The sequence below is a fragment of the Lycium barbarum genome, chromosome 3 (assembly GCF_019175385.1).
Source record: "Lycium barbarum isolate Lr01 chromosome 3, ASM1917538v2, whole genome shotgun sequence".
NCBI lineage: Eukaryota > Viridiplantae > Streptophyta > Magnoliopsida > Solanales > Solanaceae > Lycium > Lycium barbarum.
The window spans coordinates 63,755,131-63,827,219 of record NC_083339.1 but is presented as its reverse complement, the minus strand read 5'-3'; the positions used below and the strand labels follow the sequence as shown (position 1 = coordinate 63,827,219).

The window sequence follows — 72,089 nt, the reverse complement described above, 5'->3', positions numbered from 1 at the left end:
TAGATCTTCTCATTCAGGGCCGAGCCCGAGTTATTCAGGGCCTCAGTATAGAGATGATTCAGGCCAGTCTAGACCACCCGTGCCACGATGTTCCCAGTGTGGGAAGTTGCATTGGGGTCAGTGCCGATCAGGTTCAGATGCTTGCTATTCTTGTGGTCGACCAGGCCACATTATGCGTGATTGCCCCTCAGTACAGGGTAGAGGTAGGGCCCAGCCATCAGGGTCGATAGCCGGGTCTTCAGCATCTGCACGCCCTATGGGGCCAGGTTCACATGCGCCGGTTGGCCATGGTAGAGGTAGAGGCAGAGCTCCCAGTTCCAGCGGTCCTCAGCACCGTATTTATGCTTTGGCTGGACGCCAAGATCTTGATTCTTCTCCTGATGTGGTCACAGGTATATTATCGGTATTCTCTCATGATGTATATGCTTTGATTGATCCGGGCTCCACATTGTCTTATGTTACTCCATATATTGCGGGTCGATCTATAATTGAGTCGGAGTCTATTAAGCCTTTTGAGGTGTCTACGCCCGTTGGCGAATCGGTGATAGCTAGCCGAGTGTATAGAGATTGCGTAGTGGTGATATGTGACCGCCGTACAGTAGCTGATTTGCACGAACTAAAAATGGTAGATTTTGATGTTATTATGGGCATGGATTGGTTGGCTTCTTGCTACGCCAATGTTGATTGTAGAACGAAGATGGTTCGTTTCCAGTTCCCGGGCGAACCAGTCTTAGAGTGGAAAGGGAATACGGCGTCACCAAAGGGTAGGTTTATTTCCTATCTAAAAGCGAGGAAGATGATCACTAAAGGGTGTATTTATCACCTAGTGCGAGTTCGAGATGTAGAAGTTGAGTCGCCGACTCTTCAATCAGTTCCGGTAGTGAACGAATTTCCGGATGTGTTCCCGGAAGAGCTTCCAGGCCTTCCTCCCGAGCGAGAGATAGATTTTGCGATTGATGTGTTGCCAGACACTAATCCCATATCTATTCCTCCCTATAGGATGGCACCCGCAGAGTTGAAAGAGTTGAAGGAGAAATTGAAAGACTTGCTTGAAAAAGGCTTCATTCGGCCTAGTTCATCCCCGTGGGGAGCACCCGTATTGTTCGTCCGGAAGAAGGATGGCTCCTTGAGAATGTGCATTGATTATCGGCAATTGAATAAAGTGACAATTAAGAACAAGTATCCCCTCCCGAGGATTGATGATTTATTTGATCAATTGCATGGTGCCAAATGGTTTTCAAAGATTGATTTGAGGTCCGGGTATCACCAAGTAAGAGTTAGGGAGAAAGATGTCCCTAAGACAGCTTTCAGAACAAGATATGGCCATTTCGAGTTCCGAGTAATGTCGTTTGGGCTAACTAATGCACCGGCAGTGTTTATGGACTTAATGAACAATGTATTCAGGCCTTTTCTGGACCTATTCGTGATTGTATTCATCGACGATATCCTAGTGTACTCTAGATCCGAGGCTGAGCATGCGGAGCATTTGCGAACCGTCCTTGGAGTTCTTCGAGCTCGAGAGTTGTTTGCAAAATTCTCCAAATGTGAGTTTTGGTTGAACTCGGTATCATTCCTGGGCCATATTTTTGCAGCTGATGGTATTCGAGTGGATAGTCAAAAGATCGAGGCAGTGACAACTTGGCCAAGGCCCACAACCCCTACAGAGGTTCGTAGCTTTTTGGGCTTAGCCGGGTATTACAGAAGATTTGTTGAGGGTTTCTCTTCTATTTCTGCACCGCTCACAAAGTTGACTCAGAAGTCAGCTAAGTTTCAATGGACAGATGCTTGTGAACGTAGTTTTCAAAAGTTGAAAGACAGATTGACTTCTGCCCCAGTCTTGACACTTCCAGAGGGAGTGGAAGGATATGTCGTTTATTGTGATGCTTCAGGCGTCGGGCTAGGCTGTGTATTGATGCAAAATGGTAAGGTGATCGCGTATGCTTCTAGACAATTACGGAAACATGAACAGAATTATCCTACCCATGACTTAGAATTGGCTGCGGTGGTCCATGCTTTAAAGATATGGAGACATTACTTATATGGTGTCCACGTGGATATTTATACAGATCATAAGAGTCTCCAGTACATCTTCAAGCAGAAAGAGTTAAATTTGCGGCAACGACGATGGCTAGAGTTGCTAAAAGACTATGACGTCGAAATCCTGTACCACCCCGGAAAGGCAAATGTTGTGGCCGATGCTCTTAGCCGCAGGTCTATGGGAAGCTTATGCGATGTGCGACAAGAAAAGAGAGAAATGACCCGTGAGCTTCAGCAGCTAGCCAGCCTAGGGGTCCGAGTAGTGGACTCAGGTAGCAGCAGAGCTACCATTCAGAATTCGGCAGTTCCGTCGCTAGTAGCGGAAGTAAAAGAGCGGCAAGGTGAGGATTCCAGGCTAATGCAGTACAGAGATACGCTCGCTCAGAAAGAGGGGTCACCATTTGATATTTTGGGAGACGGAGCCCTCCGATGCCGAGGCAAGCTATGTGTCCCCGATGTGGCAGACTTACGCCACCAGATTTTGAGAGAGGCTCATTGTTCCCGTTACTCCGTTCACCCTGGAACGACGAAGATGTATCATGATCTTAAGTCTATATATTGGTGGAATGGGATGAAGAAAGATGTAGCGGAGTTTGTAGCCCAATGTTCCAATTGCCAACAAGTAAAAATAGAACACCAAAAGCCGGGTGGCTTATTGCAAGCTATAGAAATCCCAACTTGGAAGTGGGAAGTGATTAATATGGATTTCATTACAGGGCTACCTCGTTCTCGACGCAAGTATGATTCCATATGGGTGATTGTGGATAGACTCACTAAATCAGCTCATTTTTTACCGGTCAGGACGACCTATGTGGCAGAAGATTATACAAGGCTTTATGTTAAAGAAATAGTGAGACTCCATGGTGTCCCAGTGTCTATTATCTCCGATAGAGGAACTCAGTTTACGGCCAAATTTTGGGAGTCCTTTCAAGAGGTTCTAGGGACCCAAGTGCGCCTTAGCACGGCATTTCACCCACAGACCAATGGGCAAGCTGAACGCACCATCCAGACTCTTGAAGATATGTTACGGGCATGCATGATAGATTTTGGGGGAAATTGGGATGACCATTTGCCACTCATTGAGTTTGCTTACAATAATAGTTATCACTCCAGCATCCTAATGGCACCATATGAAGCTTTATATGGGCGAAAGTGTAGATCCCCGATTGGGTGGTTTGAAACGGGAGAGGCCAAGTTAATGGGGCCCGATTTGGTCCAACAAGCCATAGAGAAAGTCAAGCTCATACAAGATCGGTTGTTGGCGGCTCAAAGTCGCCAAAAGTCTTATGCGGATAATCGTCGAAGGGACTTAGAGTTTCAAGTTAAGGATTGGGTGTTTTTGAAAGTGTCGCCGATGAAGGGCGTTATGAGATTTGGCAAAAAGGGGAAGCTTAGTCCCTGGTATATAGGGCCTTATGAAATTGTGCGAAAGATAGGCAAAGTGGCCTATGAATTAGACTTACCTCCAGACATGGAGTCAGTTCACCCGGTTTTCCATGTCTCGATGCTTCGGAAGTGTGTTGGAGATCCTACGAGGGTCGTCCCAGTGAATGATATTCAAGTGACAGAAAAGTTAACTTATGATGAAATACCCATTGCCATATTAGATAGGCAAGTACGGAGGCTTAGAAACAAAGAAGTGGCCTCAGTTAAAGTTTTGTGGAAAAATAATAATCGAGAGGAAATGACATGGGAAGCGGAAGAAAATATGCAATCCAAGTACCCGCATTTATTTCAGCCCTTGGGAGAAGTCCAAGATGAGACGTCAAAAAATCATAAGGTATGGATGTTTTCCTTTTATGCTTCTGGGTCGTGTGTGGCCAAAATTTTCATGTTGTTACGATGTGGCCCTGTGTGGCATCGATATTATGGGTTGTTGTGACAGGTTGTTAGTGCCATGTTATAGGGGAAACTCTGGCGAAATTTTTATAAAATCCCGGGTGTTCTCGACATTCGAGGACGAATGTTCTTAAGGGGGGGAGAATGTTACACCTCGGAAAAATCTTCCGTTGGTACGCAAGTGAATGAACTAGCGAAATACGAGTATCGGGTTAATGATGACTTAAGGGCATTTTGGGAAAGAGTTATAACGTCCCTTAGATTAGTATTGAAGTGTTAAACAAGTGTTAAGAAGGTTCCATGAGGATCGGAGATCAAACGAAGTGGCGAAACTAAGTTCAGTGACTGATGAGTTCTACGGCTCATTATACGGACCGTATAATGTTATACGGACCATATAGTGGACCGTAAAACCATCACAGTGAAGGTTGGTTGCTGGTGGAATTTTACGGTCAGTTATACGGACCGTATAAAATTTATACGGATCGTATAACGAACCGTCGAATGGTCACAGTGAAAGGTTGCTCACTGGTAACGTTTTACGGTCAGTTATACGGACCGTAAAACTGTTTTACGGACCGTATAACGGACCGTCAAGTAGTCACAGTGAAGGGGTGCTGGGCAGACCCATTTCACGGTCTATTATACGGACCGTATAACCATTATACGGACCGTATAATGGAACCTGACAGTTCGGTGATGATTTAATAAATAAAGACCAAGTTCATGAAAATCATTTCCACATTTCCTCTCTCTCTCTAAAACATCTCTCTACAACTTTTGTACAAGTTTTCAAGGGTATTAATCCATCAACCACATTAAACAAATAAATCCAAGGTAGAAACCCATCAAGGATCATCTAAAGTCAAGAAACCCAAATGGAGAAAAACTAGGGTTTTACTCAAAGTGGAGTATTATCAACAAAAGCTTGTCCCTACAACTTCTAAGGTAAGATTCATGATTTTTATATGATGTTTACGGTATTGGAGAATTAAAATGCATGGATTGTAGAAAACATGGTCCACTAGGACATGAATGATGAATAGTGACGTTTTTGAGACATAGTTTGAATTGAATCATGATTGTTGTTGTATTGTGATATGAGTGTGTTATAAATGACGTTAAGATCATGAAATAAACATTGTATATGGATGAACGAAGTTGGGTGTTGTGACCCTAAATAGGGACAAATGGAAGTGAATTGAGAATGTGGATAATGTAGATGATTAATGGCCATGGAAATGATATTATAAATGTGTTGTTGACGTTTGGGGTTGAATTATGATATGGACAAATGTTGTATAGATAAAGGAGATGCTGTCCAATTTTCTCTAGTTCTAGCCATGTGCACTAGTTATCGATACTAATGATAGTATGGCCTTAATGAAGGTAGAAACGTGAGCATCGAAGGAGTACGTGCAAGTGTAGAATAATTCGACAAAGAGGTATGTAAGGCTAACCCTTCTTTCATAAGGCATGGTTCTTTGGCCAAACTCCTAATCCCTCTATATGAGTATGTTGACTACAAATGTTTCACATTCCGAGCTCATAAGGTCACTATCCTTGATTGGTACTACGAATGCGCTACGCACCTCAGGTGACGAGTAAGACTACGATATAGAAGTAACAATAACGATAATGATAGTAATGATGATGGTGATAATAATGATGCTAAAGGTGCCTACGGGCTGTTATACTCATACGTGCCTATGAAGGGCTATCATGAAACCCCGAGTTTATAACGCCGGGTAGAATATATGTGTATGAATATGTATAGAATATGTATACGATTACGAAACGCGCGCACACATCTGCAGATGGTACGGATAACCCTGAAGCCTTGGTAGGGCCAGGTATGAGTAACATTGAGCCTTGGTTGGCCAAGTATGTATATGAAATATTGATCCAATAAGGTCGGGTACGCTATGTAAATGCCATGTATACGAAATGACTATGTATGTATATATTATGTAAAAGAATGTGATGAGACTATGTATAAGAATACGAATAAGGACATGTATACTAATACGAGCACAAGTATGGTACGAGTTTTATTATGGGCACGAATGACGATGTGAGTAAGTAAGCGACATGATGATGATGATATTATTGTCTCCCCTCCTATGCTATTCCATATATTGTTCATTATGTTGTATATCAATGTTAATCATGATTTACATACTCAGTACATTCTTCGTACTGACGTCCTTTTGTTTGTGGACGCTGCGTCATGCCCGCAGGTGCACAGGGAGACAGGCTTGACCCATAGCTGCCTATTTGAAGATTTCATAGAGAGCTCCATTTCCTTCGGAGCCATATCTTTTGGGTACTCATTCTTTTGTGTATATAATTATGGGCATAGCGGGGTCCTGTCCCGCTCATGATATGTCATACTCTTAGAGGCTCGTAGTCATGTGTATGTGGGTAGAGATGTTTGGCCATGTCGGCCTATGTTTTGTATATCTTTTGTTGGCCTCGTCGGCCTTGTATATTTGACATGGCATAGATGCCCATGATATGTTAATTGATGATGGTCGTCCTATGGGACTAGCTTGATTAATGATTTAAAATGCATGAAATGAATTATGGTTCACCTAGATGTTATGATATGCATGATAAGGGGGTGCCCGGGTGGGGTAGCACCGGGTGCTCGTCGTGGCCCCCTAGTCGGGTCGTGACATATGCACACTTTGTAACCACCATCCAGCAGAAGGATATGCTGCCCTCTTTCTCTGAAGTGTGCTCCAGACTCAAGCTCGAAGACGCCGCAGCCAAGGAACGTGCCCGCGATTCTAGTCCCGCGGCTCTACTTGTTGACAATGATACTCCCTCCCCGCCACCTGGCGGCACCAATAATTCAACTAACCGTCGTGATAATAATCATGGCAGGAATTCCAACAGGAACAAGGGAAAGGGGAACAACAACAACAACAACAACCGCGGGAAATCCGACTGCGGCGACGGCGGACAGACCAGCCTCGGCCAGTGGCCGACGGGACAGCCACCGGCAGGGGGCTACTACTGGCCTGCCTGGCCGCCACAGCAGTGGCCACTTCCCCCCTTCCCTTATCCAACAAGGCTGTGGCAGCAGCGTCCCACGACGCCACGGTCCGGCAGCGACATTCTAGGTACGGGTCCACGACCTCAGCAGGCCTATTCTATGCATGGTCCATCCTATTCTGGGTACACTCCAACAGACGTGGAGGCAGCCATGCACACTCTGTCCATGCAACAACCGAATGATAATTGGTACATGGACACCGGAGCGACTTCCCACATGACTGCCAACTCAGGTACTCTCACGTCTTATTTTAATTTGAGCAATAATTCTGGAATCATTGTTGGTAATGGTAGCACTATTCCAATTCGAGGCTATGGTCATACATCCCTACCCCCACCTAATCCCCAATTACGTCTCCAAAATGTCTTGCATGCTCCAAAACTCATCAAAAACCTTATTTCCGTACGTAAATTCACTAAGGACAATAATGTTTCTGTTGAGTTTGATCCTCTTGGGTTTTCTGTGAAGGATTTACCGACGGGGAACCGCCTAATGAGATATGAGACCACCGGGGAATTGTATCCTATCACTGCTACAAAACAGACCACTCCACCATCAGCCTTCATTGCCGCATCACCTAGCTTGTGGCATTCCCGACTTGGCCATCCGGGAAATGCTATCCTTAGTTCTCTTCGTAGTAATGCCTTAATTGAATGTAATAGGGCCCGAACTTCTTTTTGTACCTCTTTTCCTTTGGGGAAACACGTTAAATTGCCATTTTATGATTCATTGTCATTTACTACTATGCCATTTGATATCATTCATAGTGATTTATGGACATCTCCTGTTTTGAGTTCTAATGGGCACCGCTATTATGTTTTCTTTCTTGATGATTATAATAATTTTCTTTGGACTTTTCCAATCTCTAACAAGTCCCAAGTTTATTCTACTTTTCTATCTTTTAAGGCATTAATACGGACTTAATTCGAAAGAGACATCAAAAACATTCAATGTGATAATGGGCGGGAGTTCGTCAATGGGAATTTTCAATCTTTTTGCGCCTCCAATGGTTTAAATTTTAGATTTTCTTGCCCCCATACCTCTCCTCAAAATGGCAAAGCGGAAAGAAAAATTAAATCCATTAACAACATAGTGCGCACACTTCTTGTCCACTTCTCCATGCCCCCTCATTTTGGCATCATGCTCTCCAAATGGTCATATACTTCCTTAATGTACTTCCCACCAAGTTCCTTGGGTATAAATCACCTACGCAAGTTCTCTACTAATGAACCCCCTCCTATTCTCATCTCTGGGTTTTTGGGTGTCTATGCTATCCACTTTTCCCATCTACAACTATTCATAAGTTGCAAGCAAGATCTACCCCGTGTGTATTTTTGGGCTATCCGTTGAATCATAGAGGCTATAAATGTTATGATTTATCCAGCAACAAAATCATCATATCAAGGCATGTCATCTTTGAGGAAACTCAATTTCCCTTCTCAAAGTTGCACTCACTAACCCGAACTTCTTATGATTTCTTGGATCATGGGATTTCTCCATACACCCTGCATTTTATGTCGCAGCCTACTCCACCCGTCGTTCCCTCGGTCCAGCCCGACCACCCCCCCCCCCCCCCACTACTCCACCGTGACTGCCCAGCAGCCCCTCCCCCCACTGCTCCACCCACGACTGCCCAGCAACCCGTCCCCCCCCCCCCCCCCCCCCCCCACTGCCCAGTAGTCCAACCGCACGGCCACTGCCCAGCAGCCCCTCCCCCCCACTGCCCCACCCGTGCCTGCCCAGCAACCCACCCGCATGGTCACTAGAAGCCAACATGGGATTTTCAAGCCCAAACAACCGTTTAACTTAAACACTTCCACCATCTCGCCTATCCCGCAAAATCCTATAAGTGCTTTAAATGACCACAATTGGAAAGCTGCCATGGTTGGTGACTATAATGCTCTAATTAAAAATAAGACGTGGGAGTTGGTTCCACGTCCCATTGATGTGAATCTTATTCGTTCTATGTGGATGTTTCGTCATAAAAAGAAATCTGATGGTTCTTTTGAGAGGCACAAAGCCCGTCTTGTCTGTGATGGCAGGTCTCAACAGGTTGGAGTTGACTGTGATGAGACTTTCAGTCCGGTTGTCAAATCGGCTACTATTCGCGCTGTCTTGAGCATTGCACTTGCACACTCTTGGCCCATTCATCAGTTCGATGTCAAGAAAGCTTTCTTACACGGTAATCTTAATGAGATTGTTTATATGCATCATCCTATTGGGTTTAAGAATCCAAAGTATCCCCATTATGTCTGTCTCTTGAAGAAATCGCTATACGGACTTAAGCAAGCTCCCTATAGGAAATCAATCTGTAATCTGTATTGATGTATGAAAGTCATTATATACAAAGTAGGTATCTGACTATCAGCATAATACTAGGATAAATTATAGGACCTAATTACTATACATAAGGAAGAGATCATGCCTAATATACAGTTGCTAATTATGAAAAGATTATCCTAATATTTACAATATTTACGTAGACTATTACATAGTCTATCACACCCCCGCAGTCGAAGCGGGAGGTTGTCGTACGCTTAGACTGTCCCTAAAATCATCAAAGAGCACGCGCGGAAGACTTTTAGTAAAGATGTTTGCGATCTGGTAACGGGACGGGACGTGAAGAACACGGACTTCTCCACGGGCAACTTTCTCAAGTACGAAATGTATATCCATCTCAATATGTTTAGTGCGTTGGTGCTGAACTTGGTTACCTGATAGGTATATGGCACTAACATTATCACAATAAACCAATGTAGTTGTCCGGATGGGACAACGGAGCTCCAACATAAGGTTGCGAAGCCAACACGACTCAGAGACGACATTAGCGACGCCACGGTATTCGGCCTCGGCACTCGACTTAGACAGAGTAGGTTGTCGTTTGGATGACCATGAGAGGAGATTATCGCCAAGGAAAACACAATAACTGAATGTGGATCGGCGAGTGTCCAGACAACCACCCCAATATGCATCTGTATAAGAAACAAGAGAGGCAATGGAGGATTTGTACAGATGGAGACCAAACTCAATAGTACCTTGAATGTATCGGATTATGCGTTTAAGAGCATGCATATGTGCAACCTTTGGATCATGCATGTGAAGGCATACTTGTTGAACCGCATAGGATATGTCTGGTCTTGTGAATGTAAGGTACTGCAACGCGCCGGCCAACTTACGATATTGTGTGGGATCATCGCAAGAAGGCTCGGCCGTGGCACCAAGTTTGGCTTTGGTGTCGACCGGTGTCTGACTCGGCTTACAGGCAGTCATGCCCGCACGCTCTATAATATCTGCTGCATAATTTTTCTAAGAAAGAAACATGCCGTGTGAAGTCCGGTTAACAGCAATACCCAGAAAATAGCTTAAAGGGCCCAGATCCTTCATAGCAAATTCGGCACTAAGCAGAGACATAATGGATTTTCTGAGGGAATCTGAGGAAGCTGTGATAAAAATATCATCAACATATAGCAGAATGTAAGCAATGTCAGAACCTCGACAATAAATAAAGAGAGAGTGATCAGATCGGCTATGTGAAAAACCAATAGTAGAGGCATAGTCTGCAAAGTACTATCAGCATAATACTAGGCTAAATTATAGGACCTAATTACTATACATAAGGAAGAGATCATGCCTAATATACATTTGCTAATTATGAAAAGATTATCCTAATATTTACAATATTTACGTAGACTATTACATAGTCTATCAATATGCTTAGTTTTTTTTTTTTTTTTAGATTTATTAGTTGCTTAAGTAATTTATGATGTTAGTCATATGTCAATCTAGGATTGTAGTAGTTCAATTATGTTCCATTTTAGTCTGATCATGTTGGTTTGTGAATTTATTTGAGTTTTATGACCTGATATCTTGATATTGTTTAGTTTTGGCATGTTTAAAGCTAGCATGACTTACTTAATTCCTGAAACTAGCTAATATGTATTTGGTATGGTTCAAATTAGTGTTTCTTAGTAGTTAATGTGATTTAGCTAGGTAACTATGGTATCCTGTTAAGCACATACACTTTTTAGAATTTGAGATCTGTGAATTGAGAAGTAAGTATAAAAGGTTTGGTTTGTTGTTTTGGTTCATGTGAAGTTGATTAGCTACATTGGCTCACCTATTTGTTGCATAATAGTTTATCACTCATAATACACAATGAATAAGCATGTTTAATGCCCTTGAAACTGCGTACACTCATATCTAGGCTATAAAAAATGAGACTTAAGTAAGTCTAGGCCTAGTGGGGTATCTTCCCCTTTCAGTTTGGATAAGCAATGTTTAAAAAGTGTATGTGCTAGTTTAAATTTTGAAAGTATTGCATAAGGAACTAAGCCAATGTGTTAAACTGTGCAAAATATGACAAGCCTAGTATGTTAAAAGTGATACAGATCCTTAAGTTTGATAAATGTTTTTTTTGTTGGTTTAAAAGGAACTTTATATGCAGTGTCACTGTTTTGTTGAGTTTGGAAATGTTCTTGTTACCTTTCTCAACCCCCTGTTTAAATTTATTGTTGCTTGAGTACCCTGCATCTTGTATACTGCTTCTCTTTGTTTTGGACTTCAAATGAGCATCTAATCCCTATTGTTCATCAGTTAGCATCTTATGTGTAACAAGCTTAAAATGTGGTATGCTTGGTTCAATATGTGATCTCCAAAGCTTAGTGTTGTTTGTCTGAGGCTCAGTACTTGATAGCTTTGTGTTTTGTTTGCATACTTGAGCATGCTCTTCATCTTCTAACTCCTATGAATAGTATGTAACCTGTCCTGATCACATCATGAACCTACTATGCTTTTTTTGTGAAGTTTGGTCTGAGTCCAAAAAAAAAAAAATAATAATAATAATAATAATAATGCCCTGTATGACTGCTACAGTTTGTGTATAAACCCATGTTTGTTGTTTCTCTATGGTCATGACACACTGTGAACAAAGGAAAGCTATTCTTAATGCATGTACCATGTCAAAGTAAACCATGCAAATCTGATTTCTTGCCTCTTGGGTTGTTTGCATTCAGTTTGGCTGTGTCAAAACTCATGATATGTCTATGTAGTCCTATCTGTCTAAGCATATGGTACGTTACCATGTTAAATACGGATCCTTTGTGTACATTTGATTGATATTATTGTTGTGTATTGTGCCCTTTGTTTTGTGAAATACTATTTTAGCCTCATAAAATATGTCAAATAAACTGAAATATCATGCGGCTTATGTCAAGATAAGAGTCTACACCCAAATATGTGAGGGATATACTCAGGTATATTTAAAATATACAGTACCTTGTATGCCTTTGGTATATAAGGATCTGTACATTAAGGTATACATAAGGTATATCACTGGTGTTATGTCTTGAAATAGCTTTTGTGTCCCTTTAAATGGTAACAATATGCTAATTAGAGTAGGACTTGCCTCTGAACCGAAAACATATTGATTTCTTGCTTACGAAAAGGTTGAATATACAGAAGTTATAACCAGATATACTAGGTATATACAGTTCCTGTGTATATTTGGTATATGCAAACCTGTATATTTAGTATAAAGGTAGTATATCATCCAAGTGGGCCCACAGTCACTAATCCCTGCATTTTTAGATGTTTTGGTTTGGGCTTGCCTCTCTCTATACGTTTTTTTATTGGGCTTTGCTTTTATTTTGTTTAACTCTGTTTGGCCTGCAGTTCTTGGTCATTATTACTTTAATTTGGGCCCCCAAGTTTGAACGTTCTTTTGTATATGTGATTTTGGGTTGGATTTTTTTGCATTATGCATGCTAACTGCCTGAACATATATTATGATGAAAAGTGTGTTTGTAATTTCAATCTAGTTTATATTAAGTGAATGATTAAAGTCCAAAACACTTATCTAATCCTACCACCTCCTTTGTTTGTTGCATGTGATACCCCTACGGGCCATTTGGGCGACCTCTTCTACATTTGAAAACTTGTTGACCCTAAGGCCCAACTACTCCTGTTCATTGATCAAGTCTGTGGGAAAATGGAAGTTAATATATGTTGAAGGCCCAGCCATGGGTGAAAATGGTCACTGGTGGGCTTGGGTAGGCCCACCAGTCCGATGCATCACTTATCTTATTTCATTTTCACACGCACACACACACACATATATATATATATATATATATATATATATATATATTGTGTATATGTATTGGTATGTAAACAGCTATGTGAAATATTGGAACCCTATGGGAATTAAAACTTAGAAAAAACACTTAGTATTATTAGGATGTTGCTTAAAATATTTTCAAACTCATTTAATCTTTAACACAAGCATGAAACCGGTAGACATGAATTTATTACAAAACGGTCTAGGCACAAATTGTTTGCATAAGTTAAACAGTCTTTAAGTGGGATTTTCTATAAAAATATAGAAATAAATCTTTTGGGCCTTCCGCCCCTATGGCAAAAAACTAGAAATAGAAGGGACAAAAAGAAATATAAATTTAGTTTTCTGGCCTGAGCCCATGTAAAACCCTTTTTTTAAAATTAAAAAAAATTAAAAACCAAACGGACTGTTTTCCTTCAAATTTGGACAAAATCCTGGGCTTGAATAACATGGATATATCTTGTAACTTAGACTATCTTGTACAAACTTAGAGAAAGATCATATTTGCCTTCAACTTAGATGGACCCTTTCTTTATATAAAACTGAAATTGGATTACATTTTGTTTAAAAGAACTTGGAAAATTTTTGGGCCTAAAGCCCAAAACTTGAGGGAGGGGGGGGGGGGGGGGGGGGGGATAAGAGGAATTATACTTGGACCATTTTGAGATAAGATCACTTTGGTAGGAATACAGGTTGACCTTTTTGAGCTTCAAATTGATTAAAATGGACTTAATAAAAACCTTCAAATTCCTATATATATATAATAAAACCTATAAGTACTAAACTCATCTTGTTAGGACCAAATAGTAATGACTCTACTTGGGAGAAATCCTAAGTGTGTCTTGGTCCCGCAATAAAGTGGGTTGAACACTTATACGGATTTTTGGAACCAAAACCCCTCTTTTAGGGGGGACTTTTTTTTGCAATTTTGAATTTATGACTAGCATGACAGTTTAACAATGAAATAATATTTTAGCAAATAATCAAGATAAATCACACATTGAAGCTCGTAGGTCAACCGTATTCCACGGATCCTTAATACTAGGGTGCTTAAAACCTTTCCTATGGGATCACCAAAACCCTTACCTCGAACTCTGGTACAAAAATGATTTTTTCTCTTGTTGAATAAACCATTTTACCCGGTTTTCCCAATTTCCCTTAATAAATTAGGCGGCGACTCTAAAAACACTAAAATCCAATTAGAGCACCAACAACCTCGTAGTATCTTTTATGCACCCGCGTAAAAGTGAACCGTAACAATAGGTATGAGGAAATGTACCGACCTAACTTTTGATTGCTTTCTTGTTTTTGCCCTTGTGAACCCGCCCCTTTGCTTATTTTGGAAATTTGCTAAACTAAGTAACCTTTAAATGTTAGGTTGACCTCAGGCAACTACGTGGGTAATTACATCTTTTTGGATTTTCGTTGGCTCAATTAGCTTCGGGACGTCAAGTATAGGCTGTTTGAGTGTTCGGTTCAGTTCCCGAGGGTCTTGGGGGCATTTTGGTCCTTTGGTTGGAAAGTTGGTTTTTGCCCGTTCAAGGTTGACTTGGTCAACAATACCTCTATTAGAAATTCTGAGTGTGCAAGTGAATTCGTAGAGCGTTTTTACATGTTTCTGCATATTTGATTGGTCTCGGGAGGCTCGGGGAGAGTCTCGGGATTTCGGGTGTTAGAAGTCAAAAACTAAATTTTTCTTGCTCTGATGTTCACGCAAGAGCGAACCGCGTCCCGTCCCTATGTACGCGCTACGGTGATAGAGGCCCACTGGAGCGAAGGATTGCTAGGTTGGCCTTAGTCCGCCCTTGCGAAGGAATTCCCGCAAGTGCGTATGCGAAGCTGCGAGCTTGGCTCCGCCAAGGTGGAGTGGTGATATTTGTGGAGGGTTTGTCGTGGCGAGGAATCTTCCGCTAGTGCGAGTTCGCCGGTGGGAATTTAAGTGCGCAGGCGCACTGTTACACCTTGGAAATTCCCCCACTAGCGTGCAGTGATTAGGCCAATGAAAGGTATGACGTATATGGTGTTTTGATGAGTGATAACGTCCCTTAGATTGGTATCGAAGTGTTAAACAATTGTTAAGAAGGTTCCATAAGGATCGGAGATTTAACGAAGTGACAAAAATAAGATTCAATTAACTGGTGGATTATACGGTCGATTATACGGACCGTATAATGAACCGTAGAAGTGTCACAGAATGAAGTTGAGAAAAGGTGGGTTTTACGGTAGATTATACGGACCGTATAAAATTATACGGCCCGTAAAATGAACCGTCAAGTTGACACAGAAAAGGGCAGCCACTGGAGCAGTTTTACGGTCGATTATACGGACCGTATAAATTTATACGGACCGTATAATGGCATCGGGACAGATTTCAACTTTATAAAAAAAAAATGATCCAAGTTCATTTTATTCATTTCTCCTTCTCACTCCACAACCCAATCTCTCTCTAGAACATTCCAAACTCTTCCAAACCAAGAATTCAAGTGAAGAATTAAGATCAACTTCATCAATCCACCAAAACCAAGTGTAAGAAACACATCAAAGGGTCATCTAAGTCAAGAAATTCCATAGAAGGTGGAACTAGGGTTTGGTGCAAGTGAAGTAATTCAACTCAAGACTTGTTCAACCATCATCTAAGGTATGTTTCATGGCTTTATCATGTTGTTTAAGGTATTAGGAGACTAAGAATCCTGAATTGTAGAGAGACATGGGAAATGGGTCTTGAATGGGTGAATAGTGTCACCATTGAATGATAGTGGAATTGAATCATGAATGCTAGTGTGTTGTGAGTATGAATATGTTATAAATGACATGTATACCATGAGATAAGTGTGATGCGTGGAAAATACGATAGCGAACCTAAAACCATAAATGCGAGAAAAGGGAGGAGAAATGGTGGATTTTGTTTAAAGTATATAAAAGATGATTGGTGATTTCCATGTTGTGATTGTTGTTGTGAGTGTTGGGAGTTGATACGGGATACGGGAAAGGTGGTATAAACAAAGGAAGTGTTGCCCAATTTTCTCTAAAAATAGTAATGCGTTCTTATGGCTAATTGACTAATGTTAGTATGAATCCTCTTCTTGAAGGTAAAGGTGTGACATTGAAGGAGAATAAGCAAACGCTAAATTGCTTAAACAACAAAGGTATGTGAGGCTTAAATCTTCTTCCAAAAGGCATGAATCCTTCAAGTTTTCCATAATCCCTCTATAAGATGAAGCTTATGAGTTATTCTATATATTGAATCACCTATGAGCATCATAATGATGATAATGAGCTAGAGTATAGAGATTCGGGAAATTGTGACACGATGTTCCTACGATGCTAATGATGTTATTATTGCTAACACTCGCCTTATGTTTTATTTCCTTCAAGGCAAGGCAAGATACTCATAAAGGTCCATAATACACTCGGGGGCTCACGACCTTACGTCACCCCGACATAGTGTGGTTGTCTCAAAGCCTAATGTGTGCTCTTAATGCTAATGTATACTATGTCAATAAGATAATGAATAATGTTAACTAGTAATATAACTATGGGATACATGGAACACTAAGAAATGATAACATGATGCTATGGCATGAGAAGTATAATAATGACGTGTTATGATTGATGTTGTGATGATACGATTCCACCGCGCCTATATGGCCGGGCATGTCACCGCGATTGCGGGCTGCGTATGATTCCACCGCGCCTATATGGCCGGGCATGTCACCGCTAATACGGGCTGCGATGTTACACCGAGCCTAGAGGGCCGCGCATGATCACCACTAGTGGGCGGCATATGTTGGTTACCCGGACGCGGGTGACGATACAGATTATGATGTGATAATGTATTTGATGATGTACGCGATGATGTATGGGATGAGATAACATGTATATTATGATTGTATAAAATGTGACATAAGTAAGTAATACATTTGCCTATGACACTTGTGCATGTTATGTCCTCGTCTCATGACGCATGATCTTTCCATTATGTTTGTTTATTTCATTCCTGCCTTACATACTCAGTACAATATTCGTACTGACGTCCTTTTTCTTTGGACATTATGTTCATGCCCACAGGTAGACAGGGAGGAGACCTTGCTCCGGATTCCTAGAGGCCGCTAGCTGACTGAAGGCACTCCATTGTCCCGGAGGTGCCTATGATGATTATTTTGTGTACAATTGTAGATATCATCTCTTAGAGGCTCGTAGATACTCAATGTGGGTCATGTGGTTTCACGACGCGGATTTTGTGTAAATATATCGATATATGTTGTTGTATAAAAGCATTATGTTTTGAAATGGAAAGCAGTTCTTTTGTGAAATAAGCATGAAATCGATACATGATTGTTGAATGAGTCTAAGAAGTAATATTACGAGCGGTGCTCGGTGGTTAGTCCCGGGTACCCGTCGCGGCCCCTAGCTGGGTCGTGACATGCACGCATCGCTGAATAGAATATGGTTCTTAGTATCTTCTTGCTTTAGACTTCCATTCGAAAACCCCTATGTTTGAGAGCATTTTTGGAGGAGAATTGAAGGCAATTCAAGTAAGAATCATTGGGTAAGTCTCCTAACTTGGTTTTATGACTAATTCCTTGATTTAGACCCATAACCCACGCTTAGATTGTTGACTTTAAGAGATTAATTGGAAGGGTTTTGGAACCCAACTTGAGAATTTGGGATTTTAGAAATTGAGCATGAATTAGTGATTGTTATTGGATGATTTTCATTTTATGGGTTATATTAAGTATGAGGATCATGACTCTAGGTTCAATTTACAGTTTTTCCCTTTTGGGTTCGGAATCCTAATTTTAGGACTAAATTTGGGGGTTTTGGATTATGTAGTAATATGGGTATTGATAGACCCGTATTCTAATGAATAGTCCTTATTTGACTAGACTTTGTTCATTTGGAGACTATTCAGAGTGGCAAGAGGGCGTTGTGATTCGAGATTCAGCATTCCAAGCATGTTGAGACCTTGAACTATTTCTTGTATGTGTGTGTTGGCTAAAATGAACCTAGTAAGAGGGAATTGGGGTGAATTAAGGGGGTTCCAATACTTGTAAGGTGACGAGCACTAGTATCGGATACCGGTCATAATGTTATAGGTATTTGCGCAAATTAAATTGTATAGTTGGTTTGAATGCCATGCTTTGGGCACTAGTTAATAGAATAGTACGATCATTTGGATCTATGATTGGGGTCTGATGCCCATACATATGTCTTTTATAATTATTAATTGCATGTCTTGTATGTTCGTGTGCATGTCACTCATACATATATCCTCGTTGAATGAAAAAGAAGTAAAAAGGTGAAGCCTTTATGGTGTTATGAGCATAAGAATGGTTTTCATGCTTTTATACTTGTTATTGACTTGATGCATGTCATATTCATGATTTTTATGTATACATACATACGATTTGAGGATATGATTGGGAGTCCGATGTGATCTTACTCCGGACGAGTGATTATGTTTGGCACGTTCTATTGGTACTTGAGCCCGATTGGCTAATAGATAAGTTATTTAGAGATGATATGATTGAGGCTGTGATCCGAGAAAATTACCAGAGCGGTGATATATGGGCCTCATGAGCCTTCCATGGGTCACGATTCGCTAATATTCGAACGTGTGTATGTCAGGAAGTTGAAACAGGGTCTTGTATTGCATTTGCATATCATTCATCCATTCTTTATGTTGTTGTGATAACTAGTATTTGTTTTGCCTTATCTTTAAAATCTATATGTTATATGGGTTTAGCCGCTATTATGATTGTCTTATATTTGGACTATCCGCAGACAAGTGTGGTTGTGATGTCGAAGACCAACCCTTGTCTACGTTCCGAAAAGGATTGGCCAACGAAGCATGCTAAGTACCCGTTGTTCATTGTACTCACGCGACACTAGCTGCACCTTTTTATGTGTGTAGACTCGATCCTTAGCACGAGTGGAGGCCCGACTACCAGGTTCTTCGTTAGAGCGTTGCTTGAGAGGCCGGCGTGAGCCTCATGGATTCGGGATGGCTCCAGATTCTCCTTATCTTTTACTTTATGTCTTCTTTATTTCAGACAGTTTCCTTATGTATTCAAACTATTTATACTCTTAGCAGTCCTTGTATTATGGTGACATCGGATTTTGGGGAAAGATTTTAATAATTACTTAAATATTTCTATTTAAGATTGTTAAGACTTGAAAATGACTTGTATGCTTATTTTTGCTTTTAATATTTTTGCTCTTATTTTAGGCTGTTAACGGTTGGTGTTGTCTTACTAGTATGGTGGGACTAGTGTCATCACGACTTAGTGAATTGGATCATGACAAATTGGTATCAGAGGCCTAGGTTAATAAATCTCACTAATAAAATGACAATGTCTATTAGAATCTCACAGATGGGTATGAAGTGCTCCGTACTTATTCTCGGGAGGCTATAGGACATGTAGGAAAACTCTCATCTTTTGTTCCTTGTCGTGCGTAATTACCTCTAATGTGTTCTAAGACTTCTTTGTTTCATTCTCTCACAGATGGTGAGAACACGGTCAGCAGTTGTAGGTGGTCAGGGTCCACCACCAGCTCCCGTACCTGCTCCCCGAGCTGTTAAGGAAGGCAGGACATGAGGTAGAGGTAGCGGTTGAGGTCGGGTTAGAACCCTTGTTGCTAGAGCGCCTGCAGCCGCTCATGATCATGTTCGTGATACATCTCCAGAGCTAGAGGGCGGTGAACAGGTCGAGGGTGAGATACCCATGGAGGTATTGGGTCAGGCTCCCCCAGTTCACCCGCCTACAAAGTTTCCCTAGGATGCCATGGCCCGTCTTCTTAGTTACTTTGATTGGATGCCTCAGGTAGGCATGATACCGGCTCTTTCTGAGGGATCCTAGACTCGAGTAGGAGTAAAAACTCCTGAGCAGGTAGCCGCAGGTTTTAGGACTCGAGAAGCGCAGCCAGCCGCCGTTGTGACTCCTCAGGCATTTCGAATTCCAGTTACAGGTGTTGTTACTCCGGGTATAGCTTTTCCAGGTATTTTTTCACGGCCAGCGGTTCAGCCTGCTATGACTGTTGATAAGCAAAAGAGGTGGGAAATTTTTGACAAGATGAAGCCGCAGACCTATGAGACATCCTGATGCCGATGCTTATGAGTTCTTAGTTAGTTCCACGAAAGGTTGGACACCGTTGGACTAGTGAAGTCCAATGGTGTGGGGTTCCTGGCTATGCAGATGATTGGCCCGACCAAGCAGTGATGGAAAGCGTTCTTAGAGACTAGGCCCATTAGATAGCCTCCACTCACTTGGGAGGAGTTTCGAGAGTCTTCATAGAGAAATGGGTTCCTTTCAGCTTGCGTGAAGAGAGGCGTGAGAGGTTTGACCATCTCGAGCAGGGATCTATGAGTGTTACTGAGTACGAGATGGAGTTTCATGCCTTGTCCCGTCATGCCTCGACTATTCCACCTGATGAGGCGGAGAGGATCCACAAGTTCATTCGAGGTTTATCGTATCATCTCAAGGTTGCTGCTATGTTTGTAGCCTTTTCAACAAAGGACTTTCAGGGTGCAGCTGATGCTGCCCGGGGTATGGAGACCCTTAGGCGCTAGGACTTTAGGGATAGGTCTAGGAAGAGGCCTTATTCTTCGGGACGTTTTAGAGGTTCCTTTTTTGGAGGTTGTGATCACTATAGTAGAGGCCATCATGCTCAATTCAGTCGGCCAGTTCAGGCAGCTATCCAAATTTCTCAGGGTGGTACTTCATGTTGTAGTGGTGGATATAGTCGGGGGCAGAGCACTCAGCAATCATATTCTCGGCTAGGTGGTCTTGGTGGTTATTCTGATTTTTCTCCTCAGCCAGCAGCCCATGGTGGATGTTTTGAGTGTGGTCAAGGTGGGAACTATGCCAGAGATTGCCCCAGAGCTCGGCAGGGTGGTTCCCACCCCAGTTCTCAGCTTTCTACTCCGAGACCAGCTAGTCGGTCGTTGAGAGGTGGTTCACAGAATGGCAGAGAGAATTCTCATTGAAGTAGAGGTGGCACCCAGACCGGCCGTGGGGGTTCCCATTCTAGTGGAGGTGGAGCCAAGTGCTATGCATTTTCGGGTAGACCCGAGGCAGAGGCCATAGATGCTGTGATTACCGATATTATTTTCGCTTGTCACCGGTCAGCTATTTCCTTATTTGATCCTTGTTCTACTTATTCATATATGTCTACTTATTTTGCATCGGGTCTAGATATGATGGTTGAGTCTCTTGATGTTCCTATTTATATTTATACTCTAGTGGGAGAGTCTGCAGTGGTGGATCGGGTGCACATATCCTGTGTAGTCACTATGATGGGTTATGAGACTTGGGTTTATTTGATGGTTCTAGATATGACGGACTTTGATGTTATTTTGGGCATGAGTTGGTAATCCCCGTACCATGCGATCTTAAATAGTTATGCTAAGACGGTTACTTTAGCCATGCCTGGATTACTAAGTTAGAGTGGAAAGGTACGGTTAGTCCCACGCCTAAGCGGATAGTGTCATTTCTTAAGGCACGTCGGATGGTTGAGAAAGGGTGTCTAGTTTATCTTGCGTATATTCATAATACCAGTGCCAAGACTCCTCCACTTGAGTCGGTACCGGTTGTGAGAGAATATTGATTTTTCTAGTATTCCTCCAGATCGGGATATTAATTGTCATATTAATGTTGAGCCGATCAGTAGGCCCATTTCTATCCCTCTTTATCGGATGGCTCATGCAGAGCTGAGGGAATTGAAAGAACAGTTGCAAGATTTGTTGAGGAAGGGGTTTATTCATCCTAGTGTGTCCCCGTGGGGTGCACCAATATTATTTGTGAAGGAGGACAGATCCATGAGGATATGCATTAATTATAGGCAGTTGAACAACGTCACCATCAAGAACAAGTATCCTATTCCCCGGATTGATGACCTATTTGACTAGCTTCAAGGAGCGTCAGTCTTTTCCAAGATTGACTTGAGACCCGAGTATCATCAGCTTAAGATCCGGACAGAGGATATTCCCAAGATAGTATTTCGTACTCGTTATGGTCATTATGAGTTTTTGGTTATGTCCTTTGGGTTGACTAATGCCCCTGCAGTGTTTATGGAGTTAATGAATGAGGTCTTTCGACCTTATTTGGACTCCTGTGATTATATTCATCGATGATATTTTGATCTACTCTAGGAGTAGCGAGGAGCACGATAAGCATTTAAGGATTGTTCTTGAGACTTTGAAGGAGAAGAAGCTTTATGCTAAGTTCTCCAAGTGTGATTTCTGGCTTGTGGTGTTTTTGGGGCACGTGCTGTCAAAGGATTATATCACAGTTGACCCATAGAAGATTGAGGTTGTTCGTGATTGGGGCAGACCTACTACAGTTTCAGAGGTTCAGAGGTTTGTTGGTTTGGCTAGTTACTATCCACGTTTCGTTGAGGGATTTTTCTGCTATAGCATCTCCCCTTACCAGATTAACCCAAAAGGTTTTTCAGTGGTCGGATGAGTATGAGGCGAGCTTCTGAAAGTTCAAGGCCTTGTTGACTTCGGCTCCCATTTTGACTCTTCCTGTGGATGGATAGGGTTTTTGTTACACCTTGTAAAATTCCCCATTAACGTACAGTGAATAGGCTAGCGAAGAGCACGACGTATACAATGTTTTTACAAGTAAGAAATAGCATTTGATGATCCTAATCGAGATTCAAAGACATTTGACGTGAGGGAAGAAGGTTGTCGAGGAAAGCAAGGGATATGTTGCGTGTCGGGTAAGAATTATGAGCGACAAGTTAATGATGGCGTAATGATGTCTTGGAGAAGAGTGATAATGTCCCTTAGATTGTTATTGATGTGTTAAACAAGTGTCAAGAAGGTTCCATAAGGATTGAAGAACAAACGAGTCGACGAGAACGGGTTTCGGAGAATTGGGCATTATACGGCCAGACATACTGGCCGTATAAATTATACGGACCGTATGTCTTGCCCAGAATAAGGGTCCTCACTGGACCAAACATACGGCCAGACATACGGCCCGTATAAAATGTACGGACCGTATGTCTGGTCGGGATAGATTTCAAGTTAATATAAGGACCCATCTCTCTCATTAATTCATTTCATTTCCACTCTCCACACTTCAAGAATTATCTAGAACTCTCTCCATTATTCATCCACAAGAAACCAAGGGAAAACCATGGTCAACTTCATCAAACCCACAAAATCAAGTGTATGAAACCTATTAAAAGTTCATCTTCATCAAGAAATCTCAAAGGAAGTGAGTTAGGGTTTTTGTGCAAGGAGAGAATTTCCATTCAAGGCTTGTTCTTCCATTATCTAAGGTGAGTTTTATAATCATTCCTTGTTGTTTAAGGTGTTGAAAGTTAAAAACACTTGGATTGTAGAAAGATATAGGAAATGGGTCATGAATGTGTGAATAGTGTCATTGTTGAGTAAGTAGTTTGGGGTGAATTATGAATATTGGTATGTTGTGATTGTAAGTATGTTGTGAACGACATTTATAACATGGAACAAGTATTATATGTGAGAAAATGCTATAATGAACTATGACCATGATTATGGAGAAATTGGAGTGGAATGGTGAAATGTGGGTAATGTAGATGAATGACGATTGTTGTTTGCGATATTGTGAATGTTGTTATGAATGTTTGGGAGTTGATATAGAATATGAGGAAAGTTGTATAAACAAAGGAAATGCTGCCCAATTTTCTTTAGCTTTAGTAAGCACATTTAAGTAATCGATTAGCTAATGTTAACGCGAATTCTCTTGAAGGTAGAAATGTGGGCATCGAAGGAGAACAAGCAAGCGATAGATTAGTTAAACGAAAAAGGTATGTGAGGATAGTCCTTTCTTTCTATGGCATGAATCCGATGGCATGATTTTTCCTTCTTCTCCATGAATCCTCTATATCCCGGAAAGCTAAGAGTCCATGTTCATGAATAGCTACCTAAGATAGGAGATACATTACGAGCCTAATAACGATGATGATGAGCTTAAGTCTAAAGATTCTAGAGTTCATGACATGATGTTCCTATATAGTTAATGATGTCATTTATTGTATACACTCACCTTATATACTATTTCCTTCAAGGTGAGGCAGAATACTTATAAATGCTCCATAATGGAATCGGGGGGTTCACGACCTTATGTCATCCCGACATAGCCATAGTTGCCTTCAAGTTCTAATGTATGCTTTTAATGATAAATGTATAATGATGCTAAGTCATGATATGTCTATGAGATGATCAATAATGTAAGTTTATAATATGCCTATGCTATGTATGAAAATGTTGAGTTACGATGGGTATATGACGATATGATTCCACCGTGCTCAAGAGGCCGGACATGTCATCGCTAAGGCGGGCTGCTTATGATCCGACCGTGCCTAAATGGCCGGACATGTCACCGCTAAGGCGGGCTGCTTATGATTCCACCGCGCCTAGAAGGCCGGACATGATCACCACTAATGGGCGGCATGAGATAGTACCCCGGACGCGGGAGGCCTGGACGCAGGCTAATGATTATAACACCGTACGTATATGGGCGGGCCGCTTACACCTTTATGCATTCATGATATGATGATGATTATGAAGTAAGCCTGTATGCATTATTTCTTTTATAATTTACAATCAGTTACGGTTGCTCCTTATTTGATGTTTCCTTTATCTCATTGACGTATTATTATTTCTTATGCCTCTCATACTCAGTACAATGTTCGTACTGACATTCGTTTTCTTTGGACGTTGTGTTCATGCCCACAGATAGACATGGAGGTGATCTTGATCCAGACTCGTAGGAGCTAGTAGCTGATTTGAGAGCACTCCATTGTTCCGGAGGTGCCTCTGACTATTCTTTTGTGTACATATGTATATTTTGGGCACGACGGGGTCCTGTCCCGTCCCTATGTCCAGCACTCTAGTAGAGACTCGTAGATACAGAGGTGTGGGTTATATGGTCTCACGATATATATATATATATATATTATCATTTTGATAGCCGAAAGGCTTATGTATATAAAAGTATTTATGTTCTCAAATGAAAAATGATTTGAGTATGATTTGAGTATGATGAGTAGTAGAGTGAGTGGTGCTCAGTGGTTAGCCCCGAGTACCCGTCACGGCCTCTAGTCGGGTCATGATAGTTTTACTGTGCATTATGATGCTTCGAGGTTAGGTCTTGGTTGTGTTCTCATACAGAAAGGGAAAGTCATAGCCTATACTTCTAGGCAGTTGAAGGTGCACAATAAGAACTACCCCATTCATGACTTGGAGTTAGCAGCGGTGGTGTTTGCTTTGAAGATTTGGATATACTATCTGTATGGCATGCATTGTGAGGTTTTCATGGATCATAAGAATCTTCAGCATATATTCAACCAAAAGGATGTGAACATGAGGTAGCGAAGATGGTTAGAGTTACACAAGGATTATGATATCTCAATCCTTTATCATCCGGGCAAGGCTAATGTGGTCGCGTATGCCTTGAGTCGAAAATCAGTGAGTATGGATAGTTTTGCTTGTCTCCACATTGGGGGAGAGACTTTTGACTAGAGAGATTCAGACTTTGGCAAATTCCTTGGTTAGGCTTGATATTTCTGAACTTGGAAAGGTTTTTGCTTGTTTGGAGACGCGTTCTTCTTTATTGGAACAGATTCCAGCTCAGTAGTTTGATGATCCAAAGTTATGCAAAATTTGTGATAATGTGTTGAAGTGAAAGGCTCGTGAGGCAAGGCTTGATGAAGAAGAGATTTTGAGGATCAAAGGATGAGCGTTATGCCTCGGACTGGAGATTTGACTACTTTGATTATGGAGGAGGCTCACAGCTTGAGGTATTCTATTCACCCTAGTGCTCTAAAGATGTATCGAGATTTGCAGTGACACTATTGGTGGTGTAGCATGAAGATGGATATTGTGAAGTTTGTGTTTCGGTGCTTGAATTGTCAACAAATGAAGTATGAGCACCAAAAGCCTAGTGGGATTTCTTAGAGGATGCCCATTCCTGGGTGGAAATAGTAAAGGATTGCCATCGACTTTATGGTAGGGTTGCCACAAACTTTGGGTAAGTTTGATTTTGTTTGGGTGATTGTGGATTGCTTGACTAAGTCAACTCATTTCATTCCTGTTCAGACGACTTATACTTCTGAGAAGCTGTCTAAGATCTACATTCGTGAGATTCTTCGTTTGCATGGAGTCTTGTTTCCATTATTTCTGATAAAGGGAGTCAGTTCACCTCTTATTTCTGGAAGTATTTGCAAAATGAGTTGGGTACTCGGGTTGAGTTGAGCATAACATTCCATCCCAGGCTGATCGTCAGTCTGAGCGTACTATCCAGGTTTTGGAGGATATGTTGAGAGCATGTGTGATTGATTTTGGTCGTCATTGGGACCAATTCTTGCCATTGGTCGAGTTTTGCTTATAATAATAGTTATCATTTGAGTATTGAGATGGCTCCATTTGAGGCCTTGTATGGTAGGAGATGTCGATCCCCATTGGATGGTTTGACTCCTTTGAGGTGAGGCCTTAGGGTATAGACTTTCTTAGAGATCCTTGGATAAAGTCAAGATTATTCAAGCGAGGCTTCTCATCTCTCAGAGTCGGCAAAAGAGTTACGCGGACCGGAGTTTTCGTGATTTAGTGTTTATGGTAGGTGATCGGGTCTCACTTAAGGTTTCACCCATGAAAGGTGTGATGAGGTTTGGAAAGGAAGGGAAGCTGAGTCCTCGTTACGTTGGTTCTTTTGAGATTATTCAGAGAGTTGGAGATGTTGTGTAAGAGTTAGCACTACCTCCTGGTTTGTCAAATATTCATCCGGTGTTTCATGTTTCTATGCTCAAAAAGTATGTTTTGGATAGTTCTCATGTGATTAGATGGGATTAGGTGATGCTTGATCAGAACTTGTCCTCTGAGGAGGAGCCAATTGCTATCTTGGACCGTCAGATTCGCAAGTTGAGATCCAAAAAAATTGCTTCTGTGAAGGTTCAGTGGAGTGGTCGTCCGGTGGAGGAGGCCACTTGGGAAACCAAGTTGGATATGAGAGTGAGGTACCCTCAGCTTTTTGATGCCCCAAGTACGTTTTTTCCTTTTTCTTGTCTTTGATGTTCGAGGACAAACATGTGTTTTAGTGGTGGCGATGTAACAACCCGTTATGTCATTTTGGTTGCTTTCTTGCTTTTTCCCTTGTGAACCCGCCCCCTTGCTTGTTTTGGAAATTTTCTAAGTAACCTTTAAGTGTTAGGTTGACTTTAGGCATCTTCGGGTGTAATTGCATCTTTTGGGATTTTCATTGGTTCCATTAGCTTCCGGACGTCGAATATAGGCTGTTTGAGTGTTTGGTTCAGTTCCCAAGGGTCTTAGGGCGTTTTTGTCATTTTGTTGGAAAGTTGGTTTTTCCCTTTCGGGGTTGACTTGGTCAACGTGATCTCTTTGGGAAACTTTGAGTGCACGAGTGAATTCGTAGCTCATTTTTACATATGTCTCCATATTTAGTTGGTCTCGGGGAGGTTCCGGGAGAGTGTTGGGATTTCGGATGTTGCAAGTCAAAAGCCAGATTTTTCTAGTTCTGGTGTTCACGCAGGGGCAAACAGGATCCTGCCCCTGCGGACGCACTCCGGCGAGAAGATGCCCGCAGAATCAATGGAATGCTGGGTTGGCCTTGGTCCGTCCCTGTAAAGGATTTCCCGCAGGTGATTGTGCGCAGTCGCGAGCTTGGCTCCACCACTGCAGAGTGCTGATATTTGTGTGGGGTTCACCGTGGTGAGGATTCTTCTGCTAGTGTGAACCTAAGTGCACGCATCGCTGAACAGAATGTGGTTCTTAGTATCTTCTTCCTTCAGACTTCCTTTTGAAAACCCCTAAGTTTGAGAACGTTTTTGGAGGAGAATTGAAGGAAATTCAAGGAAGAATTTGGGTAAGTCTCCTAACTTGGTTTTATGACTACTTCCGTGATTTAGACCCATAACCGATGCTTAGAATGTTGATTTTAATAGATTAATTTGAAGGGTTTTGGAACCCAACTTGAGAATTTGGGGTTTTAGAAATTGAGCAGGAATTAATGATTATTATTGCATGATTTTCATTTTATGGGTTATATTAAGTATGAGGATCATGACTTTAGGTTCAATTTACTGTTTTTCCCTTTTGGGCTTGGAATCCTAATTTTAGGGCAAAATTTAGGGGTTTTGGATTATGTAGTAATATGGGTATTGATAGACTCGTATTCTAATGAATAGTCCTTATTTGACTAGACTTTGTTCGTTTGGAGACTATCCGAAGTGGCAAGAGGGCATTGTGATTCAAGATTCGGCATTCCAGGCATATTGAAACCTTGAACCCTTTCTTGAATGTGTGTGTTGGCTAAAATGAACCTAATAAGAGGGAATTTGGGTGAATTAAGGGGGTTTCAATACTTGTGAGGTGACGAGCACTGGTATCGGATACCAGTCATCATGTTATGGATATTTGCGCAAATTCAATTGTATAGTTGGTTTGAATGTCATGCTTTGGGCACTAGCTGATAGAATAGTACGATCTTTTGGATCTGTGATTGGGGTCCGATGCCCGTACTTATGTCTCTTATTATTATACTTATGTCTCTTATTATTATTAATTGCATGTCTTGTCTGTTCGTGTGCATATCACTCAAACATATATCCTCGTTGAATGAAAAAGAAGTAAAAAGGTGAAGCCTTTATAGTGTTATGAGTAGAAGAATGGTTTTCATGCTTTTATACTTGGTCTTGACTTGATGCATGAATATTCACGCTTTTCATGTATCCATGCATACGATTTGAGGATATAATTGTGAGTCCGATGGGATCTTATTCCGGACGAGTGATGATGTTTGGCACATTTTATTGGTACTTGAGCCCGGTTGGCTAAGAGACAGGTTATTGAGATATGATATGATTGAGGCCGTGATCCGAGAAAATTACCGGAGCGGTGATACATGGGCCTCATGAGCCCCCCATGGGTCACGATTCGTTAATATTCAAACGTGTGTATATCAGGAAGTGAAAACAAAGGCCTTGCATTATTTTGTTGTGATTACTGGTATTTGTTTTGCCTTATCTTGAAAATCTATCTATTATGTGGGTTTAGCCATTATTATGATTGTCTTATATTTGGACTAATCGTGGACAAGTGTGATTGCGATGTCGAAGACCAACCCTCATCTCCATTCCGAAAAGGGTCGGTCAAAGATGCATGCTGAGTACCCGTTGTTTATTGTACTCACGCTACACTTGCTGCACCTTTTTTTTTTTTGTGCAGGCTCGATCCCTAGCATGAGTGGAGGCCGCGACTACCAGGTTCCCCGTTAGAGCGTTGCTTGAGTGGCCGAGGTGAGCTCTTTGGATTCGGGATGGCTCCGGATTATCCTTGTCTTTTACTTTCTGTCTTCTTCATTTCAGACAGTTTCCTTATGTATTCAGACTATTTATACTCTTAGCAGTCCTTGTATTATGGTGACATTTGATTTTGGGGAAAGATTGTAATAATTACTTAAGTATTTCTATTTAAGATTGTTAAGACTTGAAATGACTTGTATGCTTATTTCCGCTTTTTATATTTTCCGCTTATTTTGGGCTGTTAACGATTGGTGTTGGCTTACTAGTACAGTGGGACTAGTGTCATCACGACTTGATAAATTGGGTCGTGACAGAAAAAAATGCTTTTGGTTCTCAAAATTGCTTCCTTATGTACCTTGGATAACCCCAGGAGAGGCCTAACAGTAAGTAATAAGGTGCATGTTAACACAAATCAAGCATTAAGTATGTTGAGGATAACTTACAATAAATCAATAAAAGTTGGTTAAGCATAGTGCCAAAAATTCATGATCAGTACTATCTGTGTTTAACTTTAGCTAGGTACTAAACTATGTTTTGCTATGACGAGTTTTAAAAGTTTTTTTTTTTTTTGTTAGTACAATTTATGAGTTTTCTTAACTGGTTTATTTTATTTGTAACGGACTATAAAATTGTGGCACACAACGACATTTCTTAAGTCACATAAATGTAACAAAATTACTTACCTACATGTATTTGAAACTTAGTTCAACTATTGTAAATTTCAATGTCGGGAATTTCGTAATTTGTATTAAAAAAGTTACAATACATATTTATGACTTTTATAAAACGTCACTAAAATAGCTGACATTTCCCATAATGTCGGTATATAAATACTAGTTTATAACTTATTTTGTTTACGACATATAGAAGGGTAGGAAAAATTTGAGTTATTAGTGACACTGTTTACACCGAATTTAGGTAATCAATTAAATTTATGAATGAGGTATAGGATATGTGGTTGAGCTTTAATCTATTTGGTTGGAAGAAGATATATATGGATCTGCTGTGAGCAAATGAATAATAATCGATGGTTTGCACTAAACGTATGTATTTAATAATGTATGAGTATTGTTTAATTGAATAAAGCTAAAGAAGAACACACTAAATCCGGACCAAAATCAGAGAATGAGAGGGGGAGATTTTATATATTTTGATATTACAATGTTCTAGATCTGATGAAGCCAACCCTTGAAAGTAGGGTAATGCCCCCTATTTATAGTTTTGCCTTATGGGCCTCATACAACATAAAGCCCTTTTGAATAAAGAAAAACCCTAAAAGGATAAGGTTGGGTCGTACGGTCTGACACCTGTACGATAGGCAGTACAATATGGCAGAACGGTCTTGACGCGTGGCAATTGTGTAACGCATCACCCGGACCAACGGCCACGAACAACCGGGACAACGGCCATGATCAACCGGATCAACGGCTACGATCAACTCGGCTGTGGAGAAACCGGACCAAACGATTTCCTTCGCTTTCTTCGAATCAAGCACTTTTCCGGTCCGAAAGAAAGTCTTCATGCTCGTGCTTGTATCTTTCTTCCCTCGATCTCCGGTCTCACCGGTCTAGCATATGTCCGATTTTTACCGTATACAGATAGTCCCCACACTTTCCGGACCATAGTTTTACCGGAGTAACGAGAAGTGGATGAATCAAAAAACCGGTGGTTCCATATGCTCGTTATTATCTTTTCATTTTGGCGGGAACAGTTGTATCACGTCCCTCTGTCATCAGCCACGTGTCTCATCCCGGATGGTCAGCTCTGACAACCTCCGTAACGCACGTCCTTTCAAGTCACTTCTCATTAAATGTGGGACCCGTGGCATTCCCCGGTTGGCTGGGATCTGTAACCGCCTCGATCTCCATATCTATATAATGACTTCCACCTCTTCATTTTTCCATTTTACGTCTTCATTTCACTCCAGTTCTCTATTTTATTTCTTCACTTCATCACTTCTAATCATCCTCCATCTCATATTTCCTGCTGATTCATCCGTTTTATCTCCTTTGATTCATTGCTTATATTGCGTGAAAGGAAACCAGCTCCACCAACTTCTTCATTAGCTGTTTTTGTTTAGAAAGTGCTGCTTCTTTTTCTTCTTACTCTTACCATTTTGAATTCTTTCTTGACTGCTCCCTTACTCCTATTTTTTAATTTCTTTTTCGAATTTGCCAAATCTCCTTTTCCATAACTTCCAAATGTCTGCTAACACCGAAACTACCTCCCATGATGTTCCCTCGGTTTCTTCTCAAGGAACCGAGCCAACTTCTCAACCCAAGGGAAAAATCGCCTTTGAGCCCACTGCTTTGGACATTGTACCGTCCAAACCCAACTATAACAAGGATTTCGAGGTTGAAAAACCTTCTCTGGTTTCCGATTGGGGGTTTGATGTAAGACGGTACCCCTCGTCCATTACCGAGGACAAACTTGATCTAGTCCAGGCTGATTGCGGATGGGATACCCGTCCGGTACAAGTTTTTTCCCCCGGAATTGATGAATCAATCACCGACCATCGGGAGGGCTTCTTATACGTTTACACCTATCCTTCCACACATAAGCTCGACCCCCCGATCGACCCGGTTATTTTGGATATGTGCCGGACTTACAATGTAACTCTGGCCCTGATTGGTCTGATAGTCTGGAGGACCGTGGCCTACCTCCGAATGTTGGCCAATAACTTGAAAAAGGAGTTCACGCTGGCTCACTTCATCCGGTTATACTCCCCGAGGTTGTTCCGGGGGGTGTAATAAAGCTCGCTAAGCGAAGCCGGAACCCAATCTTTTTGAAGATGGACGAAGATAGAGACTGGGGTTAGCTAGAGCGTTACGTCCAGGTGAGGACCGCAGACATTATTCCGGCCAACTACATGCCCTTCCCGGAGAGGTGGAATGATAATCGTAAGTATCAATTCTTTTAATAATTGCTTTTGAATGCTTTGTCAAACACTAGACCTTTCACATTCTCACTATTTGTCCCCTTCTTTATACCAGCCGTGGCGTGGATACCTCCGGCTGTCCGGAACATCAATGAGTGGGTTAGTGCTCTCCTTAGCCAATACACCCACGAAGCACGGACATGAGGACTCCTGTCGCGTGGCCGATGGGTCGCTCAAAACCACGGTAATACGTTGCTTTTATCGGTATTCATTGCATTTTCTATCTTTCCCTTTCGTAATATCTTCGGCATTCAGGTTTACCCAAGGGCTCGGTGAACCCAAGATCGGAGCCAGCGGCCGAACCCGCTGCGTCAGCACCCAAGTTCGATTCAGCGGGTACATCCCGTATCATTGCTGCCGCCAACAAGAGAAAGAAGCCCTCAGACAAAGGGCAGAAACCGAAGAAGAGGGAGAGGAGCGTCATTCGGACTCTAAGAGGCGAAACAGAGCCCGAGTTCCTCGTTTGGAGGATCGGTGTGACCCCTTCCGTTGCTTCTATTCCAGAGGAGGGTACCACCATTTCATCACTTCCTTCAGCTGTGGAAGGACCGTCAGCTCCGGCTTTGCACACAGGTGGGGAAGAAATTCATTACCCGACTCCTCTAAGGTCGATTGAATTTGTTGATATTTCAGGTGATGGTTCATCCGAGGAAACCCCCCCTCCCCCCCCCCCCCCCCCCCCCCCCCCCCCCCCCCGCGAAGGACCAGAAGGTCCGCGCATGCGCCAGCAGCCGAAGCCGATCAGAGGGCTGAGCTGGTCCCTGAGACCGAAGTTCCAGTGGATGTGGGCCCTCTGCCCGGCTATGGGACTGGTGCAACTTCCGAGATCCCTGCCTCTACCGAGGCTGCTGAGGCCGCTCCGGTTTCATCAACTCCAGCTTCAAGGTCGGATAATTTTGATGACATGTTCTCGGATACTCCTCCTGCTACCGGGGAAGCTGCTGGTTTTGGACATCTCCCTATCCCTCGAGTCACGAGGGCAGCTAGCCGGTCCACCGAGACTGGTGCTAGGGATAGCCTCGTGCGCATCTTCCCGGCTCCAAGTGTGGAACCCAGGAGGACAAGGTCGGCCGTGATTACGATCCCCGAGGACTGCAGCTTTTTATCTAGTCCGGTAGGAGTAGCAAGATACCTGAGGCCCCTCGTCTCGGACTCGGACAAATGGAAGATGAACGGAGTCCGCTGGCAGTGTCTCATTAACGAGGGCATGCACGCGGGCAATCGTGTAAGTTGGTCGGCCATCCTTACATAATTCGTTGGGAATTTAAGTTTCTCGTTTATCCGAGTTTTAACTCATTGTTTCTTATACAGAGTGTGGTGCTTTTTAACGAAGCCTTCGTCCGCGCTCAGCAAGAATTTGATGATCTTAAGGGCCAGCTGGATGCCCAAGGTCGAGAAACGGAGAAGTTCCAGCACCTTTTGCGGGTGAAGGAGGATGAATTTAACCGAGTTTTTGCCCTTTCCAAACTTTAACCCGAGCTCGACGCGGTGAAGGCCGAAAACCTTCGATTAGAGAATGAGTTGGCCAAGATGGTCGAGAAGAATCGGCTTCTAGAAGCGGACAAAGTCGGCCTTAGTCAAGATAACGCTCGTTTTTCTTCGAAGCTCGGTGAGCTCGAAACCACTATCTCTCAACTTCGGGGGGAGCTTGACTCGGTCAAGTCTGATGCCGTGAACATGGCCGAAAGGCATCGGCTGCTTGACTCTGAGAGTGCTAAGTACAAGGAGAGGATGAGGGTGTTCGACCAAAAACCCGAGGAGAGGGCCCGGATATGTAACGAGCTGAGAACCGAACTCGAGGAGACGGCCGAGGCTAATGACCTTCTCCAAGCCGAGCTCGAGTCGGACACACAAATCCAAAGAGTGTTTGAAGAAGAGCGGGATGAACGAGTGGCCAAGCTAGCCCAGGCTGAGGCCGATTTGGCAGAAGCCCTTAGGAGTGTGGAGGCTGTCGAGGCTCATACCACGATTGTGGTGGAGTATGAGCGGTGGAAGTCTCGGAGGGTCACCCTTGAGCAAGCCGAGCACGGCTTTGCGGATCTCCCGGCCCTGATACTCGAAGCTAAAAGGGTCGAGGAAGAAGCTAAAAGAGCCCTCGATACTGACTCCGAAGACTCCGAGCGGACAGTGTCCGAACACTCCGGATCCAGCCATACCGGATAGACCAGGGCCTGTATTTAGCCTTTATTTTATTTTTTGCCTTTTTGGCTTGATTTTTGTTTTTCGACTTCGTAGGGGTTTCCGGTGTAAAAACCTTATATAAATGGAACATGCATTTTTCCTGATTTTCTTTATTCTTTTGCTTGAATGCTTATGACTTTTGCCTAAATTGTCGGTCCGTTTTAAGGACAAGCAGAGACTCAGAGTCATTATTTCGGACTGTGCCTACGTATTGTCTTTTCTCTTTGTCCGGTAAGTTTTGTCCGGGAATTTGACCGAGTGGTTTGCCCGTGAGACTTATCTAATGCTTTGTGAATTCAGACGTCTCCGAATCACGTTAGGCATTTTTTAGGGCCGGTATTTTTCGGCTATTCACTTGTCATAGATTAGGTTCGGACACCTGAATCCCAGCCTTAGCAAATTTTGATGTAGCAGTTCCCATTCGAGGGTGTTTAAAGATTTTGGCTCGGTTCATTGTGACCTTGTTGCCTTAGTCGAATTTCGACCGTAGTGCCCGGAATAAGGTATATGAATGACGCGATGCCGAAATACGGCAGTGATCACCAGGGTAGGGTGTTTTAACAAGAAGACATATCCGAAATACAGTAATCCAAACTTTCGATAATCTTTGCATTGCAAGCATTTGTATGTACATGATATGAGGATTTTTTCCATTTCCTTATATTTTTTGCCGCAGCAAATACTAAATGGACATAATTCACTCTGATCGTTTGGTCCTTACATCGAAACCTAATATAGAAGGTCCAGTTTTGATTTTGCCGTAGCAAATACTAAGTGGACACGATTCATTCTGATCGTTTGGTCCTTATATCGAAACCTAATACAGAAGGTCCGGTTTTGGTTTATTGAGCTCCTCCGTTTTCCACTAACCAGGGTAAACCTCAATGTGGGTACAATAGTCCCCTAGTGCTTATCCGAGCTGCAAGATCGGGTAAGCGCTATCAAGTCCCCACTCGTAGGGTGTGGCCCCGAGTTTCCAGGCGTTTTTCCTTGTCTTTATCAAGTAACACGTTGTACTTGTTTCCTCATTAAAAACCTTGTCAGAAAACCCATTTTGCGACAAATCCGTACTAAGGAAAAGAGTGCAACACGTGTTTTCAGACCTAGATCCTAACTTTATCCGGTACTTGACTTCCTGCCAAAAAGAAAAGGGTTAATAGATAAACACGAGGTGCCCATACCTTAGCAGTAGTATCTCTTCAAATAAACCATATTCCAGTTATTGCGCAATCGTTGCCCGTCCATGGATTCCACCTGATACGATCCTTTGCCCGTTACCTCGGTTATCTTGTACGGTCCTTCCCAGTTCGGGCCCAGTTTTCCTTCATTGGGTTTCTTGGTGTTCAAGGTAACTTTCCGAAGCACCAAGTCCCCAACTTAGAAATGTCAAAAATTGGTCCTCCGGTTGTAGTACCTTTCCATTCTTTGCTTCTGGGCTGCAATACGGACCAACGCGTTTTCGCAAAGTTCATCTGTGAGATCGAGTTTTATGGCCACGGCCTCCTCGTTTAACTCTTCGGTGGTGTACCTGAACCAGAGACTCGGTTCACCAACTTCTACGGGAATGAGAGCTTCGGCCCCGTAGACCAATGAGAAAGGTGTTTCTCCCGTGCTTGATTTCGATGTGGTTCTGTAAGCCCACAATACCTCCAGTAGTACTTCCCTCCAGTGATGCTTTGACGCTTCAAGTCTTTTTCTCAGATTTTGAATTATTATTTTATTCGTGGATTCCGTCTGTCCGTTCGCACACAGGTGATATGGAGTTGATATGATTTTCTTGATCTTCAACCCTTCGAGGAAATCATTGACTTTGCCGCCCACGAACTAAGGACCATTTTCACAAGTTATCTCTGTCGGGATGCCGAAACGACAAATAATGTGGTCCCATATGAAGTCAATGACTTCCTTCTCTCTAATTTTTTTCGAAGGCTTGCGCTTCAACCCATTTGGAGAAATAGTCAGTCATAACCAAAATAAAACGGGCTTTACCTGGCGCCCATGGCAATGGACCAACAATGTCCATTCCCCACTTCATGAAAGGCCAAGGTGACACCACCGAATGTAGCAACTCCCCGGGCTGATGAATCATCGGGGCATGTCTTTGACACCCGTCACATTTCCGGACAAAATTCTTCGAATCTTCCTCCATCCAGTTCCAGTAGTAACCGGCTTTGACAATTTTTCGGACCAAGGCTTCAGCACCGGAGTGGTTGTCGCAGGTCCCCTCGTGCACTTCCCTCATCACATACTCCGTTTCTGCGGGACCCAAACACTTGGCCAGGGGTCCGAAGAAAGACCGTCAATATAATTGGTCGTCGGCCAAGCAGAAATGCGCAGCTTTTGTCCTTAGTGACCGTGATTCTTTTGGGTCACTCGGGAGCTTTTCGTCTCGCAAGTAGCCTACGTACTTGTTGCGCCAATCCCAAGTTAAACCCATTGTGTTTATTTCGGCATGTCCGTTTTCGATCGCTGAATTCAGCAAGTGCACCGTAGTTCCGGGATTGATTTCTTCCCCTTCGACTGAAGATCCCAAATTGGCCAATGCATCGGCTTCGCTGTTCTGCTCCCTCAGTACATGCTGCATGGTCCATTCTTTAAACCGTGTAGTATCACTTGGATTTTTTCCAGATACCTTTGCATCCGTTTGTCCTTGACCTCGAAGACGTCATTCACCTGGTTAACGACCAAGAGAGAATCGCACTTTGCCTCAATTATTTCGGCCCCCATACTCTGGGCTAATTCCAAACCTGCAATCATACCCTCATACTCGGCTTCATTGTTAGTCAATTTAACAATTCTAATGTATTGTCAAACGGAATCCCCGGCAGGAGTTCTAAGGACGATTCCTAGCCCGGAACCTTTGAGGTTCGAGGCTGCGTCCGTGTGTAATGACCAATACCCGAAGCTTTCCCCGAGGTTAGCAGAAGTTCTTTCTCAACCTCGGGGACCATAGCTGGGGTGAAGTCCGCCACAAAATCGGCCAAGATCTGGGATTTGATGGTCGTCCGAGGCTTGTATTCGATATCATATCCGCTAATCTCTACAGCCCATTTAGTTAGTCTACCTGATAAGTCCGATTTATGCATGATGTTCTTTAGGGGGTAAGTAGTCACTACACATATCGGATGGCATTGAAAGTAAGGCTTGAACTTTCTAGAAGTGCTTACTAATGCCAATGCCAACTTTTCCAAGTGGTGATAACGGGTCTCCGCATGCCCTAAAGTTCTACTCACATAGTATATAGGGAATTGCGTACCTGATTCTTCTCGGACCAAAACACCACTTACCGCTACTTCGGAGACGGCAAGGTAGAGAAAAAGCTGCTCGTCCGCTTTTGGTGTGTGCAGCAGCGGCGGGCTGGACAAGTACCTTTTCAATTCTTGCAAAGCTCTTTGACACTCCGGTGTCCAAATGAAGTCGTTCTTCTTCCTTAATAAAGAGATAAAGCGGTGACTCTTATCCGAGGACCTCGATATGAAACGACTTAGCGCCGCTATCCTTCCGGTGAGCCTCTGCACTCCTTTGACGTTATTCACCACCTCAATATCCTCGATGGCTTTGATCTTATCCGGGTTGATTTCAATCCCCCGGTTTGACACCATGAAACTCAAAAATTTACCGGACCGAACACCAAAGGCACATTTTTTCGGGTTAAGCTTCATGTTTTACTTGCGGAGTACATCGAAGGTTTCCTGCAAAAGCTTTAAATGGTCCTCTGTTTCCAGGGACTTGACCACCATGTCGTCAATATAAACTTCTATTGTTTTCCCTATTTGTTCTTCGAACATTCCATTAACTAGGCGTTGGTAAGTTGCACCGACATTTTTTAATCCAAAAGGCATGACGTTGTAACAGTAAGTCCCATACCGGGTAATAAAGGAAGTTTTCTCTTGATCCTCCGGGTGCATCCGGATTCGGTTATGCCCGGAGTAAGCATCGAGAAAACTTAACATCTCATGCCCGGCCGTCGCATCGATCATTCTATCGATGTGAGGCAACGGAAATGAATCCTTCGGGCATGCTTTGTTTAGATCCTTATAATCAACGCACATTCGAAATTTATTACCTTTTTTCGGCACCACTACTACGTTAGCTATCCAATCTGGGTACTTTACCTCCCGGATAGAGCCTATTTTTAAAAGCTTCGTTACCTCATCCTTTACGAAGGCGTGTTTCACCTCAGCCATGGGCCTTCTCTTCTGCTTCACCGGGGGAAACCTCTCGTCTAAGCTGAGCTTGTGAGTTGTCACTTCCCGTGGCACACCTGTCATATCTATATGGGACCATGCGAAGCAATCGACATTAGCTCGAAGAAATTTAATTAACTTGTTCCTGAGCTCCGAGGTTAACCCTTTGGGCTATACGGAAAATATCCGCTTTACGGGCCTACACCTTTTTGGCACCGGCGTGAGCCTTTATGAACGCATCGGCGAGCATTTCGAAAGAAGTGATTGAATGCTCGGACAGATGGTCGTACCAAGTCAATGCTCCCTTTGACAGAGTTTCCCCGAACTTTTTCAGCAACACGGATTCAATTTCACCCTCTTCCACATCATTGCCTTTTATAGCGCAGGTGTATGAAGTCACGTGTTCCTGAGGGTCCGTTGTGCCATCATATTTCCGGATATCCGGCATCTTGAACCTCTTCGGGATCAATTTCGGAGCCGCACTCGGAGGAAAAGGCCTCTGAATGTACCTCTTCGAATACGGTCCTTTCAGAATAGGCGGAGCCCCCCGGAATTGGTCCACCCGAGAGTTATATGTTTTCACTCTCTTTTCGGTCGAGTCTACCCGCTTCGCTAATGTTTCGAGCATTCGCAGAACTTCGGTGGACGAACCAGCTCCGAACCCATTGCTCTCGACCATCCGCGCCTCATCCCTTCTGGGTTCAGCAACACCTTTCGCCCTCTCGGAGGTCACTTTACCACTTTTGTTTTGCAACTGGGCTATTGCGATTCCTTGTTCGACAATCGCTGCTCTCTGTTCCTGTAACATTTCAAAAATTAAACGTAAGTCAATATTATCATCCGGGGTATCCGGTACTTTCCGGCCTTGTGTCCGGGACAAAGTAATTGAATGGTGAGTATTTAAAGGATCGGTGGCCGGCGGGGCAAAATTCTCCAGATTCACGGTGTTTTGCCGGTTGAGGCCCTCCCTCGAATTAACGGGGTTCGAGTCGGCGGGATTTGCTGGCAATCCTCGTGGCCCACTGTCTTCATTTTCGGCCACAATCTCGCTGTTGTTGACGTGACCAGATTGTCCACTGTTTAGCCATTTGGTCCATTTTTAGACGAACAAAAGAATTTTACGATCCTAACGGGTAAGTGATAGAAACCAAGATCAAAGACCACTATTATCCTAGCCACACGGTGGGCGCCAAACTGTTTACCCCGAATTTAGGTAATCAATTAAATTTATGAATGAGGTATAGGATATGTGGTTGAGCTTTAATCTATTTGGTTGGAAGAAGATATATATGGATCTGCTGTGAGCAAATGAATAATAATCGATGGTTTGCACTAAACGTATGTATTTAATAATGTATGAGTATTGTTTAATTGAATAAAGCTAAAGAAGAACACACTAAATCCGGACCAAAATCAGAGAATGAGAGGGGGAGATTTTATATATTTTGCTATTACAATGTTCTAGATCTGAAGAAGTCAACCCTTGAAAGTAGGGTAATGCCCCCTATTTATAGTTTTGTCTTATGGGCCTCATACAACATAAAACCCTTTTGAATAAAGAAAACCCCTAAAAGGATAAGGTTGGGTCGTACAGTCTGACACCCGTACGATAGGCAGTACAATATGGCAGAACGGTCTTGACGCGTGGCAATTGTGTAACGCATCACCTGGACCAACGGCCACGAACAACCGGGCCAACGGCCACGATCAACCGGATCAACGGCTACGATCAACTCGGCTGTGGAGAAACCGGACCAAACGATTTCCTTCGCTTTCTTTGAATCAAGCACTTTTCCGGTCCGAAAGAAAGTCTTCATGCTCGTGCTTGTATCTTTCTTCCCTCGATCTCCGGTCTCACCGGTCTAGTATATGTCCGATTTTTACCGTATACAGACACATATACTACATATTTAGTTAGAGCCTGTTTGGATGGGTTTATGCCTATAAGCTGCAAACAACTTATAAGCTAAAAAAAATAAGTTGGGGTAGTCTAACTTATATTTTTTGGCTTATAAGCTGTTTTCAGCTTATAAGCTGCTTTAAATAAGCTAAGTCAAATGGGCTCAATTATTTTTTTGAGCTTATTTTAAGCACAAAATGACTTTAAGCTGGCCAGCCAAACACTCAAAAAAGCTAAAAACAGCTTATAAGTAATTTATAAGCAACTTATAAGCCAATCCAAGCGGGCTCTTAATGTCATAATTTCTCATTGACGTTTGTACTTGCTATTGAAAGAACAATTATTATGCTATATTTCATTTTACTTGAAAGCATAACCATCAAATTTCAAAATTATATACTTACAAATGTCATTCAACATACAATTTGAACTTAAATAAAAAAACAGAAGATTTCTATAACTAATTCCAAGAATGAAATTGTGAATAGTTATATATGTTTACGGTTAAACAATGCTAGAATCAAACTATTAGGCTAGATTCAAGCCAAAAAAAAAAAAAATGGGTAGGGGAAGGAGAAATAGGGGAGGAGAGTACAAGTGGGGAATTGAACTCTAAGAATCGGACCAACTGAGCTACCAAGCAAGATGTAACTAATTCTTAAGCAAGAAATTTCTTTACTTCCTCAACTCTTTCTTTCTTTCTGCTACTTTCCTTTAAGCAGCTTCCTCTCTAGTTCACTTGTTCCTCCGCCCATTTGATACCCGCTTGAATCAAGACACCCTCTTGAATCAAGACAAGAAGGTTGTCTGAGATAGTCGGTCTATGTTTTAATAAAATGAAAAACAAATTAGCGAGTAACTAAAAGTTAAAAAGAAAATCTCATAATCAACATGCAAGAGCGAAAATAAAATGAATTTACATAGAGCAGTTTTTATGAGTATCCTCATATTTACACAGCAGAGAAAACCAATTGAAGTATTCCACAACTTAACTTCCATCAGCGAACGAAAATCTCAATAAGTTAAAAATACAGAACTTTAAGAAAGAAAGATATTGTTTGACCATCAAACAGAGGCGGATCTAGGATTTAAAAGTAGCGGGTGTCACAATTTTCTTCAACAGACATCTTGTTAGGAACGTGTATCTAGGTCGGGTTCATCTCTTTTTAGTTTATTCGGATCAACTTAATAGACTTTTTATTTATTTACAAATATGAAAATTACACCTCAAAAATTAAAAAACGAACACATTTAGCATCTTAAACAAGGAATCACACTCATTAACACCCATTAACAACAGAAGTAAAATCAACATTTTCACCAAGGGACTTGCATCTCTTATGTATATTAAAAAATGAATTTGCACAAGTAAAAACAACATCTTCAATAAGGGAATTACATCAATCAAAATAAGAAAAATAATAGAAAAACTCTTCAATAGGTAAATACTCTCAATAAGTAAATGTAGAATTAGATAAACTACAAGTTCTCAAAAATAAATCATAAATTTCATGTTTTTTTCTAAGCAGTACTTACGAAATTTCCATCACAATTTAAGTAGTAAAGTGATTTAGATTGAATTTAACAATTATAGAATAGCATAAATTTTTATAATACACTCCCTCCGTCCATTTTTATTTGTCCATTATACTAAAAATATATGTCCACTTTTACTTGTAAGTTATATAGTTTGAAAAACCAAGACATAATTTATCATTTTATACCTATTTTAAACAATTCATTTCTCATTTTATTTATTGCTTATTAAGAGTGTCCCAAGTCAAATATAGACTAGTAAACATGGACGGAGAGAGTAATAAACAAAAGAAATTATAAATAAATAAAAAATTGAATTTTGATCTCAATCCAAAATTCCTATTGAGACCCAAGTTTTTCGATTTAAATACTCACAGATTTGAGATTAAAAGAAATGCTTAATTTAAGGGATTTTGAAGTTTCTATTTGTGTGTTCTCTCTAGAGATCATAGATAAAATAATAAAAAAGAAAAAAGACAATATAAATAATAAAAAGATAACTAGAAAATTGGGAGGGCCGAAAATGGTACAAAGGAAGTAAAAAGCGCAAAGAAAAATGGGAGTTGGAAAATGTTCAAGATAGATTCAAACTTGTCTACCAGCCGTGACACCTTTGTCTAATTTACGACTGGGGATGACAGAATCAAGACTTTAACCTAATTTAAACAGATTACAACATAAGTATATAAAAAATTTATTTATCGAGAGGTGCCATCACCCCCAACCTATAGGGTGATCCGCCCCTGCCATCAAATCTACAAGGAGCTTTTCAGAAGATACCACACTCCAGACCTTCTCACTGCGATTCCATACCACACACAAAAGCGAGTGACATGTTGCTATCTTATCTTTCACCTGTTAAACTAGCATAGCCATCATTACATTTCAACCTAGTAAATTCCGTACATGTTTGACTGATTGCATAATTTCCATTAGGAGAAACAATTAGCAAAGTAAATATCACCCTATAATTAAAAAAAAAACTAATGGTATACTTATCATTTTAGCATTTCTCCATGAAAATCAAGGTAATCTATAATAATGTACTAACTAAACAACCTTTTAGTACATAAACCTAATGATACATATAGATGTGAGATTTAGAGCCCGTTTGGATTGGCTTATAAGTTACTTATAAGTTGTTTTCAGCTTTTTTGAGTGTTTGGCTGGCCAGTTTAAAGTCATTTTGTGCTTAAAATAAGCTCAAAAAAATAATTGGGCTCCTTTGACTTAGCTTATCTAAAGTAGCTTATAAGCTGCAAACAGCTTATAAGCCAAAAAAAATAAGTTGAGCTATCCTAATTTATTTTTTATCAGCTTATAAGCTGTTTAAGCTGCTTAAAATAAGCCCATCCGAACAGGCTCTTACTTACAAGCATCCTCTTTCCACGCAAAACAATTTTTTCACGTATATATGGTGACTTGTTAATATAAGGTCATGCAACTAACTAATTTGTAAATACCATAAATCTTTAGCCACTCCCATAAGAACCCACAAATAATTACCAACTAGTCATATTCATTAATTAATCGTGCAGTGTGTTCTCTTAAAAAGAAAATTTTGTGATTATCATTTCTCTATTATATGTATCAAGTCAACCCTTACTATTTGTGATTCAAGCTCTATAAAATAGTAAACAGAAAGTAAGAAACAATTTTTCCTCCACCGAGCACTCAAAATTTGTATTTTATGAGAATATGAAAAGCATCGAATAAAAGTACCAAAAAGATTCAAGTGTCTATTCATGCAGAAAAAAGTTATTGAGAATTAAAAATGTTTAGTTGGAATACTGATACACAACGGGAAAAAACGAATATGAGATACAAACTCAAATAAACACATACATATACAGTACAGAAAGAACAAAGAAGTTTGATTTCTTGATACCCAATATATTGAATGAAACAAACTCTTCTTATTGTTATTTTTTGTTTCTAGCAAAAACAAGTTGTTTGCACATTATAAGTTAGTAAGCTCGAAAACAGTCAACAACAGTATGCAGCAATACTCACGACAAAGGTATGGAAGACAATAACACACAATAAGTTGTTTTTAGCTTTCCTTCACAAATGGTGCGAAACATGAGTTGTGCAACCTAAGAATTCGAAGAATCCTTTGTTGTTGACCTGCACATTATTAAATCAGCCAAGAATTCAGAAAATCTTAGGATTGACAAATAAGTCATTTGGGCTGAAGTTGGCTGGGTCAAGATGGACTGAACTAATAGATGGGTCAATGTCCAACCCTGCCTAATGCTTATTTGTGATAAGATGGCTGGGCCGATCCAACTTAACCCATTTGCATTTGAAATATTGTTCAAATACATTGAAATACGGTCGAATACATTCAACTACACCCAAAACAAAAGGATACATCAATATATAAATACACTAAAATACACATCCCCTCGTGTATTTAAATGCACTTAAATACATCATTTTGAATATATATTTATTCAGAGAAATTAAGGTTGCATGTATCCAAATACATGTGATATCAAATAAGGTTGGATACAATTGAACAGTGTATTCAAATACACTGAAATACAACGAAAATGCCTAAATGTAGCTACGAATTGTAAATGGCAAAAAGGTAGCTATGCATTGAAAGCAAGCATTAAAAAATAGTTATGTAAGTTGCCCTTTTCTTTAACATTTTGAAAAACTAAAAATATTGATATTCTTTTCATTGATAGCAAATATTTTCTTGCTCATGCTTTTCCAAATAAATAGTGTTCTGAAAATCAAATCTAAATATTTTTTTGATATAAGAAAAACTCAAGCACATGCTTTCATTCAAAATAATAAAGATATTCACTGTAAGTAATTCCTCATAAGTTATCCTAATGAATTCTAGATGAAATTATTATAACCTTGCTATCCGAAAACTAAATCAAAAGAAAATTAATTGTCATGTGAAGTAATGAATAATGATTTTGTCAGATTCCTCTCTTTTATCCCTTTGCCTTATCTATATAATTTTCTGATTATCCTGTACATAATTAGGAGTGACAAAGGGTGGGCCAAGTCCGATATGGGTGAGTCTAAAAAGATTAAAAATGGATTAACCGACATATAATATGGATATTCATGGCTTCAAGAATAGTCAGGTGAGAACACAAGCTAAAAGGTAAAATAAGCTTAGACTCTTAGAATTTCTTTAAAAAGCAAATTAAATTTCTTTAAAAAACAAAACAAAATAATTTAAAAAATAGTTAATCACGATTAGTTGTTACACTTTTGAACAGAGGACAGTTGATGAGTCAGTTTGGGCTCACGTGACGGGTCAGATTTGGACTAATGATTTGTGATGGGTTAACGTAGGTTAGCCCAACTCAGACCATCTTCAAAATTACTCTAACCTAAACACATTAAAACTTAGACGGATCAGGCGGCTCAAATGAGTTTGGGATAATTTTACCACCTCTAGAAAAGAGTCAAGATGAGTATCGACCTAGAGCGCTTACTTCGAACATTCGAAGAGAAAGAGAGAGAAGGAGAGCGAGGGTCATATACTTAGGGGGGCTCAACGAAATCGGTGGCCTAAAGCCAAACCTCTATAAGAGGCCTTGAAAATATCTAATAAAATTTTACGTATTTTTATTCTATTTTTTTTTTTTTTTTTTTGTGAAGATGATATATAGTTCATCTTGTATATGTTGTTTATTCACTTGGTTACATGTTAGCTTCCCTATTAGAGATATTTAGTAACTCTATTCACTAAAATTTAAATAAACATTTGTGTAAGAAACATATATAGACGGTTACAATAATATTTTTCTAACTTCTCATAATCTGATAATCTCAATTTCGTAACACTATGTAGATGTCAAAATAATTTCATACATTTCGAACAATTCAAGTCTATTTTTAAGTAAAAAAAAATGGTTTCAAGTATTTATAAGAAACAATCAACTCTACAAGAGACTTCATCTTTTTAAAATTGTCAAAGTAGTCATCAATTTGTTCACTTTTATATATTGCATAATGTTTATTACTCTGATCTCTAATTTATGTGAAGGTGTTTGATTTGACACGAAGTATAAGAGAAAAATAAAGATTTTTGAAACTTTTGGTTTAAAATACGCCAAAGAAATTTTGTGGCTATAAACCATCTCATAAAGGGTAAAATGAGATGTCATTTTTTTTTACTAACTAAAAAGGAAAGAATGTCACATAAATGGAAAAAAAAATATAAAATTAGAATTATTTATTTCAATAACCTCTATCACATTTCCAGAAAAGAAATATAAAATCTAGTCTCTTTTATTCATAGTTTATAATATATATAAATAAAGTATATAAAATTAAAATAATTGGGGGCTTCATTATTTTTTTTTTGGGGGGGGGGGGGGGGGGTGTTGCTAACTGCTTTAGTTGCTTCCCCTCGAGTCGGCCGTGCATATATCTCTATTCATATTTTAAAGACCCCTTTTAACTAATTTCTTGTGCATTTATTCCGGTTTGCACACCACATTCACGGAGAGTAACAAGACATTGTAGAATAGCTCTTTGAGTTATTCATTTACTTTTTCAAGCATTAATTATTATTATTTTTTTCTTTTGTTACTTTAACAATTATATTCTTCCACATTGTTTTACTTCAGTTGCGGGGGTTCAAGAATTTAGAGTCTAAGAACGTCGTGTTTTATTTTATGAGAATTAGTTCCATCTCATGATTGGAGGCATTCAACATGATATCAGACTGGCTTCCAGAAAAAGGTACATCTCGACCGTATCCAAATGATGCCGGTGGATGCATTTTTATCAATTCGGAACTATTTGTTGATTACCAACATGATTCAAATAAAATTTCTAAGAACCACAATCATTCAAACATGTTTTGATTTGAATTTGTTTTTGTTTATGCTATTTGAACAGATCTTCAACTCAATTTGAAATTTCAAATCCCAAATTTACCTAAAAGGTAGAATTTCAGTTCCAATTTTTTTTATTTCACTTTTTAAATTTAAAATTTGACCTATAAGTTTATATTTTGTAAAAGACATATAATTTTAATTTTTGCAAAGAAGAACCTCGACTCGACGTGAAGAGATTGTCCATAGTCTGTACCATGTGAGAGGATCATATAAAAGAATAGCTAATTACTAATATTGTTGATTTATTGGACCAGTGATCTTTGAAAAATTATTTGAATTTGAAATTTTGTAATAGCATGTAATCACAAGCATTTATAAACAAAATGAACATGGAGATATGCGATTTATTACTACGGCGTCTTAGGATATTCAAATACCTTGTTTATGAACTATGGATTGCTCATTCGGTAATATTCCACAAGAATTGAGAAAGTTTTGATAGTTTTCACAAATTGTGGGGGTTTTATGTTTATATGAAAAAAATACAAATTTTGAAATCTAAATTGCATGTCTAAAGACAATCTCAACGTCAAATCAACCTCTATCCAAATCAATAATTTCGAATCATGAATCATGATTTTACGTTCATATCCAAATTCCTATTCACTTTTTTCGGAATAATTTTTCACTTTATTTGAAAATCAGTGTTTGGTCATGAAAATTCCAAATCCAACTTGAAGTTGTATTTCAAATTTGACAAACAACTTATAGCCTGTTTTCCACCTCACTTTCACTTTTAGAGTTGTATTTAAATACATTCCAACATGAACATTATTCCAAATATATTTTGCTAAAAGTATAACCAAACATAGCTTCATCTTCAATTCAAACTCAATAAATTTCAAATAAAGTGAAAAATATTTGAAATATATGGTCAAACGCCTACTTAATTCATCCTCTTATAAGAAAGAAAAGCTTGTTCCAAGACTTTCCAGAATCATAGTTATGATTACAAAGTTTCCCAAATCCTGTCTTGTTATGAAAAAAAAAAAGATATCCACTACAAGTGGATTCACAACTTGAATTTGCTAGGGAAAGGCATCCACGATGCAAGTGAATTTTCAACACATATGACATACTAGTGTATTGGTGGCATCAATGGTTAGTGAAACCTCGAGGGTCTCCCTAAAATTAGCTTGGCTAGAAGACCACCCCACCCCCTTCATCCCTCTTCCATTTTCCTCTTTAGGAAAAGTCATTCAAAGAAGAGTTTGAAACTTTTTGAAAATCCATGCTAAACTATTCCCTAATAGTGCTTGAATATTATTTTTAAGAGGTAGATCTAGAAAACTTTAGAAATACGAAAATCTTGTCAGCTATTCAATTTTGAAAAACAAAAGAAAGGCAAAAGTTTCCATTTCATTTTCCAGATTCCAAGAAGTAATAATATGTGGGTCCCTGACTTTACCCTTTCAGACATCCAAGCTGTCTTCCTCAAACCCTCAAGCTAACATCACATGTGCTTTTCTCCGTAGTACTCTGTATCCACAGTGTCTGCTCAATTCACACTAAAAACCAGAAGTAGCAAAGTTAAAAGTAAAAAACTGAAGATCCCAAAGCTAAGGCTACCTATTTCTGTCTATATTTTCACATTACATCACAACAATTATCACATAACAAGAAAGCTTCAGAAATAGTGTTGTAACCAAATGTTCTCTGGATTACCAAATTATTGTTATCTCCTTTTCTTGAGTTTTCTTCTCTACTTGACAACATTGTGTTTAGCAGGAGACCCTTATATACATTATGAGTGGACTGTTTCTTACATTAAAGCTTCTCCTCTTGGAGTTAAGCAACAGGTTCTTGATTCTACCCATATTCTCGTTTCTGCTTAAATAATAGATCTTTACTTATAATTTACTATAGTAGGACTAAGTAGTCTTGTTGCGTTGTTTCTACGCGTATATGATGAGACTTTACTTTGAATTATTCCTTTTAAGTAAATTGCAACTCCAGCTTTGACATGTCAAATTCCCTATGGGTATTAGTGTATTTTGCAAGACTTGTGACTAAAATGCATTTTCTTGATAGTGTAGAGCTGCCTGATAAGATGTACTGAATATGTTTATAAGGATGTTCTTTAGACCATAACATTGTTTAAAATACCTAACTTAAGGTTCCTGTGCATTCTCACATTGTGAATTGTGATCATACAAATTATATTTATTGTTTTTTGATGGATATGAATGCAAGAAAATCATATTGCTATGGGAATATCTTGACCCATTTGAAGGGCCCCTTCTTCATCTTCAGGACTGAGTTACATCAATACCATTTCATACTTTGAAGGCCTTAGAGCTGTTGATAATTTGAACTAACTACTCCTATGACCTATGATTTTTACTCCATATTTGTTGTCAGCTCTATGCTGGGATTTGCTGTGCTGAGTATGCCTTATAAATGTTAAGAGTCCGGAACCTAAATGCCCCAAGAAAAAAAGAAATGAACCAAAATACCCCAATAAAAAGAAGAAGAAATTTCCTGCGCTAAAGAAGTCAAATAATTCAACTGACTTTTCGGTAGATTCTATTGCCCATCCGTACTTGATTTGACGTAAAGTTGCATGGTGCAATAATTTTCTATGTTATATGATACGTTTAAGCTCATTCAAACTATATATATAGCGGATTTTGGATGAGAGAAAAACTCATCCAACTCATAAATTAGTAACAATAGAGGATCCTCCAGTTGTTAGGGTTTCATTGTTTTGGGACGGGGAGATTATTTATTATTCTAATAATGTGCGTTATAGTATTCCACCAAAATACCATGTTAGGGTTCCACCTGACCTGAAATACTCAACACTACTCGAAGCCTTATATAGTAGAATTAGAGTTAGTAGACGAGATTTTAATTTATCTGTAATAGGGAGATATCCAATATCGTTTTCACCGCAAGGTCTAATTAATTATGGCGTGTGGAATATCATAGACGATGTCTCTTTGACTGATTATTTGGGGGCGCCGGATGATTATAGGGAATATATCACTCTGAACGTGCTTGAAATATATATCTAGAAGATACCTACAAATTGTCGCGAAGTCCCGGCTAAAGCTCGTCGGGAAGCCCCAGATAGAACTCGACAGGGAGCCTCGGCTAGAATTCGTCGGGAAGTCCCAGAAGTTCTGCCTGAAGTTGCTTTGGATGATCTTAACTTTCGTGGAGCGGATGAAGAAGAGCATTGAAAACTTTTAGAAAATAAAAACCTTCATCGAGATTCTTCTTATTCAGTTTTTCCAATTATTCAAGAATGTTTAGGCCTTCGAAAATATTTACCACAAACACAAGATTGTAGAGTGTTATATTGTTGCGTAAATCAAGCAAGTGCTCCTAATGATGATAGTTGGGATCTAGACTACAATGAGGACGATGAAGCAGGGGAAAACAATAAAGAAGAGAAAGAAAGTAAAGAGGAAGATGAAAATGACGAGGTGGTCCCACAAAATGACGAAAGTTAATCGTTGTATTTTATGAGACTTTATCATTATTATGTCTTTATCCTTTTTTTAAGATAAGTTATTTCTGAATTGCATCATTCATAACAATCTGAAAATACTTAAAATACACCATTCATAATAAACTGAAAACACATCATTCATAACATATCGAAAGTACTTAAAATACATCATCCATAACAAACCGAAAAGACTTAAAATAGATTCATAAGTTCATGCCCATGACTAGAGGTTCTGCCGCCATGAGATGTTCCACCACCCCGAGATGTTCCGCCACCACGAGAGGTTCTTCCACCAGGAGAGGTACTTCCACCACGATCCCGTAGGGGATACTTACGCTTATTTTGGCCTTGCAAATTGAACATTTCCGAGAGTATCTCCCTCTGGAACATCCATTTCATTGGGAATACTGGTGGTTGCTCGCTTACGCAATTTACAGATAAATTCTTTGTTAGCAATCATAAAAAATGGCTCTGGTGGCCAATAACAATCATCACCAAGTGGGAAGACCCGACCGGCATACGCTTTTGCATAATTTTCCACGGTATATTCCGAAGCCACATATTGCGATGCCCCCTTTCAATTGTCTCAAAACACTTGAAGGCGTGAGAACATGGCATATGGAATGATTGCCACTTGCCATATGTGCATGTTCTTGATATCTCACAAATATTGTGAATGTTAGCTCCACGATCTTGGTGCACACTTGTTTTGACTTCAAATATATGTTGTGCCGGGTTGTACTCAGTCATTGAGTGTTGCTCACACTTTCTTCTGTGATACTCAAATAGGTGTGTTGGTTTTGGCATCCATTTCAGACCGTCTGCCAAAATTTCTTTGGCCTCCTTTAATCTACTCACGAACCGCTCCACAACTTGCTTAAAAGTCATTCTCACCATTGCAGTAACGGGTAGTCCCCGTGCATATTTCAAAAAGCCATTAAATGACCCAGAGATGTTTGTTGTTAGCATCCCCAATCTTTTACCTTCATCCTTGTGTAATGTTCATTTTTCTTTATCCAGTGCATTCAACCAGTGGTAGGCTTCCTCATTCATCTCCCTAATCTACTCCATCCGCATAAGAAACTTCTTCTCTTTATGCTCTGTTACAGCCGCCCACATCCAATTGTTCAGTGGATGGCTTTTATATGCCCTTTGGAAATTTTCCTTCAAATGCCTCAAACAATAACGATGGTAGGCAAAGGGCGGCTGTCACCCCTGCAACCCAAACATATTAGCCAATATGCCATGATTTATGTCTGAAAGCACGCATATACCCATTCGATCCTTAATAATGTGTTGCCTCAAGTAGGTAAAAAACATAACCTATGTCTCCGTGCTCTCATTAGTTGCAATGGCAATAGCAGAGGGAATATCCACCCATTCCTACTGCAATTAGTAGCTAGATGTCATATATCCTGTACACATGCGTGCCGTCTATTGATATTACTGGCCGACAATGAGCAAAACCATCAATGCATGGTTTGAATGCGCAAAACGCAAAATTAAAAATATTACCGGCCACACCAGGTTTGGACTTGAGCTTCCATTCAATGACTGAGTACAACCCGGCACAGCGTATATTCGAAGTCAAAACAAGTGTGCACCAACATCGTGGAGCTAACATTCACAATATTTGTGATTATCAAGAACATGCACAAGTGGCAATCATAACACATGCCATGTTCTCACGCCTTCAAGTGTTTCGAGACAATTGGAAAGGGTGCATCGTAACATGTGGCTTGGAATATGGAAAATTATGTAAAAGCGTATGGCAGTCGGTTCTTCCCACTTGGTGATGATTGTTATTGGCCACCAGAGCCATTTGCGATGATTGCTAACAAAGAATTAATCCGTACATTACGTAAGAGAGCAACCACCCGTATTCCCAATGAAATGGATGTTCCAGAGGGAGATACTCTAAAAAATGCTCAATTTGCAAGGCCATGATAAGTGTAAGTGTCCTCTACGAGATCATGGTGGCAGTACCTCTCCTGGTGGAAGAACCTCTCATAGTGGCAGAACATCTCGTGGTGGCGGAACATCTCGTGGCGGCGGAACCTCTAGTCATGGGCATGAACATATACATCTATTTTAAGTCTTTTCGGTTTGTTATGGATTATGTATTTTAAGTACTTTCGGTATGTTATGAATGATGTATTTTCAGTTTGTTATGAATGGTGTATTTTAAGTATTTTCCGATTGTTATGAATGATGCAATTCAGAAATACCTACAGTTACCAGTTTCAAAAAGAAATACCTTATCTTAAAAAAAGGATAAAGACGCAACAATGATAAAGTCTCATAAAATACAATGATTAGCTTTCGTCACTTTCTGGGACCACCTTGTCATTTTCATCTTTCTTTTCTTCATTGTGTTCCCCTGCTTCATCATCCTCATTTTAGTCTAGATCCCAACTATCATCATTAGGAGCACTTGCTTGGTTTACGCAACAATATGGCACTCCCCAATTTAATGTTTGTGGTAAATATTTTGAAAGGCCTATCCATTCTTGAATCATTGGAAAAACTGGATAAGAAGAATCTCGATGAAGGTTTTTATTTTCTACTAGTTTCCAATGCTCTTCTTCATCCGCTCCACGAAAGTTAAGATCGTCCAAAGCAACTTCTGGGACTTCCCTGCGAATTCTAGCTGAGGTTCCCTGACGAGTTCTATGTGGGGCTTCCCGATGAGCTCTAGCCGGGAAGTTGTAGGTATCTTCTCGATATACATTTCAAGCACGTTCAGAGTGATACATTCCCTGCGCCCTCAAATAATCAGTCAAAGAGACATCATCTATGATATTCCACACGCCATAATTAACTAAACCTTGCGGTGAAAAAGATATTGGATATCTCCCTATTACAGATAAATTAAAATCTCGCCTACTAACTCTAATTCTACTCTGTAAGGCTTCGAGTAGTGTTGAGTATTTCAGGTCAGGTGGAAACCTAACATAGTATTTTGATGGAATACTATAACGCACATTATTAGAATCATAAATAATCTCCCTGTCCCAAAACAATGAAACCCTAACAACCGGAGGATCATCTATTTTTACTAATTTACGAGTTGGATGAGTTTTTCCCTCGTCCAAAATCGGCTTTATATGGAGTTTGAATGAGCTTAAACATATCATATAACGTAAAACATTATTGCACCATGCAACTTTACGTCTAATCAAGTAGATCTGCCCATCCTGTATTAAGGGTAATTTTAGTAGTTTTTTTTTTTTTTTTTTTTGGTTGGGGTATTTTGGTTCATTTAGGTTCCGGTTGGGAATTTTAGGCTTGGAGGTTTAAAAGTTCTGCTACTGGACTTTGAAAATACATCCTAGGGGTTCTTTAGCTGATCAGTGACCGGTTCCTCCATTCTATTGATTCCTTGTAAAGACTTATGTTTTTATCCGGTCAATATCTAATTCTACTGTACATGGTTTGCTACTGTAATATGTGCAAGGTAGTTTAGCTTGACATTTGACTTTCATGAGTCTTGATACATTTTAAAGAGTTGTTTGGGTTATCAACTAGTGCTTCTTTTCTTTTTTGGTTAGTATCTAGTTTTGAACATTTTACTTCATTGCGCTCCGTTTAAAAAATCTACGGTTTGAAGACTAAGCATGTGATTATAGGAGCCAACATGTTGACAACTGGACAACCTTATATTTTGCTTCAAATTTCTATGCCTATGATGTTCCGACAGCTAGGCTCAGAACACTTTGCCACTCTTCATATCCTGTCTTACTCTGGCTTTCACTTTTCTGATTCCTTATTCTGGACGCATTTACGAAATCCTCAATAGATCTTTACTTTAGGAGAATTAGCTGCAACCCTTATGAGCTTTATCTTACTCTACAATTGACAATGTTTATTGCTAATGTATGAAGATTTATTCTTTTCAGGTGATTGGAATAAACGGTCAATTTCCAGGACCCATTCTCAATGTCACTACTAACTGGAATGTGGTTGTCAATGTTAAAAATGATCTTGATGAGCCTATGCTTCTTACATGGTAAACCATAAAACCTACTATGATAAATATATGGGGAAGCACAAGCTTAGATGCTGTAATGAACATAAATATGCTAATTAAGTGCAGGAATGGCATCCAGCAGAGAAAGGATTCATGGCAAGATGGTGTATCTGGCACAAATTGTCCCATTCCTGCTGGCTGGAATTGGACATATGAATTTCAGGTTAAAGATCAGATAGGCAGCTTCTTTTATTTCCCTTCCTTACGCTTCCAGAGAGCTTCTGGTGGATATGGAGGGATCACTATAAACAACAGAAATATCATTCCTCTGCCGTTTGCGGCACCAGATGGGGACATCACACTCTTTATTGGTGACTGGTTTATAAAGAGTCATAAGGTTGGTTACAAATTTTAACAGATCAGCCCATTTTTGTTAAAAATATATCCTTATAAATTTAGTGACTCACTTATTAAATCTTTGGGGCTTAGGAACTCAGACAAGACATCGAAAATGGAGTTGCCCTTGGCGCTCCTGATGGTATCCTATTCAATGGACTAGGTCCCTACCGTTATGATAATGCCCTTGTATCAGGCGGTATATCCTACCTGACAGTGAATGCAGAACCAGGTTATTACATTCATCTTTCTCGTTAGGGATTTATCTGTATGGTTTCAGTACATCGTCGCATTTTAATACCTTTACATTATTCCATTCCATTGCATGGTACTCTTGGTTCAAGCTTAAATTTAATTATTACTATTACATTATTATATTATGAGGGAGGATTATTTGAGGTGCGTTTTAAAGGTTGAATTCTCAGATGCTATTATCATTCACATCACTGGAGCTTCTGGCTTTATGTTAGATTACTACAAAAAAAGGTCTGTTGCTTTGGATTTAGCAAGGCTGTTAAAGTTCTTACCTCTACATTTAATCGATCTAAAGGAAGATACTTTGCCTAGTCATGAATCTTGACCTCAAAATGTGCATCTTTACTCAAGTTGGAACTTGTGTGCACAAGGCCTCTTTTACATTTGAGGATCAAATTTTGGGGAAATCTTTGATAGGAAACCGAGTCAATTGACTGTAATTGTTTTTAAAAGTTCTTCTCTTATTCCGATCGTGTGTATGTACTGAATGGTGTCACTTAGTAGTTCACTGGGAAGTAACATATTAGCACCTCAAAATTTTCATTCAGTTACATATACTATTATTCTTATCACAGATGTCATTTGTCTTATTTATTTCTAACAGGCAAAACGTACCGCCTTCGAGTACACAATGTTGGTGTTTCAACTAGCTTGAATTTCAGAATCCAAAATCATAACCTTCTTCTTGTGGAGACTGAAGGTTCATACACAGTACAACAGAACTACACAAGCTTGGATATCCACGTCGGTCAATCATATTCATTCCTGGTCGCAATGGATCAAAATGCCGGCAGTGATTATTACATTGTTGCCAGTCCACGCTTTGTTAATTCCTCTGATTCATCAAAGTCGGTAGGAGTCGCTGTCTTGCATTACTCAAATTCACAAGGACCTGCTTCAGGTCCTCTTCCAGACCCTCCTAATGAATCTGACCCATATTTCTCAATGACTCAAGCGAAATCCATAAGGTTGTAGAAAGTGTAATTATTATTTGCTAAATTATGTAATCTCCCCAAGTTAATTGTGTGCATCATTACTTATCAAAAATTTGTGCATCATCAGCTTACTGTACAATTTGTCAACATGTGTTACTCAAAAGTAGAGATAAAGGATGTTCTCTCCCGCTAACCCCCTACCCCTACCCCAAAAAGATATGAAAAAGAAATATGTTAGCTTAATGTCAGAAGGATGATTTTGTAGTCTTGATCACTAGGTAGCCATTTTGTAGTCAGAGATTCTCGATTTTCAAGGATCTGCTGCTAACTTGTTATTGTAATATTCTACAGATGGAATGTTTCTGCTAGTGCTGCACGGCCAAACCCCCAAGGATCCTTCAAATATGGTGAAATCACTGTGACTGATGTGTTTGTCCTTCATAATAGGCCTGCAGAGCTAATAGAGGGGAAGTGGCACACTACTCTCAGTGGTATTTCATACTTAGCACCAACAACACCTTTAAATCTTGCTCAGCAATTTAACATCCCAGGTGTTTTCAAGCTTGACTTCCCCAATAAAATGATGAACAGGCCAGCAAAAGTTGATACGTCTGTAATTAATGGTACTTACAAAGCATTCGTGGAAATCATATTCCAAAACAATGATACAACTATTCAGAACTATCATCTGGACGGCTATGCCTTTTTTGTTGTCGGGTGAGTAGTGTATTTTCATATAGTTGCGCCATATCACTTGTTTTCAGTTTGGAATCAGATGCCTGAACTTTTTGTTCTCAAAAATGGCAATAGTATGGACTACGGGGAATGGACAGAGAATAGTAGAAGCACCTACAACAAATGGGATGGTGTTGCTCGATGCAATACCCAGGTAAAAGTTATCAGTCTACTTTCTTCTCTAGAACAGATATTGCTCAAAACGGTCCCTTCTTTCCAATTTATAGTCACCATAACTTTTATTATGATTTCTACCAAGATGCTAATTGCTCCAAAGTGCAAAGGTGAAATTGCTTTTGCACTTTTAGAATCAAAAGAAAATAATCCCACCTCGTTGTCTTCCTTTTGTCATACTTAGTAAAAATTAATGTTAGTATTTTGTCAAAACTATTCATTTATAAACAAAAGGAAATTTTCTCTCTCTTACAGGTGTTTCCTGGTGCTTGGACTGCGATTTTAGTCTTCCTAGACAATCCTGGCATTTGGAACTTACGTGCTCAAAACCTCGACTCATGGTACCTTGGCCAAGAAACTTATGTTAATGTGGTGAATCCGGAGACCCCAGAGCTTCCAGTTCCAGCAAACACCATCTATTGTGGTGCACTGGCACCTTTACAGAAGTAAGATGTCTCTCATATTGCTCCACTGCTTATACCGGTTTTTGTGATCTTTCATGGAAACAAGTCCTTACTCCTTCCGTAGGAAAAAGAAGCATGAATGTTAGTTGTCTGTGGGGAAATGTATACCCTTTTTTGGCAATTGCAGTTATTAAGTACTCTTACAGTATCTCATTTGCAGGGACCAAGCTCGGAGAGTAAATTTCTCTGGTGCATCATCATTGACAAAAACAATCAAGCTGATCTTCATAGGTTTTGTTGTATCACTACTTGGGAGTTTTATGAGGTAGCAAATTGACCTGAAAGCAGCAGAGAAGTTGGAAATTGCCACTGAATGAGTCTTTGAGCTAACTGGTTTTCTTTTGTGGTTTGTAATATGTAATTAGTTGAACCATATATTTAGGTATCTCCACGTTAACTGTGAATCAATTTGTGTTTCTTGTACGGTTTAATATTAGTCAAATGTATTTAAAGAAACATTATTCTTGGTATTTTAGAGGCATATCCATTTTTTTTTTAACCTTATTTTTGGGAAGGGCAAGTACTGAGATAGAGGACAATCGAATCCACATGCGTTGTGGTAAACTTCTATGATGCCATTGAATTAAATGCTTGGTAGTTCTTGGATGCATGTTTACACGTTTGATAACACATTGATCCTTTTTTGTTCAATAAGATGAAATTATTTTGATAACCTAGATTCCTATTTCTTAATGGTAGAATTAGGAGGTACAACAGGTTATTAAAACTTAAAAAGAGTGCTGTAGAAAGTTGCCAAAAGCAAAGGATGGAGAATCTTCTGAAGAATACAAGGTAGCTAAAAGGAAAGCTAAGAAGGTTATTAGTAAGGTCGGGGAGAATCTCTAGATGGTTTGTATAAAAACACTAGGGACACGAGAAGGAGAGAAAGAAATGTGTAAACTAGCACGACTAAAAGAGAAGGGTAAGAATGTAAACTAGGAAAGGTGTATTAAGGATGATTCTCAATAAGTGGTGACAAGAGATAACAAGATCAAGAAAAAGATGGAGAGACTACTTTGATCAATGTTCAACTCGACCCAAGAGAGTAACATTTTAAAACTTTAGCTACATCTGTATAATTAGGCGATAGAGGTAAAGGAAGGCGTGGAAAAATATAAGGATTAGAAAAGCTTATGGTCCTGATAATATCCCTATAGATGATTGGAAGCGACTTGGAGATGTCACGACCCAATTCACGGGCCATGATGGTTCCTACACTGTCTCATTGGTAGGCGAACCATCTCCCAAGTTGATAAATTATTTACAAGGGAAAAAGGAAAAATCAACTACCCCAAAACTAATATAAATAATAGGAAGTACGAAATGTAACTTAATCTTTACAACCCAAAAATCTGGTCTAAATGATATGAGAGCACTAATAAGTCTGATACAAGCCCAAAAGATAAATACAACTGTAGGGGCCACGAGTCAACCATGTAGCTCACCCTGAAACTCTTTGATGTTGTGCCTCAAGATCAGTGACGAGGTTTCGAACTAGAACACGGGTCTGTGAGAATGCAACAGATCAAATGAGTGAATGTATGAATGCAATGCACTGGTCAAATCTCATACCTATTACACACATGCTATAGGTCATGCCTTATAGTCATGACGGTCCATATACCTCTCAACGCCATCCGGCATGTACCCTCGGACTGGATGAGAACCATATCAATCATATCATATCACATTCGCGCAACTCATATCATCATACCCGGAAACATTTCCCCTTGGGCTTAAACACATCAACTTTACCTTGTTCTTAGTCTCGACGGACCATCTCATATCTCCTAAAATGCCTCCTCATAATGAATATATATATATGTATGGATGCATGCATGGAAAAGTACAAATGCACGGTAATAAGTGTCAACCGAGTCATGAAGTGGGGGATCAATATATTCACACCACGGATCACGTAATATCAACTCAAGGTCAGGGTTGATGCCACTTTCATGATATATATGAGATATGGTGTGATGAATGCAACTAGACCAATTCACACACATAATAATAGTCAAACATCGCCATCTTAGCCCAAATAAGCAACAACCATTCCAATCTAAGTGGATTTATCACCACAACCAATGGTCGTAGGCCTATCATGCTTCCCCCGTCACAACATTCTAACATGCATACAACAATTTCCCGAACAAATACACCGGTACCCACCCAAGTGTTCATCACAACCAGTAAGTTGGGGGCCCTTTTCACGTCCAATACCCTTTTAACACTTATAGACTATATATGTCCTCCAATCGGAGTCTAAAAGAGTAAACCGTAACCTACCTCGATGCCGAGCGGGAGCCACGAACCTTTAAACCTAGGCCTTCCCTTTCGGAGCAAAGTCTATCAAGATATGAATTCTACATTAATACACGATTCTAAGGATACCCATAAAGTCATAAAAAGGATTCGGGTCCAAAAGTTCATCCAAAACCTCGTCTCCCAAACCCTGAAGGTCAAAATGGTAATTTATCATGAATTCGGGTTCAACAAGGTCAAAATAGTATTCTACGAGGTGATAAGTTGGTATTTTACCAACTTATTTCTTCTTTAATCTTATGTTGTTGCTATATTTTGATTGAGAAAATAGTGCATTTAATGTCGTTTACTTCCATTTTATAGGTTCATATGATTGAGAAGAGTTTGGAAGAAACCAAGTGAAAAATAAGTCAAAAAGAGACCAAATTGAAGAAAATGCAAAAAATGGCGAGAAATGCAAATCCAAAAATTTGGAAAATGTGGAGGCTGTTTTTGTCATTTTGAGTGAGAAATTTGGGGGTACTACAAAAGCAAGACGTGAAGACATTATTATCATCTTTGGCCACTTCATAAAAATTTTGCGAGCTAGGGTTTCATCACCAACACTTTAGAGAAGATTGGAGCACTTTAATGAGCAAATTCTTAACCCTTTCTTCAATTCCATGTTATGTATTGAATATCTAAGTGTGTAGTAATCGATTCCATTACTTGAATCTTCTTTATGAAATATTCATTGTCCAAGTTTTGGATTAAAACTCTTGTTATGCTTATGTATTGAATGATTTTTATTTCTAATTTTTGTGGGTCTTTGTTTCATTAATTAATCTTGTTCTTTATTGTTTCTTAAGGGATTAGCTAACCCAAAGACTTGCCCCTTTACTTCGATTTGAGCTCGGAAGATGAAAATTGAGGTTGGGAAAGATTAATTAACAAGGATTTGGGGCTTTAAACTCCATCTAATAACTTGAGCTAACAATAAGAAAGTTGACTTGAGGTTAAACTAATTGTGCTTAATATCACACTCTAAGGCTTGAAAAAACTTAGAGTGAAATTCATTGATTTGGTTGTAAGAGTTTCAATAAGATTTTAGAAATCATTATCTATTAACATAAACTCGCGTTTAGTTGTAAAATCATAAAATACATTGGATCGTTTCTTGATAGTAATTTCTCTTGTTTTCCTTTGCTTGTGAGGCCATTGATCACTTTACCCGCTTTCTAGTTAGTTTATCTTTGTTAGTTTATAAATCAAAAATCAAATATTGAAAAAGTGTTTGGCTTAGTGTAGAAAGTGAAAATTCTTTACTTGCTTGATAGCCTAGTATATTGTTCCCTATGGGATTCGACCCCGACTCATAGTTGGGTAAATTCTATTGCAGATGACCGTGTGCACTTTCTTTTTGAGGAGTGGATTTGGACGTTATGATGAGGTTACACGAATCTAACAGAACCCATATTGCTATACTTTAGTCCGAACACCAAAATGAACCCAAAAATATCCAAACTCGAACCCCAAGGGTAAAACTGAAAATTCGACTCATAAATAGTTTACCCATGATCTAGGGAGTCTAGATATCAAGAATCAATCAAATCCAACATCAATTCCATGATTAATTGAAGAATCCTTATTTTAAACTTAGGATTCATAAACCCCCAAATTTCCACTCCTAAATCAAGATTTCTAACATGAAATCCCTTAATAATCAATGATATAATTGTAAAGACGGATTAAAAACTTACTCACTTGATGAATATTGCTAAATCTCTCAAAAACCACCTTAAACAGAGTCTCAAAGCTCCAAATATGTGAATGAGAAGTCTAATCTCGAAATGGGGAATAAATATCTAATCTGACTAATGATTTCCGCATCAGCGGTCAAATCCTCACATCTGCGGGTCCACTCCTGCGGCCCAAACCTCACAAATGCGAGGTTTGCAGACCTATCCTCCCTGAAACGACCACGCGGATGCGGGCCTCAATTCGCAAGAGCGGTCCTAGCCCACTCAGCCGAAACACCGCAAATATGGCTCACCTTGTGCAGGTGTGAGCCAAATCTCGCAAAAGCGAAACACCAGAAAATCAACCAAGTTTCAAACTTCGATCCAACACCCTAAACTCACATGGAACCTCCCAGAGATAAACCAAATATGCAACCCAATCCTAAAACATACAATGAATTCACTCGTGCACTCGGAATTTCCAAAAGAGGTCATCTTGACCCGGGGTTGACTGTGGTCAACTCCAAACTACTCTAAAATCCCAATTCCCAAGAAATACCCCACAATGACCTCGAGTCCCTCGAGAACCGAACCAACTACTCAACCAAGTCATAGTCGACATTCCGGACCTAATGAAATCGACAAAACTTTAAAAAAGGCTCATTTACATCCGATGTTGACTTTGATCAACCAATCCCTTATAAACGTCCCAAAATCCTATTTTCTTACCCAAATCTCATTTGAATTCCTCGAAAATCGGGCCACACATCCCCACAAGTCAAACATACCACAAAAAATTCGGGAAAAGGGTCAATAGTGATAAAATAGGCAAAACGACCTAACGGGTCGTTACATGAGAGGTCTTAGTAGAATGGCTCACCAAGTTATTCAATGTTATACTAAGAAATGGTAGGATATCGAATGAGTGGATGAATATACTGATTCCGATAAGAACAAAGGTGATATTAAAAGATGTAGAACTATCGTGGCATTAAGCTCATGAGTCATATGATGAAATTCTAGGAAAGAGTGATGGAGTGTAGACTTAGGAACACGACAAGAGTGAAAGAGAACCAGTTTGGATTTATGTCTAGTAGATCTATAACGGGGGCTATATTATTGCTAAGAAGATTGATGAAAATCTATTGCAAAAGAAGAAGGATCAGCACATAGTATATTTATTTAGAGAATGCATATGATATAATACCACACAAGATCCTTTGGTGGGTGACGGAGAAGAAAGGGATTTATATTAAATATATAAATGTCATAAAAGAACATGTACGAAGGAGCCATCACTACCGTGAAAACAGTATAGGTGATACAAATGAGCTTGCTATAACAGTGGTTTTAAACCAAGGACCGACATTAAGCCCCTACTAGCTTGTTTACCCTATTAATGGATGACTAACCAATACAATACAAAATGAGGCCTCACGGTGTATGTTATTTACCAATAATATTGTGTTAATTGACGAAACTAGCTAATTGGTTATCAATAAAAGCTTGAACTACAAAGAAGTGAATAATGATTTTAGGATGAGTAGAAGTAATACTGAATATATGCATTGCATGTTTAGTCAGCATGAGAAGAGAGAAGTTGAGGTGAGATTAGATGCGATTGCGGTGCCAAACTGCAAATAATTTGATTATTTAGACTCCTTGTTTTAAGAGAGAAGTTGAGGTGAGATTAGATGCGATTGCGGTGCCAAACTACAAATAATTTGATTATTTAGGCTCCTTGTTTTAAGAGAATGGAATGATAAATGAAGATGTTACTCAGAGGATTAAACCTGCATGGTTGAAACGGAGAAGTGCTATCGGGGTGTCATGTGACAGAGGGTTGCCTGCCAAAATGAAAGTTAAGTTTTATAGAATAGCAATAAGATCGGAAATGTCATATGGTAGTGAATGTTGGGCTGCTAAAGTCCAACATATCCATAAGATAAGTGTTGCAGAGATGCGATGCCGTCATATCGGATTTGATAAGATTATAAATGACCATATTCGCCAAAAGGTGTAACTAGCACACATTGAGGATAAAATGCGAGAAGGTGGCTTGGGATGATTTTGGCTTGTTTTGCGTTGACCTACAGATGCATCAGTAGGTGTGAAACTATGGTAAGTGACAGTGTTAAATTGGCTAAATAACCCGAAGCTAAAACTACCAGAAACATTTATAGACATTTACAAATGTCTAGATGACCTTAAGTTAGGCCCGGTCAATTATGTAATCCTATTTTAGGGATTGTTTTAGTTATGTTTTGGCTAATCTTATAATTAGGAGCTAGCTACTATAAATAGTAAAGCTTAGGATTATTTTCTTAGCTATTGTTGAAGGAGGAGTTAATCTTTTGCGTGATGAACAGTCTTGTTAGGTTTAGGGTTATCTAATTCTCCTTTATGACCTCTCTTATGTTACTCCATAGATAATTCATGTATGAGTTTTATCTCTTTAAAATAGCTATTTGAGGTATACAAATTGTATTCAATACTTGATTTCATTGTCTTCTCTTTTTTTTCCCCAGCGATTATTGATTATTGTAAAAGTTTCAAGGGCGTTACTAATTCATAGCTATGTTATTTATTGCTTGCTAATAGTGATTTCATCATATATTTTGCGGGGTTTAATCAGCGGAAGATCAAGGATTTTTACTCATGAGGTTCGAAAAAACATCAAAAGCTAAATATAAAAAATAATGTTGTTAATAGGAATTGAACCTAGGATGCAATGACAATTTTGAACACCTTGGACCACTTGAGCTAACCTTTTGCGTTTATTCAGGGCATTCAAAAGTTAATATATGTACATAAACACAGAAAATCTACCCTATACATACACTGTAATTTTTTGCCGAGTGAACACCCTCAGCATGCTCTAAATCCCCCCCGGGGTTTACTTCATGGTATTCAATTTTCTTGTGTTCTCTTTGGTTGGTTGTCATCACCATTTAACCGGTTCAGTGTAGTTTAAATAATTTTTTTAATGAAAAGGAATTTTACTTTTTGATAAAAAGTCAACTTTTAACGGACATTTTTTATAATGGGAAAATGACACAAATGGCCATCCGGCCTAAACTATTGATAACCAAATGACTCAAGAAGCTTAAAAGACATTTTTTAGATGTATAGAAACTGTATAATGGTATAGAATATGTATCCCTATAGTTAGGGGCGTATGTAGCCTTAAAGGCGGGGGTTCAATTGAACCTCCAGCTTTCGACGTGGAGCATAAGTTTATGTGTAAAAATTTATTAAAATTGCAATAAGTAGCATACATGAACGCACAACTTATTAAATATAATGGGTTCAACTAAGAATCTTAAAAGGTTGAACCCATAAAGTTTAAATCCTGGATCTGCCTTTGCCTACAATATGTGTTTAGAAAATGTATCATTGTTGTATAATTTCAGTTTAATAAATTTATAATCAACGTATACTTACTAATTATACGCATATTATACATGTTTTGGGATATTTTTTCAAGGCTCAATCAACGTATACTTACTAATTTTACACATATTATACATGTTTTCGGATATTTTTTGAAGGCTCGGTATGAATTTTTTTCGTCGACCTTTTGGTTGGGCGACTTTTTGATCTTTTAAGTCGCCACAAATAGTCTGATCTTATTGTAGTGAATGCGACTTTTTGATCTTAAAGTCGCCACAAAAAAGTTTGATCTTTTTGTAATGCACCTTTAGTGGTGACTTTTTTTATCATTTGTGGCCACTACAGTCGCTAGTCGCCACAAAAAAAGTCTGATTTTTTTTTTATAGTGAATGGGTTGTTGGGCTAGCGTCTGGGAATAGTTTGGACTGAAAGGCCAAATCGCGATATTAAATCCAAACATGGACCAAACAAATTCCTAATGGCCAGGTAGTGTCGTTTTTCCTTTTGATAATTCAAACTTTAAATTACTGAACTATCCAAGTCTATTATATAGGATAAATATCAACAAAAGCTTCATTAGATGTCATGAAGACTTATTTACCAGATCTTGCCCTTCACGGGAAAAACTCCTCCATTGGTTTTTAAACTCATAACCTGTTTCACCAAACTTTTAAAAAGTTAAAAGATTTTTTTCTTTTCAAAACACTTATTTAGAGAATGAAGGCGTGTGGTCAATATTTTGATGAAGAAATAAATAATTTTGAGTAGTAGTAAAAGTTATCTTTCTACTTTTAATCCATATCTAAAAAAAAGTAATTTCTCCAAAAAAGTGCTTTTAATCTTTTTAATTAGGAGTAGATTACCATATAAAAAATTTATATTTATCAAATTAAAATTGTTTTTCCATAATTAGACACTTAAAACACTTTTAAGAATATTAAACAAACACAAATTACAATTGAAAGCACTTCTCTGCTGTTTCCTAAACTTTCAGAGTAAATTTTAGCATATCACATCCGACATCTGGGAAAAAAGTCTAAAGTAATCAAAATAACCCATAAAAAAGGAAAATTACCAAATCACCTTTAACACACTCTTTTTGTGCGTTATAAAAGAATGAATTAACATGCCCCGTTAACATCTGTTACTTGGAATTTAAAGTAAAATTATATATAGTTGTTTATGTAGTTGTTTTTGCCTCATCTAACCAATTTCGAGGTTTATTAAATTATTTAATTCAATTACCCTTTTTCTCTTTTTTAGTTTGTATCCATTTTTTATTTACTTATAAGGTAGTAATTATTTTAATTACTTATAGAGTAGTTCTCAAGAGGTTATTAATTATTTAATTATAATATTTAAATCAATTTTTTTAGTGTCATGAATACTATGAAAATCCTGCACTTACGGTTTCTATGGAGGATAGCCGTAACTAAGCATATTACAATATAATTATTTAAAAAAAATAAAATTATAAATAACACAAATTATTTAATAAAATATGCCAACTATTATTATTAATTTTCTCGCACATTAAGAAAGGACGTTATTTTAGTTTTATTTAATTATAAAAGTTTATTATATAAGAATTACTCATTTTTAGTTTGTATTTATTCTTGTGCTTTAAAATTATTTTCAATTTACCTATTCCGATAAAGTTTTGTAACGACCCTTCCGGTCATTATGGGAATTAAGGACTCCATTGGGAATTTCGAGGCCGCGAGTGGATTTGTACGACGTCTTTTTGTATGTATGCATGTTTTGTGTTGTGTTTTTGAGGCCTTGGATGAAATGTGGGGTGATAGGGGGGAAACTGGACAGAAAATCGAGCTTACTGCCCAAAATGCACCACTGTGGCGGTGGGAGTACCGCTGCAGCGGTACCGCTGTAGCGGTGGGCTGGTCGCTGTCCGCTTCCAGCGGCCAGCCACTTTCTCTTGGGGCTGCTATGGCGAGCCAGTGCCCGCTACGGCGATGCCGCTATAGCGGTGAGCGGATTTATCTTGGGTCCACTATAGCAGTGACTTGGCCGCTATAGCGGGACCGCTGCAGCGGCGTAGTGACCGCTGCAGCGGTCGACGGGAAGGCAGAATCGGGTTTTTAATGCCTTAGTTTTATATTTTCATTCATAACACACCAACACACTTCCCTACAAGCACCTAGAGAGGATTTTCAAGCTAAGGCAAGTTAACCTTGAGAGTTAAGTCTCTTTGCTTTCCATTCTACTATTCCATTCCCTCCGTTATTGTAATAATCTTCATAGGTCTTTAATGGTGAAAGTGAAGTAGGAACCCTAGAATATCAATAAACCTTCTAAACTTGATGGGTTGGGATTATTAACGCGTATTTATCATTTATATGGATTGATTATGTTATATCCCGCATTTTGGTACTTTCGGATAATTTAAGATAATTGCGGGAAGTTAAGAGCAAGGCTATAATTTTGATTTTTGTTTGGCTCATAAGTTGTTCATAAAATTTTTGAAGTGGAAATATTAAGAAAGACTAGGGGAAAAAAGGGAAATTCGCAATATGACTCGTGGAAAAATGGAGGAAGGCGAAGGGTAAATTTGAAATTTGGAAAATATTAAATTTTCATGAAGTGCAAAAAAAAATGAAATGGGCTTGGACTTAAAAAGGGCCATTTGGCCGTCCATAGCAATGGGCCAAGCCCATATGAGAGACAAAATAAATAAGTCCACACAAGTCATCTTATTCATTTTCATTTCTAGAAATTTCAAGAACTTAAAGAACTAAAGAGAAGGGAAAAATAAAGACCATTCCATTCGGCCATAGAGGAAAAAATTGGAGCCTCCAAATTTGATCCAAAAAAAATATTTTCTTCTAGTATTCCTACTAATTTGAGGGTCCTCTTTAACCTGGTATAATTGTTGAAGCAAGAATCCCTCTCTTTGTCGCAAGTTTACAACCCTAGCTAAGTGAAAGGTTAAAGGAAAAAGGTAAGAATTCATCCTCTTTTATATGTTATGGATGTTTGTGTATGTTGTAGTATGTGAAAATGGATGGAATTTATGAAAATACGGATGATAGGTTGTAGCCGTGTATATGTGGTAGTGTGGCCGTGTGGTGGTTCATGTGGTATAGAAGAGAATGAATTATTTTACTTAATATTTTGGTTGTTGTTGTCATGAATTCCATGTTGACAATGAAAGTCTAATGATTCTAGCTAGAGTTGTAAGTGTTGGAGAGTTGTTTGGAAACTAATGTGATGTAGTTAGTGTGTAAATTGTTGGTATGGTCTATGAACTTGAAAGAAGAAAAATGTGTTGTTATTGATCTTGTTGAACTTGGATGGTGTCGGATAAAGTGGTATGCCGATTAGTCATTTTGAATGTTATGCGAATTGAATTGAATATGAATGAAGTGTCGTTGAATACAAAGGTTGTAATTGTTAGAATGTGTCTTGAATTGTTGTTGATGAAATTGGCCGAGTTGAATTCTCGGATTGTTGTTGATGAAATTGGCCGAGTTAGATTCTCGGGGATGGTTTATTTATAGGGGAAATGCTGCCGAAATTTCGGTAGACAAAGTGTGAGTTAGGATGAGATTCTTGGATATCTATAATGTTGTATTCATTAATATTGTTATAGATTTTGGGAAGGCCAAGAGTTAGGTGGAATTGACTAAGGAAGCGGACAAGGTATGTTAAGGCTCGTCCCTTTTCTTTCAAGGCATGACTCCGATGCTACAATTTCGTAATTATTTCCATACCTTCCTTGTCTTCAAAAGTTAAAAGTCTAGGGTTCCAAGACATGATTTCCTTACTAATAACCCGTAATGTTTTCCAAAATGTCTATACTTTTCCAAGACAAAGGTGTATGAGTTTGTAAACTTTTATGACTACAACGATGAATATGCTTTTGTAATGATAATGATGATGTCAAAGAAGAGAATATGTTTAGGATGATTATGACAAGAATGGTTTCATGTCTAAAAGTCTTAAGTTAAGGATTCAATATGAATATAAGAACAATGAGCTAGTTCTTGACTTCAATTCTATTCCTTTGTTATGACTCTATTTTCTAAAGACTCCAAAGTGTATGAATTGATGTTTTATGAGGCTTATGATCTTATTCTATGTTTTCTCTTAATGCTATTCTTCGTTGATAGTCTCGCCTTATAATACTAGTCCCTTCAAGGTGAGACAAAGTCGTGATGGTTATTCCATAATATAATCAGAGGTTACCGACCTTACGTCACTCCGATGAAGTTATAGCGTTTGGTTGGGCTCTTATGCATGCTTATGATGGATAATGACACCGTGTCCATATGGCACGGGCAGCACTGCTAAGGCGGGCGGCTTATGGATGATTACACCGTGCCTATACGGCTGGGCAGTCACCCCTAAGGCGGGCAGCTATACGGATACACCATGACCTTTTGGCATGGGCAGACACCACTAGTGGGCGGCGTGAGATGATTACCCCGGACGCGGGCTAATGATATTATTTGACTCGGACAGCTTATGCATGTGTGAAAGTAAAAGTGAGCATGCATGATTCCGCCTTAGGAGGCAAGCAGTTACAGTCATACCTTTACTTGTATCTTTTGTATTGTCTTATTATGTTGTTGTTCATGTTCTATTCATATTGTCATATTATGATTCATGCCTTACATACTCGGTACATTACTCGTACTGACGTCCCTTCTTGTGGACGCTGCGTTTCATGCCGCGCAGGTAGGCAGGTAGACGAGTTCGGTTCCTAGGAGCTCCTCCAGCAGTACTTTGAGAGTGCTCCAGTTGATCCGGAGCTTCAGCTTATTGGTACTACTTTTGTGTACATATTCGGGCACAGCAGCCCCCAACCCTCCTTGTTATTATATGTATTTTTTTTAGAGGCTCGTAGACAGATATGTACAGTTAGATGTTTTGTACTCTTGTTTGTCCTCGTCGTTGTATAATATGTTAGCAAAGTTTATCAACACATGTTTATAATTATGCCATTAATGATAGTGTTAAGTAAAGAAATAACGGAATCGTTCATACGGCCCACTTAGTAATGAGGATAAGATACGAAATAAGAGGTGCTCGGTATAGCAGTATCGGGTACCCGTCGCGGCCCTAGTTGGGTCGTGACAGATTATTTGCTATTTGTCATAAATTGAACATTTAGAATAGTAAACTAAGTGATTGAGACCTAGGGTTCTATAAAAATGGTGTCTTTGCCATAGAAAACTGTTTGTAATGGGAATGTTTGATCGAATGTGGTATAAATTGATGGTTTATGAATATTAGGGGCTTTGATAGGTTGTTTATCACCTAGAAAATCATCCACCCTTAGAATGGGGAGAGAGAAGGGTATTTCTTGCCTTGGTATTTGTAAATCGAGCAATGTGACTCATTGAGACTTTTATTTTTAGACCGTGAACGTATTGAAGCTTTGAGGAAAGGAAAGGCTTTAGCAGAGTAACCTGTGCGTTCCAGCTCTACTTTGAGGTAGGTTACGGTTTAATTGAGTTAGACTTTGGTTAGTTGATTGTATGTTTGTGATTTCCTTAGGACAAATCATGTCTAGTTTTCATGCATGACATTGTGTGGCTAAACTCTTATGTCAATGCGAATTGAGTGTTTGTGTAGGCTTCGTGCCATTATTCCTGTGTGATTGAATCTGCAGTGGATATGTTGTGATGAGAAGCTAATATAATATTCTCGATAGTATTGTGACATGAAATGATGAGTTGAGTATTGATACTGAAAGGTAAGAAACACTGTTATGTAAGAGGTATGAAAAGGGACACATGTGACCTAGATTATGGGCTCGTGGTCCGAGGATAGTTCCGGAAACGAGAGGTGCATTGATATGTCCCGCGTCCAAGGTTCGTTCCGGAGCGGAGGTTTGTGCTCGGGTCAGAGGAGTATTCCGGAACGAGTGGTACATGGACACCATGGGTCCCCTGCAGGTCATGACTACTGAGCTAAGACATCAGCTAACATATATGTACAGTGCGTGTGGCTATTGTGGTAATTTGTTTCCGTTGTTGAATTACGTGATTGTGATGCTTGACATCTTGGTGATTGATTGTGATTATTCTTGGTTGAATTGCTGTGATTTGCTGATGTTCCTGACTGTTGATTGGCGTGTTTTATTCTATTGATTTTACGAAATATGCATGATACTAATCTTAGTCGACCTATGATGCTTACCGGTACATAGTATTTGTACTGATACTACCTTGCTGCATTCTTTTAGTGCAGATTTTGATATAGAGACCGCTGATCGTCCTCACATCTAGCGTGGAGGATATTTGCTGACGGATTTTGGGGTGAGCTTCTTCCCATGCCAGGCCGCCCGAAGATCTTTTTGCTATGATGTCTTTTCGGACTCTAGACATTATGGATTACTTACTTGTTAGACTTTAGATTCTTAGACATGTTTTTGGCTTAGAGTCCTGTACGATGACTTTCAGATTTTGGGGATTGTAATAGTTAGAACTTCCGCACTTATTTCAGTATTTATGACATGATTTACTTGTTATTTTGTTGTTAAATGAGTAATAATTGTTTAGCTTGATTAATATAAAACCGGATTGAATGGATAGGTGTTTTGTATGTTGGTTCGCCCACTAGGATTTAGATAGGTGCAGTCATGGCGGGTTGGGTTGTGACAAGTTTCATTTGTGTAGGACCTCTTAAGAAGTTATTTAATTATAAAATTTATTATATAAGAGTTTCTCATTTTGAAGTTGTTTATTTATTTTTCTACTGTAGAATTATTTTCAATTTATGTATTCGATAAAGTTCTATTTGTGTAGGATTTCCTAAGAAGTTATTTAATTATAATGTTTTATTATATAATGATTTCTCATTTTAGTTTGTTTATTTATTCTTCTCCTTTCAAATTATTTTCAATATACTTATCCGATAATGTTTAATCTATGGAGATTTCTTAAGAAGTTATTTAATTATAATATTTTATTTTCAAATACGCTATTTCAGAATGCCATAATACAAAATCATTTTTTGACGTGTGACCTAATAAAGAAAACAAAAAAGAATGCAGAATGAAAAAAAAAATTGCACAGTGATTTACACAATGTAATTACAGGTCAGATCTCTCATTGCGTTATTCATCTCAAGATAATGAGAACTCACTTCTCAGGGCGAATTGCTATGATTTTGCAGTAAGTGGGAACCCAAATGGCCTTTTTTATATTACTAGTGCCTTTTTAAAAAAAATACTAAAGATGTGAATTTCTTATATAATAAAATATTATAATTAAATAACTTCTTTATAAATCCTCCACAAATGAAACTTTATCGGAATAAGTAAATTGAAAATCATTTTAAAACAAAAGAATAAATAAACAAACTAAAAATGAGA

General features: G+C 39.4%; 1 protein-coding gene across 2 annotated transcripts; it reads left to right on the top strand.

Annotated features, from left to right (window-relative positions):
* The first annotated feature begins 47,971 nt into the window (after positions 1–47,971).
* Positions 47,972–57,841, top strand: LOC132631466 (monocopper oxidase-like protein SKU5). Of its 2 annotated transcripts, none has more exons than XM_060347040.1 (9): positions 47,972–48,784; positions 54,342–54,451; positions 54,539–54,809; positions 54,902–55,040; positions 55,668–56,031; positions 56,350–56,715; positions 56,809–56,887; positions 57,163–57,353; positions 57,518–57,841. In XM_060347040.1, exons 1-9 carry the CDS (start codon positions 48,635–48,637, stop codon positions 57,549–57,551), a joined length of 1,704 nt encoding a protein of 567 aa, XP_060203023.1. In that variant the 5' UTR covers positions 47,972–48,634; the 3' UTR covers positions 57,552–57,841. The 2 variants fall into 2 exon arrangements, with proteins under 2 accessions (XP_060203023.1, XP_060203022.1); XM_060347039.1 differs by having other exon boundaries at positions 47,981–48,784; positions 57,532–57,841.
* Positions 57,842–72,089: the final 14,248 nt, after the last annotated feature.

Excerpts from the sequence above, each read along its gene's own strand:
- LOC132631466 (XM_060347039.1), top strand. The coding sequence starts at position 48,635 with ATGTTCTCTGGATTACCAAATTATTGTTATCTCCTTTTCTTGAGTTTT. Across the intron at positions 55,041-55,667 it reads GACAGTGAATGCAGAACCAG|GCAAAACGTACCGCCTTCGA; the intron begins GTTATTACATTC and ends TATTTCTAACAG. Across the intron at positions 56,888-57,162 it reads TTGCTCGATGCAATACCCAG|GTGTTTCCTGGTGCTTGGAC; the intron begins GTAAAAGTTATC and ends TCTCTCTTACAG.